Below are 71,806 nucleotides of genomic sequence, written 5' to 3'. Positions count from 1 at the left end.
AGCACCGTGGCACTTCTTTCGTGCAATCGCAGAGAACGCCCTGAGCCGAATGCCCGGGTTTGACGCATACATTTTATTCTATTTCAAAACAATCCAGAGATGGGTTTCGAACGAACACAACGTCACAACATGCGTTGCAAGTCTGAACTGCGATTGAAAGACGATGGGTTGCCTCCTCCTGCCCGTCGTAAATTCGGCACTCACCTCGCGCGCGGTTTGCGGGGACGAACAGCAAGTCACTTAACTCTGGCGCACAAGCCGAGATGGCTTTTAGCCACGCACACTGCACATACCCCATGCGAAGTTGAGTCGTACGTCGCTCGAGAAAGATAATCCAGACCATGGGAAGCACTATCCACCCGCAGAAGCACAACGTCGCATTGCATCGCGAAACAAAGGCGTCCACAACACACACACACCATCGCCTCCTGTAATCAATGTCAAACGCATCTCAAACGCATCTCACTTCCCAATGGGAGTGGGTGGTACGCCTGCAGTGCCCACATGTCGCAAGGTGGGGCCCCGAGTTGAACCGGGAACACGCAACCGTAATTGAGTTCTACAGTGGTTTGTGCCTTGTTGCCAAGGCAACCGATGTTTGAGATTCTCAAAGAAGTGGCGCTCGCTCCAGCGCTAGAAAGCTCAGAGCCGCGGTGGAGCATGTTTTGCCAACGTTGCCGCTCTCCACCGCGTCGGCCCAAGCTGATTTGGTCACATGATTGAAGGGTTTTGTGCACGGGTTCTGTATCGGTTTAAAATGTCTTTTTCACATGCCGCCGGCAGGAATTACGACCGCCGCAAAATAAGACCCGGCACCAGCGGGGCCACATCTGATACGGCGCTTTTTGGATAAACAGTGTCGGGGCCCTATTCTCGACTGCACAAATTGCCGGCAATTCTGGCAATTTGCCGGAAGTCTTTTCTGATTAGCTTTCAGTTTTCGTCACGTGCTTCCGGTTTACAAAGCGGTTGTGTGTGCTGTCGTCATTTTGACGTTTCATGGCGTTTACGGGCACCAGTTCTAAAGTTTGTCTTATTTCTCTTTACTGAAAGCGCATAATTCTTGGCCGGCAATGAAAAACTAGACCAAATGCACCGGACATGGCAACGTAAGCCTGTCTTTGCTATTCAACAACAATACTGCTTGTAATACACACCCTCTCTGTGATTGGCTGAGAAGGCGTGACGTAATTTAAACAGTTGGCGCGAACGTTACGTCACACATTGGCAACTTCAGCCTGCGTAAAAGTGACGTAATGTTACGTAACAGCTTGAAAATGGCGGCTGTTTTGGTCGCAAAATAAGAGCAAAATAGGGCAAAAACTTGTCCCGGCTTTCGGCGCCGCGAAATGTCCGGCAATTTGCAGCAGGCGCAGTTTCGCATGACGCGCGGTTTGAAGCATGTTGTCTATAAAGAAATAATAGTTTCGACTGTTACCAAGTCAGCAATCACGGAGGATACAAATCACGTGCCGTAGTTTGCTTTTAAGTTTGGCAATAAAATAAAATATATTTGTTTGGCGTAACCGCAACACAGTATATTATCTCTATGCCGCAACATAAGAGGGCAGTACGAGCCTCTCCACGACAAAGAAAACCCAACGCATGGCATTTGTCCATACACCTCCAAGTAAGCTGCTGGGTCACATGATCGAACTCAAGAGAAAAATAACAAAGAAAAGTGACTCTTTCGTTTATTACAGCGCTGATTGAAGTCGAGCTTGACGAATGAATGAATCGGCGACATCGACGCGCTCCGCGGTCATCAGGGGTAGCGCTTTGCTACTCTTATGTGTCACACAAGCGCTGGTTGCGGCCGTCTTTTTCTGTGATCACGCCATAAACTTGTAACATAGCAGCAGACGATTGCGTGGCGGCGGTTGGCGGCAGGGAAGGTGATAACGCAACAAAGCTTGCATTGAAGCAGAGAGCCCAACTATATATGTTACTAAAAGCGATTGAAAGAAATAAATAGATACGGTAAAAAAAATCGTGTAATGTTCTTTAGCTCGACATCCGCCTTTCGCTCACTTTTGGATCAACGTTACTCGATCGCCTTGTGGTGTTGACGCCAATTTTGACCTGCAGAAATGTGTTTTTCTTGTCAGCCTCAGCTACCGTCTTAATTTTTATAGTACATGCCAAGTGTTTTTATATCTTTCTTGCGCAATATTTGATACCTTGATTGCGATCTTTATGAGTGAATCGTCAAATTACACTGCATGTCGTCATAGCTATAGGTGCAGCACGTCACTGATTGCTTACGTCGTGCTTGCGCAAAAAAACATGGCGAAGTTGCCGGCAATTTGTGCAGTCGAGAATAGGGCCCTCGGTGCATCAAAGAGAACGAGCGCACGATCTTCCCCGTACGGCTGCGAGTTCGCCGCCGATAAAAAGTCACGTGCCGCCGATAGCAACTGCACCACCGAACACCGCGAAAGGGCAAGGCCAGGCCGCCGCACACATGCGGCCAGATTTTTCTTTCGCTTTTCCAGCCTTGAGCGGAGTGCGGGATTCATGGTGCCAACGAAGCTTGCTCGTAGCAGACGGCTGTCGGAGGAGCGTAATAGCGGAAGTACGTCACCGCTGAGGAGCGCAGCATCATGGGAGGGAGTCAGGGGGATGAAACTCCGCCGTTTTTCTGTCCCGTGAATGCAGCGATCCTAACGTTTGGGGGCTGTACTACATGCGAGCATAAATGAACGTTGTTGTTGCATCTTATATTTAATACTAGGTTAATTATTAATTACGAAGTTTTTAATATGCAAGTAAACTTAAAAGTTGCAGTTCGAGATTGCGAAAATACGAGCGCCACCAGCAGTGGAAAGCAGGAACCGCGCCTTTCTGCTTCGCACCGCTGAAAAGGGGCGTTTCTTGTCGCGCCCATAGGTACTGTACCATAGGTATGCTACGATCCACGGTGTTCCGAGGGCCGTTTTTACCACCGTACAGTCTGTTTCATCGAAACAGACACATGAATGGATTCGCGCCGTCATCACAGATCGTGCTGTACTGAGTGGTGTCAAAATTCTTCACGCCAGGCCGGCATAAATTTCTTTTGGATCCCGGCGGACGAAAGGTACGGTCTGCATGCTGCTTGTTTTGCTTTTCTACGCTTGCACGAGATAGCAGGATGCGGTTGCAGCAGTAGCTGTATAATTTAAGCGAGCATGCACGTGCACTGTCTCTTTATTGCATTCTGATTGTCTTCTTTGACTCTTTACTGAAGCATGAAATGCGCGGCAGAGCATCTGGTAATTAATGCAAGCACTACATTAGCTACACACGTTTGTTTATACGTGCGTTATTGATTTAATGCGTTTAGATAGTGTGTTTTGCCTTTTAGCGCAAGTGAATGCGCGGTATGCAGCAAAGTGTATAGGAGGCAACATATACAATAAATAATGGAACAGTGTGAGCTTATCCGCACTATTTTTATTATCTTTTGATTGCCTGCGTTTAGTTTGTTTTCGTAGCATGCGTTGCTGTTATTATTAATAATATTATTGTGATTATTATAATTATTACCAATATTATTGTTGTCGTTATTATTATCAGCCTGTTTATGTCCACAGCTGGAGGGAGGCATCTCCCATACACTTATGGCTCAAAGGCTGGGTCCGCAGGTTCATATCGTGTTGTTAGCACTATGTTGACTAAGTAGTGACTACAATTATTTTATTGCGTTTCAATTGTGTGTTCTGTGTGTTCTGCATTTTGTCGTCACGTGAATGAACGGCACATAGCAGAATAAATTTGTAGCAATAACTATACAAAGTAAGCAATTACTTTATATGTTTATAATACAATCATAACTATAATTCCGCCACTTATAATTTATAATTTAACCTTAAGTTCCGTGCTTGCAGTTTCAGCTTTAGCACAAGAACGATCGATGTATTCACAAGAACGCAGTTACAGCTATAAGCCGATAAATAATTAGACAGTGCAGGCTTAACCTTTGCTAGGAATTTATTAGAAGTTTTGAAATAAGGTTTTTATAACCGGTTTATTGCAGCGCCCGAGAAATACCTGATGAATACATAGGGCGCCAAAGTATATATGCATGAATAATTGCTTACCGATTCTGGTGTGGGATGGCTGCTTTTGTCTGCAGAAGTGTATTTTGGATTAGGAGGAAAGGTGGGTCGTTGCCACCGAACATTATCATCGCGCTAATAGAAAAACGTGTCTGCGTCTCTTAATAATAAAGGCTGATTTTAATTTAAAATTTGTCTTTACGATTGGTCACAAGTCGTCTTTGTAGCCAAAATAAATTTAGGAACGAAAGATTCCTAACATATATCAGATAACGTTTATTCCGAATACAGATGCTAGTTGAAAGCAGCAGTAAAGCAAGTATTCATTCTAACCCAAATATACACACGTGCTTGTTGATGTTCCAGATCTCGCGTTTGGCTCCAGTGTGCGAGAAGGCAGAACCTGGCTCATTTACCACCTCGACAGATCTACAGCAGCTACCGGCTATGTCCTGCCCATTTCACCACCAGAGACTACGAGGACCTTGGACAGACAAGGCACTGGACAGATATGCACTGGCTAGATACCTAATTAGCATGCGGCCATGTGCCATACACTTTTGTTTGCGACTAAAAGTGTAAAATATCCAAGTTGTGTTTTTACTGTATGAATGGTACATTTAGCAATAAAAATAAAAATACCTGTACTCTTTATGCTTGTCTATTTTGTGCGTACTAATAAACCAAAACAACGTCGTACTTAGAATAAGTGGTGCAAAAAGAAGTGGACGCGTAAAACTTCATCAATCAGAACAAAACAATTGCCCTTTCGATAATGTGGCGGGTTGCGCAACAGGAAAAAGATCGTGCGCTGGTCATCTGAATATCTTCCACTCGCTCAATTTATCTTCCATGTGCATCCCAATTGAATTTGGCGCTAATTTGCCCCCCCCCCCCTACCCGCTCGGCTTTTCAGTCCTCATCAAGATGGCGTTTTCCAGTGCATGTCTGCAACACGCCGCCATGTTTTTAGTACCGCCCCCAAACACCAGGGGCTTGTCCGGCGCTTCGATAGAATATCGTGTCCCATGCAAGGTATAGGAAGTTTCACTCCCCTGAGGGAGTGCTCTCGCGCCGTCAACAGCGAAGAATGAGTAGAAAGGAGGAAGAAACGCGGCGCGACGATAATGCGCGGTTTTTGATTTACGATTTCTGAGCTAATTCTCATCGCTTTAACAAAATTCTTGCGGGAGGAGATTGCTAATACATTGCTTTATTTGGTTACATGTACATCCATGCATCGGCGGTAGGTATTTCAGGACCCCTTTAAGTAACGGCTGTACCGATAATGCATCACGTCAAATTACGCGCTTACCCCGTGTCACCGCCTACGATTGGCACTGCTAGAGTTCCTGTATAGCTCCCTGCGGGAGCTATATACAGGAACTCTAGGCACTGCAGAATAAAAGCGCCCCTTGCGGGGCGGGGCGTCTCTAAGTTTGAGAAGACCATGCTATAAGACGACCTACCCGAGCCTGTCCGAGATCCACGCACGCGCAATGGCAAGCTATCTCCAACCCAGCCGCTATCAGCTGATGTCGCCAGCACGCTCCCAAGCCGTGCGCTCGCATGCCCTAGACAAGCCTGACGCGCACTGTAACTTTAAACCTCCCTGTTATGCCGTAGGGCAACTTATCGCATTAAAAAAAAAGATTTGTGGGACGTACCCAGCGGCCCACGTGCGGACAACAACGCACACGCTGTAGAAACTACGCGATCATTACGATCGGAGGTCGACGTCACGTATTAATACTAGGCATTTGGCTATCCTGAGCAAAACACATTTTGGACAAGGTGATTCGTGTGGTGACAAAATGAGACATAAAATGCAGAAGGTAGAGGCAAATTCACAATTGCTTGATTCCAGCGAGAGACGACGCCTGAAATACTCTTGCACATCCACAGAAATATACTTTAAAGGGGTACTGACACAAAATTTTGAAGGCGAGATAACTTCGGAGATAGATTGGTGTGAACACACATACATCATCTGCAAAATATCAGCGGCGAATACAGCCTAGAACATATTTAAAATCAATTTTAAAGCGTGCGAAACCCAAACGAGCAGCCAGCAGAGGACCTCGCGCAATCAAACAACATCCAAACACGTCACGAGTTTGTGTTTTCCGCTTCCGCACTGTCGGCGTTTTTCGCCGGCTCGCCGCTCCAATCGGAGGGCGTACCTTTTGCTCTCGAGAACGACCCGATCGTTGGCGGCGGAGGCGCCGTGATTTCATCGGCTCATCGGGCAGGTGGCCGCGACCAAAGTTCTACAGCGATTTCAGGCACTCTCTTTTTATTACTTTTTATTTACATTGGGCGCAAAAACGCGCCGGAGACACGAAAAGCCCACTGAGTGAGCCGCATGGTCGCTGTGCCGGCGGCGGCCACGGTCGCGAAGTGGCGCAGGCCGGCGCAGGTAGCTCGACTGATAGCTTGTTACCGCTGCACGAAATTGTACCAAAGTCCCAACCAAAGGAGTTAATGATGCGATGGCGGGTTGCATTAAAAATTGTCATCTGCACCGCTTACGAGAGCGGCAATCGAATATCCGCCGCAATGCTAAGCCGAACACATATGTAGGCGGACCTGTAGGCACAGCGGCCGGCTGCCCCCAGCGCGCGTCTTGCCACCCACTGTCTCGAGCGTCGCGCGTCGTTTTCTAGCCGCGGCAGCATTTGCACTCGCAGCGCCTGCGTCACGTCCACGGTCGCTTTTAAATGCAGAGCATTTCTTTAACTCACGATGTCACCCGGCGTTGTCGGCGTGCCTCGGCGTCCGCAACAGCCGTTCCAGGTGCGCCCTCTCCCCCACTCCTCTCCCGCATCACGCTACCCTCCTCGCTCTCAACAACAGGTCCGCACCCCTCCCCCTACACTATATAAAAAAATAATACTTACCGGCGCCTGGTTTCGATCCCACGACCCTGCGGGCGGAACGCAAGGTACATGGTGCTCTATCCACTGCGCCACAAAGCCTACACAGAATGGAAGGCTACGAACGCGCCTTATATCCTTGACTCATTCAAACTACGTCAAGAAGCTGCTGATACAACGCATTCACTACCACCAACTCACCAAACACTAAACGTTAACGCAATACACCCACCCCCTATGCGACGCATTTACTCGAGTCCCCCTCGCGGGGAGATGGGCCCTTTTTTAATTAAGCGGCTCACGAGATCAGTACGTGGGGGCATTCGCAGAAACTACCGGCGACGCGGATTCGACAGTGCTACGGCAGCTCTGCGGCTCTGCACATCTGCACTGCTCCCACTGCTCCTCCAACGGTCACGTGGTCAGCTTTGTTCAGACAAAATCCATCGCTTCGCGGCATCCGCTATGCCTCTAATTAAACAACCGTCGCACGCTGAAGCAAATGAGGTTTCTACAGGTGATAAGTAGGTCACTAGCTACTTATCGCAACAACAACAAAAAACAAGATGCAAAATTTTTGCGTCAGTGCCCCTTTAAATTAGATATAAAAATGGCTGTGGCTAGCGTTCCGTCCAGACGGAACGATATACAAGTGCTAAAGTTCCGTCCAGACGGAACGATATACAAGTGCTAAAGTTCCGTCCAGACGGAACGGAGCGCTGCCGGTTATCCTTCCGTCCAGACGGAATAGGCCTTTAGCGTTCCGTCCAGACGGAGCCGGCGTGAAATTTGTACAGTTCCGTCCAGACGAAAGCAAAACCGGCTGATTAGACGCTGTGCTCAGTCTTCGTCACCGGGACCCGATGGTCTCACGGCCTCCTTTTACAAGGAATTCAAACAGGAGATGGCAGTAGTGTTGCAGAAAGTCTACGCAGAAGCACTAGATAAGGGGGCGCTGCCCATTTCGTTTTTGCGAGCCCACACAATTTTATTTCCGAAGTGTGAGGATGGAATCAAATTAAGGAGTGTAAACGGCTATAGGCCGATAACACTCACCAATGTAGATTATAAGATATTTATGAAGGTACTTTGAAATAGGCTACAATCTGTAATAGGAGACGTCGTAGGAGGCCACCAAACGTGTGCTATACGAGGCAGGTCCATATTGACGAATATCCATGTGGCCCCAAGCATTTTCGAATATTGTGACAGTGAGTTACTCAGAGTAGCCATGCTACAGATCGACCTCTCCAAGGCGTTTGACCGAGTCCCCCACGAAGTCCTTTTTTCCATTTTAGAGTATGTGGGGCTTGGGTCGATCCTTTGTAAAGGGGTGCGCATGGCGTACTCAAATTGCACAAGGAGTTTTATAGTTAATGGCGAGCTGTCACAGCGGATCGACGTCCGCTCATCAGTCCGGCAGGGTTGCCCCATGTCACCATTGTTGTTTTGTTTGTTCCTGGAACCCTTGTGTAGGAAAATAATGGGGAGCGACAAGGTCCGAGGTTTTAAGCTACAGTCTAGCGAGGTGCGCATACTAGCGTATGCAGACGACGTGGCCATTTTCGCCACTGACCAAGAAAGTGTCCGCAATGCCCTGGGCATCACACAGAGCTATTGCGACATGAGCGGGAGTGTGATAAACAGGGAGAAGTGTTTGGGGGTGTGGCACGGGACGTGGGGAGATCCTCCCACGTTGTTCGAAAACGTTCAGTGGGACACCACTGCAACTAGGTACCTAGGTGTACCATGGGACCGGTACAGAGAAAATACATTGCTTTGGCGGGAAAGGTCGACAGAGGTGCGGGAAAAGGCGGAACGATGGGGAGGGCGACATTTGTCAATTTTCGCGCGCGCCACCGTCTGTAACGTTTTCCTCGCGGCAAAAATTCGGTATGTGCTGCAGGCGTTGTTTTGTACACGAATGAATCTTCAACTTTTCCACCGTGTGTTCGCCACCTTTGCGTGGAACTCCGGGTGGGAGCGAACGGCGAGAACTAACTTGTTTCGAGCGGTGGGCAGTGGAGGACTGGGTCTAGGGCATCTCTTCTTGAGACAGGTTGTGTCACGGTTTATGTTTCTTAGGGATCAAAGGGACCCTTTCCTTCGCACTTACATGCAGGTCGTGCTAGCCGGAGAACTTCCGAGCTTCGTTGTGTCGTCGTGTTTGCGAATGTCGAGGGTGTCCTCACGCTTCCTGCGCGAGGTCGTTTTCTCATTTAATTTTTTGTCGAGCAGGTTTTCAGTGGAGTATTTGAGTAGTGTCAGTAGACGAGTTCTGTATAAAGACTTAGTAAGTGTTGTATTCCCTGTACCGTTGTATAGAAGTGTGTACGCAGGCCGCCCCGGCCAGAATGTTCTAAAACGTGTAAAAAAGATGTGGTTACCGCCGGGAGTGAAGACTTTCTTTTTTAACCTGCACACCGACACGCTGCCAGTACTGGTATGGATGCACGAGAGATGTATTTTTGTTCCATGGGGTACAGACTGCAGGTTGTGTAAGAAGCCGGAGACAGTAGAGCATGTGTTCATTGACTGTTGGTACGCTGTGTTCTATTGGGACGTTCTTCAGCGCACGCTGCAGAAGGACCTCCCAATAGACGCCTACGGTATCCGGTTTCTTCCCGTTGAGAGTAACGAATACCCATATGACTTAATAATGCTCTTGGGCCTGCACAGTATCTGGCGGTCGCGTATGGCCGTCAGAAACAGTGACCCCAGGGCACGTTCAGTCGAACAGTACTTTGTAGAAAGTGTTGGTAGAATCCGCGAAATAATAGAGAAGGAAAAAGGTGACAAAGAAGTGCTGTCGTTGTTTAGTGAACTAATTAGAATGAAAGTGCATTGTTTCGCCAGGTAATCCCTGGCTCGTCGTGTCTTGTACAGTTGTTGTTGTTATGCTTCGTTTGGCAATAAAGACAAAAAAAAAATCGGATTTGGTGTAGAGGTTGCACCTCGGATATTTGCGCTAATGTACGGGGTTCGATTCTCCGCGGCCTCTGTTGTTTTTTTTTTTGTTTTTTTTTTTGCGTGATGGTGCCAGCGTTTTGTAACACCGTTTTGCAACGGCCCATCATCTGTAATCATTGAGAGTGATTATTAATCAAATGTGACTCTGGCTACTCAATGAGCGGAAGCGGTTTGATTGGTTGGGTAAAAATCAACAAAACTCACGAAAGGCGATCGGACTTACTCTAAAAGGCCGAACCGCATGGACCGTTTTTTCACGCGATTCGCGCGCGTCGGCGTTGCGCGTGCGTTTTTTCGACGCCCGCGTCGACGATTCCGCGGCCGCGGCAGCATCTGCCTAGGGTGCCTCGATGTGCGCCCGCTCATCGAGACATCCTAATCTGCACGATCTGCCTTGGCTCGAGTCGCGCATGGCAGTGGGAGGAGCCTGGCGACTTGCGCCAATGGCGAGGCGCGCTCCTCATGGCGGCGGTTTCGAAGCGCTGGAGTATGGTCACAGTGAACTAGTATTCTAGTTCACTGTAGTATGGTGGCTAGAAGACAGCCGGCTGGCTCCGCCGGGGATGTTTTGGCTTACCACCCCAGCAGATATTGAATGGGAGCTTTCACTAGCGGCGCGGATGATGTTTTATAGTACCGTTTTCACCCACATTATAAGCTCCTTCACCGCACAAGCAACTTCGTGCGTGCCTTGAGCGGAATTTTAGAGAGCGCTTACAAGCGGTCGCTCGAGCTCCCGACACCACTTCGCTGCCGAAGCCGCCGTCATGTTGCCGCCGCCGGACGCGGCGCACGCAGCGTGCGGGTGGTTACGCGGCAGCGTCAGCGCGCCTGTGGCGTGCGCGGCGCGTTTTCGCGAGTAGAAAACGCTCCATGCGGTACTACGTCAAACGGATCCGACTCCAAGCCGCTACCTCGACCACGCCCGCTTCACAACAAGCAGCGAGAGCAGTCTTTCTTGATATTTACCCAGCCGAACGGACCGCTTTCGCCCATTGATTAGCCAAAATAACCGTTACTTAGTAATCACCATTACCATTAAGAACTACAAATTATCGGAACTCTGGCGATGGATACGTCGGCCTTGGCTATAGTGAGCAGTAGCGGAGCGGCCGGTTGAGTGCCAAATCAAGACCGACTGCTCTCACCCCGTCAATTGTAAAGTGGGCGCGAAGCTAACTGTTACAAAACCCAAAACTGGCACAATCACGCAAAAAAAAAAAAAAAAAAACGAGACAGCGGAGCAATTATCGGAGGCGCAACCCCTACACCAAATCCGAAGACTGAGCACAGCGTCTAATCAGCCGGTTTTGCTTTCGTCTGGACGGACCTGTACAAATTTCACGCCGGCTCCGTCTCGATGGAACGCTAAGCTCTCAGTTGTATTCCGTCTGGACGGAACTTTAGCACTTGTATATCGTTCCGTCTGGACGGAACGCTAGCCACAGGCTATAAAAATTGACAAGAATCTCGCATGGTATCAGCAATGACTGCCCAAAAATGGTATTTATTTTTGATAAGAAACGGGTAGAATTTCCTGACATAGGCTCTTTGCGTGCGTAAAATACGTCCCCGTTAATTCATGAGTGATAGCGCCCGGGTAGTGCGCAGAATAATTGTTCTTGCTTGTTGCTTCTTTCTTAAAGGACACGGGTATGCACTGCTGTTGTGTCTTGCCCGTTTCACCACGCCACCTTAAGTTAAAGGGAAGCTGAAGCACTTTCCAAAAAATTTGAGTTAGATTAACAGTTATATAGTTTCTTGCGCGTTGATTCCGAATATCACATTGAAATTTATCGTACATGAGTCCAAGTGGCATTTATCTTGCAAAAAGCGCGGCCCCGTTTGAAAGACGCGCGCTTTTCGTCTTTTGACGCCCCTGATTGGTTGCGCCCGTCATGACGTCAAAGGAGGACACCGTTCGGCCGCGCGGGTTGTCGGAAGCATTGCGAACGATCGCACGGTTGCCTTTGGGGCAATTTAGCTTGCAGTTTAATTTTCGCACATGACTGGATGTTTGTTTTATAATTTCCCGTGCTGTTGGTTCAATTATCTTGGAGCTTAAATTTGCTTTACACGACAGAGAACCCCAAAGCAGTGACTGTGACGTCGACTAGTGGGTTCCATCAAAATATTTTTGAATTAGGCAACCAGCATAGGGGGATTTTATACCTTATGTTAATATTAGGTACTGCCTTAACTGTTTATTATTATACATAAAACCATTTATGCCGAAGATTAATGGGCGTTTTATAAACAATCTACCAGCGAAAGCACGTACGTGCACTGCGCGAAAAAATAGCATTCATGCGCTGTAAACGTATATGCGAGACACATCTTGCCGGTACACGCATAAACCAACAAGCAGACTCTGCTTCCGCATTTTCTTTGTTCGTTGTCGCCCACCCCAGCCCCGTTACTCATCCCCGTACACAGACCCACAGGCGCGCGCCATTTCGGCAGCGGCGCTACAGCGCCTCCGCGATTGCTAGCTGCACTTCGATGAGTGCCGTCTTACTGCTTCGCATGCATTTATTCTGAAAACACTGCAGCATACTAGTGCCTGCTCAGCATTATTGGCTGTAGTAGGGCTTGATTTTCGCTTGTGCGTTGCGCATTCTGCTACAATATTACGGCCACCTCGTTATAATTAACAGACCAGTCGGACAAGGCAGTTGCGTTGTAGTTACGTTACTTTAGGTAACAATCACCAAACGTTTGGGATAATGAATCGTTGGCCTGTTTCAGCATTTCTAGATTTAAGCATTTACCGCGCTACTCGGACAGAGGCCGTATATTTACTCTTCGCTCCTAATTTTTTTTAGTATCATTATTATATATATCACCGACTATCATTGGAGCACACTTGAGGTTCAGTGACAACAAGTGCTTGCCAGGTTATAATATGCAGCCACAAGGAATCTTGGGCAAAAAATTAGGCCCCCGCAGTCAACACAACTTATGGCACGGTGGTGGTTCGGAGTGGTGTTTTTTTTTTTTTATTCCAGACAAACATCACCTTATCGTGACATGTATACTTGCAAAATAAGTAATCTGGTTGTCTTGGTTCTTTTTAAGTAATCTGGTTGTCTTGGTTCTTTTACTTTGTAGGGATACTGTTTACCACTTAGCCGGGACAGAACTTCTATCAGGATTGGCCCCTTGTTTTAGTTTCGCCAAAAAAAATGTTTTTTTGAACACTGTCCTGAGCCCATAGAGAAAGAAAACCGACGCGTTTAACGAAACAAGTATTTCCTGAACAAATGTGACTTGGTTTCTGGAATGGAACGAAACATCCCCGGCCAAAGTACAGCAGTATTCCCCATCCTTCCTAAATCTAGAATCTGATGTGAACATTCACGTCCGTCGCATCAAAAAAAAAAAAAAAAAAACCGCATTGGAGCGGTTTACAAAGTATTTAACGTAGTGTAGTATATTCTCTGTCATCAAGCACAGCCACCTCGGCTGTCGCTTCCGTATGTTATCAAGCATCCCGGCGTGGCATTATTCTGCTTAGGAATACGGCATGATAACGTATGCCTCGTTTGGCGTTCGTGCATACTTTTTGAACACGAAAATTGTACAAATGAGTGCTATCAACCACAACAACAACAAGTATCATTCACAAGGAAACACGGCGAAAAGAGCATGGCCGAGGCGGCAGAATCCGGCCGAAGTCCAGGGCCCCTATTCTCGACTGCACAAATTGCCGGCATTTCGCCCATGTTTTTTTGCGTAAGCACGACGCAAGCAATCAGTGACGTGCTGCACCTATAGCTATGACGACATGCAGTGTAATTTGACGAGTCACTCATAAAGATCGCTACCAAGGCATCAAATATTGTGCAAGAAAGATATAAAAACACTTGGCATGTACTATAAAAATTAAGACGGTAGCTGAGGCTGACAAGAAAAACACATTTCTGGAGGTCAAATTTGACGCCAACACAACAAGGCGATCGAGTAACGTTGATCCAAAAGCGAGCGAAAGGCGGATGTCGAGCTAAAGAACATCACACAATTTTTTTACCGTATCTATTTATTTCTTTCAATCGCTTTTATTAACATAGCTGGGCTCTCTGCTTCAATGCAAGCTTTGTTGCGTTATCACCTTCCCTGCCGCCACCGCCGCCAATCCATCATCTGCTGCTACGTTACAACTACAAGTTTATGGCGTGATCACAAAAAAAGACGGCCGCGACCATCGCTTCTATGACACATAAGAGCAGCGAAGCGCTAGGCCTGATAACCGCGGAGCGCACCGATGTCGCCGATTCACTCATTCGTCAAGCTCGACTGCAATCAGCGCTGTAATGAACTAAATAGTCACTTTTCATTGTTATTTTTCTCTTGAGTTCGATCATGTGACCCAACAGCTTACTAGGACAAGTATGGACAAATGCCATGCATTGGGTTCTCTTTGTCATGGAGAGGCTTGTACTGCCCTCTTATGTTGCGGTTACGCCAAACAAATAATTTTTATTTAATTGCCAAACATAGAAGCAAAATACTGCATGTTATTTGTATGTTCCATAATCGCTGACTTGAAAGCAGTTGAAACTATAATTTGTTTCTGCAGGAAACAGGCTTTAAACAGCGCGCATGCGAAACTGCGCCTGCTGCAAATTGCCGCACATTTCGCGGCGCCGTAAGCCGGGGCAATAGTTTGCCCTATTTTGCTTGTGTTTTGCGACAAAAACAGCCGCCATTTTCAAGCTGTTGCGTAGCATTACGTCACTTTTACGCAGGCTGAAGTTGCCAATGCATGACGTAATCGTTCCCGCCAAGTGTTTAAATTACGTAACGCCTTCTCAGCCAATCACAGCGGGGGTGTGTATTACAAGCAGTATTGTTGTTAAATAGCAAAGACAGGCTTACGTTGTCAAGTCCGCTGTATTTAGTGTGGTTTTTCATTGCCGGCCAAGAATTATGCACCTTTAGTAACGAGAAATAAGGGAAACTTTAGAACTGGTGTCCGTAAACGACATGAAACGTCAAAATGACGACAGCACACACAACCGCTTTGTCAACCGGAAGCACGTGACCAAAATTGAAAGCCAATCAGAAAAGACTTCCGGAAAATTGCCTGAATTGCCGGCAATTTGTGCAGTCGAGAATAGGGCCCCAGGTATGACGTTTTTCAGCCGGTTTTCGCCCGCGCTCTTCGGTCTTCCGGCATCGCGCGGCGAGATGGGGGCGGGGCATCGGGCCACTTTTGTTTGCTCATTGCGCCGCTTCTATTGCATGTATTGCGAAAATATTTCGTACATATGAACTATTCAATGTGTACTTGCTGCTAGTCAACTTTTCTTTTAATTCTAAAACCGCTTCACCAGGAGCCATGAAGAGAAAATGCAAGTTGGTTTTATTCGAAAGATTTCGTGTTTTATAGTGCCCCCAGCGCTTGTCTGGATACAAACGGTGCTTTATTCACTGAGAAATTAAACAATTTAGGTTAAAATTTTGATTTTCCCGCTCAATCGTGCGTTTTCGTGGTCCCAAATGACATCACAGGAACCGACCGCTCTGCAGCCTAGAGTACCTTCATTCACGCATCCGCCGTACAGGGTAGAGACACGTATACGCTGGCGCCGCCATTTTCGGTTGCTCGCTCGCCGCCGAAGCAAGTCATTGTGTCAAAACCGCGCTAAAATTATCGCCGCAACGCGGTTTATACTGAAGAAGTTTGAATCATATTGTCTGTTTCGCGTTGCTAGGTCTCGTGGGAAACGTAAAGAATAACGCGTTGAGCCCGTTGGCCCAATTGCGGCGGCACGGGACCGTTCAAAGGTTGTCTCCACCCTGTACAGCGGTGTTGGTTTGTTCCCGCGTTTCTTTACGTTCCGTAACCTAGATGGCGCCACCATACCGTGGCAAGCGTTGAAAAGTTGAACGGCTGTACGACAACAGTACGGGCAGCGCCCTCCTCTTCGAGGCGCGGGCCGGCGCGCTGCGTACACTGGAATATCGGAGCCGGTTCGACGCATCAGTGACGAGCACGCTCTGCCGGGCCTGCGGGGAGGAGGCTGAGACCACAGAACACGTCGTGCGTTGCTGCCGAAACCTGTTCACCCCGCTGGCAGAGGGCGCTACGCTCCCGCAGCTCCTAGGGAGCCTACATAAGCCGCGCCTTCGTCGTTTAGGGTGGTGCCACTCTTTGACACAGCTCGTGCCGCCTCCCGCCGTCGGGCAGCGTTGCCAGCACACGTTGCCATAGCAACGGGGCCGATACGGCGCCATGTTGTTCCCCAGTCGGCTCACTGCCGCCGTGTGCGTAAGGCTGCGTCTTTGCCGCCCGTGACTCGCGGTGACTTTTGTTGACCACGGGAAGCTTTTCGTAACCATGCCAGCTCGGTGAACGTGTGGGGAGTTGTGTGAGCACCAAAAATGCCCGGCTGTTGCGTTCCGCAATGTACGAACCATTGCAGAAAAGGCACACGGATGTTCCGCTTCCCGGCCAGCCCGAACCGAAGAAAGCGCTGGCTCGTACAAGTGAAAAGGGACCGCTGGGAGCCCACTGCTGCTTCTCGTGTTTGCGCTGTGAGTATTGCACCTCGCTTCATGTTTTTCGCACGCGTACTTGCAGCTATATTCTATTATGTAAGTGCTATGCACCTGCAACGCTTTCACCGAGCGCCGTCGTGTCCTCAACGTCTCCTCCGTCGCCGCAGCGCCGTTGCGCGCCGGTAGCGGAGGCCATGGCTGTTTTGATGGCTTCCAGCGACGGCTGCGCGTAGCCGAGCGGCAATTTAGCGTGCGAATGCAGCGTGCGCGCAAGTGGATGTTTTGCGTGGTTCGATTATGCCGGATTACGCATGCATGAAACGTGAATGTTCAAAACTAAGCCTGGTTATAAAACATCCCCGGAATCGGAAGGCCCGGACCGTTCACGCTTGCTACAAAAAAAAAAAAAAAAAAAAAAACGCGATTCTCGTCACTGCGACAAAAATTGGTCGAGACAAAAGCGGTCACTGAGCGACTGCCAAATCTTCGAATGCGCTGCAATTCAGAGTTCGCAATCGATTTTGAAGCTGCCGTGGGCTGGATATTCATCGGGTCGCCGAAAAAATTGGCTGGCGCCCCCGTAGGCTTTGTGAAATCTCCCCCTCTACCGTAGACTCGCCTCGTAGGTGTTGTGAAATCCCCCCTACCGTAGACGGGCAATTGTTCCCTGCGTTGCTTGTGCTGATATTCCGTGCGGGGGTGGAATATATGATTGATTCTTTCATGCAACACTGCCAAACGGCGTATGAGGGGTCACTAAAGTCTGCAAAGATTTCTGTGGCGAGCCGCCCCATAAAAATTCCCGTACTGCAATTAGAGGGCATAATCAATTTCCATTCCAAAAGATAAAAAACGCGCGAAAGCGATCATTCTGCCTCTCGAGCGAGTAATTCAAATGCATTATGTGGTTTTCAATTATTGTTTAGATTGACTTTTTTTGTTCTAGGCACATTTTGAAGATTCAAGTTTTGAGCAGCACCGACAAGATGGACTGAAAAAGCTGAGGCCGGATGCTGTCCCAACTCTCTTTCCCTATCGTGGTAAGAACATATCTGAACTCGTTATATAAAGCCGTAAAATGGACACAAATTTAATTTTCCTTTGAATTTGTGAATCTAGTTTGGGTCATTCAGAGAAAAGACAAACTCATCTAAATGCATTGCCTCAATTGCACTGCGGCATTTCGCTCTTATTTTTGTTTACTCAGAACATCTATAAGGAATAGTAATATGCTTTGTGTGGTGCAGACCATTCAAGAAAGTGCGTGATAACATTTTGCTTGTAATTTTTAGTCTGCAAAGCGAAAATAAGTATTGGAACTGTTTGCTGAGTGAGAATGCATAGGCAAGCATGTTATTGTAGTAATGTTTGTATGTTTAATTTTTTCCAGCTGCTCCAAAACACCGGAAGTCCCCGAAGAAGCGCACTTCTGCCATGAAACCTGCGAATTCGTCTAACACCAAGCGTGTTTGCACATCTGGAGACATTCCACAGCTGCCTACGGATCCTTGCGACATAACGAGTTTTGAGCACGGTGTTCAGTTGAGTGCTCATATTTCAGCAGCCGTTTTACAGCCAGATGCTCTTCCTCATGACACTGCTGAATTCGCGAGAGGTGATCCTCCAGAAGCCCACTTGCTGTCAAGTTTGCCCACCAACAAGGCAGCAAGCATCGGTACCAGCGATCCTGAGTCCAGGCTTGCTCACGCATTGGGAGATTTCTCATTTCCTCTACCGCCTACAAACAATCTAGAAAGTGATGCGGACAGTGCTGCCGAGTGCAGGTGTGAGTGTACATCCGTGCGTGTGCCCCTGCCATTTGTTCCTCCAGCCAATGACGCAGACAGCACTGGTGAGTTTGGGTGTCATCATGAGACAGTAGCCGCCTCTCCACCACACCTGTCTGCCAACAATCTAGCAAGCGACACAAACGCTACTCCAGGTTCATCCGTAGCCATTCTGAAACAGCTCTCTCCCAACACCGTAGCAAATGATGCAGGTCTCACTCCTCCACAAGAACAGTCAACCATGCCAGCTGCATTTATGTTTGGAGGCAGCACAACTCCCACATTGTCGACGTTGCATCGGGAAAATTCCGAGCTCCGGAAAAAAAACGCCGACTTAAGCAGAAGGTGTAAAAACTTGGTAAAACTGCATGAGCAGACGAGATCAAAAGTACGTAGTCTAAACAAGAAACTAAGGTTAGTTCAGCAAGAACTGAACGCATTAAGATCATCGACATTTCTTGCTGCAGATCAAACGAAGGCTCTAACAACAAAAGGCAGGGTTCGCAAGTGGTCAGTTCAGACTATACGCGTAGCCCTCCAAATAAAGCACGCATGTGGTACAACAGGCTACGAATTGCTCAGGTCTCTGTCATACCCACTGCCATCTAACCGGACATTGATTCGAAGAATGCAAAACATTCGCTTTCTGCCTGGTGTACTTACTGAAGTGCTGGATGTTCTAAAGCGTAAGGCAGAAACAATGGAAGACACAGAAACAATGGAAGACAAGAAGACAAGAATGGAGAAAGATTGCGTCCTCTTCATGGATGAGATGGAAATTAGTCAAGGGTTTGAACATGACCGCTCTCTGGATTGCCTTTTTGGGGGTACGACACTTCCAGAGTCAACTGACAACGTTGCAAACCATGCCCTCGTGTTTATGATTGGAGGTCTAAACACGAGGTGGAAACAGGTCATCGCTTACCACTTCACTGGTCGTTCTACTGACGGAAGCCTTTTAAAGGAGCTTATATTTCATTTAATTGCGCTTTGTTTTGAGGTGTCCCTGAGAGTTCTTGTTGTAACAAGTGACATGGGAAGTGCCAACAGGAAAGTGTGGCAGCTGCTGGAGTTTTCAAGCCACAGGCACTCGCAAACTGTCTGCTCTATACCACACCCTCACTTGGATGGTAGGGAGCTGTATTTCATGGCTGATCCTGCTCACGTTTTGAAAAACATACGTGGGCAGCTTCTCCGCTCAGGAAGTTTTACCCTGGGGAAGGAGACGACAGAGGAGCATTGCATCCCAGGAAAAACTGTTACCCTTGAACATGTTGAGGCTGTTCTCGAATATGATAAAAAAAATGACCTCAAAATCGCTAACAAGCTGTCGGACATTCATGTCAGCGATGGACATTTCGCAAAAATGAAAGTAAACATCGCAGTGCAGTTGTTCCGTGAAGCACCTCCTGCCATTCGCTATCTAATCAAGCTCAAAATCTTGAAGCCGGAAGCTGAAGCAACTGCCTGGTTTTTTGACCTTGTCACTAAGTGGTACACTTTGATGTCATCACGACACCCCATCGTTGCTTTAAGTCATTTTGACCGCGCAAAGCACCAGGAAGCAGTTGGGACATTGCAGCTGGCATGTGCTACATTCACTCGGATGAACATGGGAGCAACTGCACACTGGAAGCCATCGCAGGCCGGTCTTTTGGTGTCTACAACTGTTGTGCTGCGCCTGTCAGAGGAGCTCCTGGCGAGGCGCGGGTACTTGTACCTTTTACATGCATTAGTCTGCTACGTAAAGTGCTTCTTGAAATTCGATGCCTTTATTAGCTCGGACACATTTACTTTGTGTGTTTTGTTGTATTTCCCATGTACGCCTGTTGTTCGAGAAGGGGGCATCTGCATGTCACGCAAGCAGTGCAATAAAAGAATTTTACGTGAAGTTTGTCTTCCTTTATGCGTGTAATGAAAGTACGCTTCAAGGCATGATGACGTGTATGTTCAGCCATAGATGTAATATTTTATGTTGCCACCTCAACAATATTCTTTTTAGTGTGTGTAAACGTGTTAAATTACACATTGGGCACGTTAAGATGCCCAGTTTGGGCAGAAGGGTTCAAGCATAGGCTGGGGAGGTTCTATAGGCAACAGTGGTTTAGTCTGTGCGGGCCATTTTTATTGTATCAGAAACTTTACTACTACACCGATATTTTCTATGATATATAGCATTTGCGGGGTACCCTAATAACATGTAGTGCCTTGTATCTGCACAAAAATGCGTAATTTGAAAAGTCAACCTATTCAATTGAATAATAGTGCATAAAAAATAATAGCCACATCATCATCATGCCAAAACAATTAAAAAATGATATAAAAGCCAAAAACTGAAAATGAAATTACCGTCTCTCTAATCGGGCGTCATCGTGCAATTACCTAAACAGAACCTTCCCGGGTTAAGAATGACGGCAAGGTAAGGCGACATAAAATCCCCGGCCATTTCCACTAACGTGAAACCTGGGGAAAAGCAAAGCGTGCGGTGTACATGTGTATCCTCGGCGCTTTGGCGTTTTTGCCACGGAGGTGAAACCGTTGGGGGTAGAAGGATACAGCTTTGAAGCGCAGCGCGTTCTAGCGCGAGGCACTGGAAAACGAGTGACCTGGTGTGTTTTCCTAGTACGCGTTATACGCTTTACCGTAAGGTGTAAACAAGGGTCCCGGTGTTTTAGTGCCATGACTACATCGACGACGACATGAGACGGCCACAGCCCGAGCCATTAAGGGGCTTCGCCCCTAAAAGAGACGTGTTCCTTCAATGCCACCAAGGAAATGAAACGTTCGTGCAACAAGCGTCGGAAGAATGCTTATGTATTAGCAGATAATTCTGAGATATATTTCGTGCTTGCCACCGAACTGACCTGCGAAAAATAATTGCACCGTAGCACGATTCTGCATGTGAAAAACAAGATACACCGGCTATGCGCCACATCGAGCTCCACGCACAAAAAATCGCGTATTCGCGCGCTTCTACGTACAGCTGGCCTCCAAAGGAGGCATTGGCAAGCCTTTACCAAGGACGTGAATGCCGCATTAAACGAATGATCCCACGATCTCAACTGTTCCCAGCAGCAGGAATTTTTTGGAAAGCTGCTTGGCGATAACCACTAACCACGCACTATCGTTTCGAAGCAGGTCGTTCTAGAGATAGCCTATTCCGCGCCTCCATAGGCGCGGCGCATGCCGGCGCCCTGGGTCGGGCGGGCACCGGGGTCCAATATGGCGGCCCGTCAAGTTTGGCGGCCGCCGCAGCCACCGTTAGGAAACCTTGGACTCTGCTGTCGCCACCCTAAACGACGAAGGCGCGGCTTATGTAGGCTCCCTAGCAGCTCCTAGGCACGGCCGCTGGATGAGAGGCGCACTGACGTGCGGCCTGCCGCGTGCTCCCAAACCGGCGTGAGGGTGCCTAGTACCCATCGCTGCCGCGGCGGCGCCACCGTTCCGGGACTGGTTGCGGTGAGCGCAGCCCGCGGGACGCCGGCTTTTGGGCCGCTTATTTCGAAGTGTGGGCTTATCATCGGCGTTCCACGCCCCGCATAAGGCATTTACCAGCACTAATGTTACGCCTAGGTGTTAAAAGACAAAGACGATTAGCGGCGGCCGAGCTTAATTTGGTCAAGGTGGAAGTTAAATTCCATTCACAGCAGCAGCATTACGCGTTGATAGTGTGCCTTCTGTCTTGCATTGCTGTGTCGTTGTGTCTCACGTCGCCCGGCATGCTCTTTGTGACCTCACGCACGGCAGAGATTTACGTTTTGTCTGCAAGCTGCGACTGCAGAGAATATATTAAAATTCCCGACAAGCAGAAACAATGTTTTTGTGGCGGCGCTTGTTATTTATGAGTGCCAACACTTCTCAATGTTTAAGACGTAACCAACTTTTATGTAGGTTTTTCCTCGTGCACTAAATAAAACACCCTAATTCGTATTAATCTCACGGCACATATGACTTGATTACACGTTATTTAGTTATGAAGTAATACTAATATCATGTCGGCCCTTTTTTATTTTGATAACATATATATATACAGTTGAATGAAAAGCGATTCCAGTTTCTACCTGATATTTTTACTTCTTCCCTGTAGCCTCTAAAAAAATTAAGGAGAGCAGATGGGATTTCCGGGTCGACAAAAAACTTAAAAAATAATATTTGGCGAGCTTGGCAAGCTAAATTTTTGCCCGGACACAAAAGAAAAAAACGAAATTGTACAGAAATTTCAAAAATTGCCTAATAACACGTAAGCATTCGAACACCGCTTTTCCACTTCACGTTTTCTTGTTTTCTTTGCTATTTTAAACCAACAATTGTACATCTTGAATATCATAATTATTAATTGTTCTAACTGCGTGAATTACACATTATTTGTGCAGATACAAGGCATTGCACTTGTTGCATTACGTAGAGATTATGCTAGGGTACTCAAAAAAGAAAGCTGACGTAATAATAACTTATGTGAAAATTTTCTTACGCTACGAAAATTAATTCGAATTGAAGCGCAGTATGTTCGCAGATCAAAACTAGCGCAACGTCTTTAGAGCGCGCTAATTTGAGCTGCTCCAGGAGCCCGGCCGTTAGCTTCAGGGATAAATGCGTATGGGTTTAAATCGGCGGTGAAATAACGGAGGATATAGCGCTTGTTCTCATCGCAAAGTTTGAAAAATGCTTAGCAACGTGGACCGCGTACGCACTGTTTCTTGAACACAGCACGGTGCATTTATTTTTCTTTCTATACAACCTCGAGCTGTAATCAAGTTTTCATAGCGCGTTTAAAGGCATTGTCGTGCCTGCGAAAATAAAACAACCCAAATCTCTATGCGCGGCAAGACATGATCGGGCCAGTATAAGAGTATCAAAAAAAAAAAAAAAAAGACACGCATAGCAAAATGTCTAGTCTTTTCAAATCCTTTTTCGACCATCCTATCGCCTGTCCTCGTTTTATGAGGTGCGCATTCCGCCCGGCCAACATGTTTTTGCAAATAAGTGTCTTTAGGCAAGCTTTAATCCGTCGCCGGCAAATATTCATCGCTCTCCCGTGTGTCGACACCGCGTTTCCCGAGAAAAGGTGACATTTTTGAAATTTCGGACGAATAAAGTCCCACCAAATACCTGCCGCTTGAACTGTAACTAATGAACTTGCGGCTTTAAACTGTGCAACGCGGTTTACGTGCTGTGTGTGAGACGCTTTGTACAAAGCTAACCGGTGGTTATTATCTTTTTGTTGAATATTATCTTTTTTTAACAATGTTGTCGAATATGGAGCATCTTTATAGATTTGTTAGATTTAAAATGTATTGCCTATATCTCATTCAAGAATTATTTTAGCTTCTGGCTGCTTTAGTCACGGCCGGGCGGCTGGATCGAGCGACAGACTGGCACACTTACATACATACGGACAGACAGTTTTCGCGGTTGAGTAGCCCAGGAAGGACAACCACATCTTTAAAACCCGTGCGCTGGCTGTCTCTCTCAGTCGGTGCAAGCGCTCGCCTACGGGGACCGCCCCGCTCCGTCCCGAAACCAGTCCCCGAACGCTAGCGCCGCGAGGGAGTCAAGCGGCGGCAAACGTAACCACCGCCACTCACGCCCTCGCCCGTTGAAATCCGGGCGACGCGGCAGGCCGCACCTTGCGTGCGCTCTCATCCAGCGGCCGTGTCCTAGGATTTGAGCCACTGGAGAACAGCCCCTCTCACGGCGGCTCGGAACAGCAAACCACGGGGGCCTTGGTGACGGTGGCCAAGAAACGCCTGAGCGAGTGGTGGACCATAGTGCGCCGGTAATTGAACTGAACCTGCAGCAACCGCTCCGCAAAGGCAGCCTGAACTCAACGACAGTGTGTGTGTGCACGTGAGTCATAGTGCGTGATGGACCGTCACCGTACGCACCGGCTCCCCGGAGAACGAAACTGAGCTCTCCGAAATTGTCCTTTCGAGTGTTTTTGTGTGCTGTTTTTTTAAGGTTTGTGTGTGAACAGTTTATACGGTCTGGGCACCAATGTTGGAGCCCGCCCGATACAAAGGGTACGACCACAGATCATCATCATCATCATCAAGCGGTTGGTTTGTTTTTGCCGCATTTAAACCTGGCTTGTTTTTGTTCTGGGAGAAAATATTCGTTCCCTGAAACAGCGCTCGCTCGACAAATGGGGTCACGTAAGACACCGTTGCTTGCGTCAATCGGCCAGTGTCGTCTGAGACAACCCCAAGCCCCGTAGTGCTGTGCAGCTAAACCAAGCATGCTGTGCGCAGTACGAACAGCAGAACGCATCAGTACTTCTATGTTTACATGTGCTTTCGTAACTTCCACTGTTTGTCCCATCATTCTTATTGCTTTGTAAAGAATGTGCCCTAAATTTAAGTGCAAATCGCTCGTTCGTCTAGTTTGTAAGCTCTACCTAATTTGCGTCTGCTTCTGCCAGCCTCCGCCAATCGCAGAGCTTAGCTCATGTGACATCATAGGTTCTGTTGCGGGAAATGAGCTGGTGGGTCGCATGACCATTCCCGTTTTTTCCTAATTATGTAGCTTATTTGGTGTCAGTATGATTCAAAAGTGGTGTCAGTATGATGCTAACGAGACAATCTTTTGAATGAACCAAACTTGTGTTCGAGACAATCTTTTGAATGAACCAAACTTGTGTTTTCTCTTCATGGCTCCTTTAAGTTTAGCAATAGCACTACTACAGGTTTTCCCGCTCAATTTAATCCAAGCGCCAGCCAATTTAATCTAACTGCCGTTTAATTTAATCCAAACGCCATCGAATTTAATCCAGGTGCCAGCGAATTTAATCCAAGTGCCAACCATTTTAATCTGCTGTCGGAAGGTTACTCAGGGGTGTTTTGCGCGGAATTAGGCGCAGCTTTGCGGGCTTTCATGCGCGGGGTGTGATGAAAAAATGGTGTTCCTTGATGCCTTACGTCCAAAATATCATAAGCGCGCATCTTAATAGACATTTACTTCCGCAGACGAGCAGAGCGGTCTCGTTTGATCCATTAGTGGCGTGTGGTGATCGTCTGCGAGTTCGTTAGAAGTATCGTCTGCTCCGGTATTGTTACACCACCAGACTTGCTAGCGTAGTGTAACTCGCGTCAGAAGTATCGTCTGCTCCTCGTGTAACAATGCTTTAAACATTTTGTTGGTAAAAACTCATTAATGCTTCTTTTCAGCGTTTAGCAATATTTCCAAATTATAATATTGTGTGCGAAATCATCAGAAATATCGCCTGCTGGCGACATACGTGTCGTCTGCTCGCGTACAAATACGCTGGCAAGTCTGCTGGGGTAACAATACGCTAGCGGATGATACTTCTGACTGTCTCGCAGACGATCACTACACGCCACTAACGGATCAAACGAGACCGCCCTGCTCGTCTGCGGGTGTTAGTAAATGTCTATTAAGATGCGCGCATACGATATTTTGGACATAAGGCACCAAGGAACATCATTTATTCATCACACCCCGCGCTTGAAAGCCCGCAAAGCTGCGCCTAATTCCGCGCAAAACACCCCTGAGCAACCTTCCGACAGCTGGATTAAAATGGTTGGCACTTGGACTAAATTCGCTGGCAGCTGGATTAAATTCGATGGCGTTTGGATTAAATTAGATGGCAGTTGGATTAAATTGTATGGTGATTGGATTAAATTGAGCGGGAAAACCTGTGGAAAGATGCCGCGGTATGTCTGGGCGGCGCGCCGCCGAAGTAAACGACGCGCCGAGAGTAGCGCAACACTGCAGCGCCGCTAGTTCTCGCGACCGCCTTTCCGGCGGAGCTTTCAAACTGAGTTTATTCTAGTAACGTTGGGTAGGGCAACCTCCCTGCACTCCCCGCGCGCGCATGCGCAGTCGGGTCGCGGTAACCCGGCCGCCATCGTAGTAGAGTGAACTAGAAGAAGAGTGGTTAAACGCCCCCATAGGCCCGTGTATTAAAAGTGATCGAGGCAAGAAAAAGGGGTCGAACCGTTTAGGAATCCTCCCTGTTCTGTGGTTTAGGGGCGCGGCGAGCTTTACACCTCCATTGTGGCGCAACGGATACAGTGCTCGGCTCCTATGCGAAAGACCTGGGTTCAAATCCCCCTCCGAGACAGTCCTTTTCTTTTAAATGCAAAGCATCTCTTAGTCGACCCTCCGTCGGCGACCGGCGTCCGCGCCTCTCCTCCGCGTCCCCCTCTCCACGCCAGCTGTGATAACGCCGCTCTCCTCGCCGCTCGGCTCGTCTCGTGCCGGCTCAGGAAAACACCGGCAACACTGTCGCACCAGGAGCCCTAACCAGCTGTGATAACGCCGCTCTCCTCCTCGCCGCTCGGCTCGTCTCGTGCCTCCGAAGACAAGGCTGCACAGAGGAGAGTTCGCGACGCCGAATGTAAACGGCAGCGTCGAGCAGCGGATTCCTCGCTTCGAGAACGAGAAGCCGCTTTGAAACGCCAGTGGCGAGTAGCTGATCTAGATGGCGTTCGGCAACGTGGCAACGTAGAGTTCCTATATATGCTCCCTACGGGAGCATCCCGTAGGGAGCATATACAGGAACTCTAGCAACGCTTCGAAACGCCAGCGTCGAACAGCGGATTCCTCGCTTCGACAACGAGAAGCCGCAAAACGTTCCCCACTACTCGATAAATAAAGAAGACGTTTAATACGCTACTACACGTGTCTCTACTCTAACAACCAATTAACACGCTACTACTACACGGCTTTGCATCCCCTCAGGGTTCCCCCGTGGGAAAATGGTGTAATTTTTTTTTTAGTTGGTTAAACCAGAGTCCTTCAATGCACTTCTGGTCATGAAACTTCGCCGTCACGCTATGGGAGAGCTTCGTTCGCTGCCGCGCCGCGGCGCTGGTGTCGATCGGAGGGCAGCCGGGGGCGTGGTCAGAGCGCGTTTGGCAGGGAACGGACCACGGAGGAAGATAAAACAGACGCTCGCCGCCTTATCAGCAGTGCGCTTTCGCTTTACGTGTCGTGGGCCGCTCAAATTGGCGTATCATTTTGTGAGTGGCGAAAAAAATTGGTGCGAACGGGCATGCTGCTACTGCGTTCCTGCCTGCCGGTCTGGCTACAGAGCAGCGGCGTCCGCCCCATGCCCTCCGATCTGCGGTGGCGCCACTCGGGGTAGCCTTCGTCCCCGTACGAAACTTGGCCGGGAGTTTCATGACCAGAGAAGCATTGAAGTACTCTGGTTAAACTTTTGGAGCTGTAACATAGCCAGTGCCCTTTATTTTACTGCGGAAAAGTTTTCTTCCCGTCTATACAAAATACTCCAAACAGAATCTTTTCGGGTGCGCCGTGATTAAGATGGCCATCTAACAGGTGTTGTGTAGCAAAACTTAATGCCCTTTTTAAAGGTGTAACAAAGCTGACTTCATGCACGTCGCTTACAAATGAAGGTTACATTACAAAAAATGAATTTAATGATGACGCCGTTTCTGTGAAACGATATCTGCCACGGTTTATATGTGTGCCTGCATGATTAAGCTGCGTCTCTATACTCACCGAAACGGCATGTGTAAACTTCTGAAATTTTACAAATGCGACCGGAGGCAGCTAAATAAAATTGGAAACACTTAGTTTCTAAACAGGACCACTGACCTCGACATTGAAAAATTCTCGGTTCGTGCAAGCTTTCCGAAAAATTACTCGACGTAACGGCGCCGAGTCACTTATACAACGTACACGCTGATCACTCAACTCTCTATTAGAGAGTTTTAGCAGTCCGTCCGTTCCGTTCTATACCGGGTTGACCGGGACCCGTCTGCGCCTGCGCGCGCGGAAGGGCGAGGAGGCGCGGACATGGCGAAGGCAGGCGAGCGGAACTAATCCCCCTACCGTTACGAATGCCCAAGACGGACTGCTAAAACTAATGTGCGTCCGCGTCCGTGCGCATAACATTTACAATCGCAAAAAATCACGCAGGCACCGGCAGGATTCGAGCCAGACAGAGTTGGTGGCAGTCGTCATACCGATTGGACTACGACCGTTTTTTTTTTTTCACAGAACACAGACCGTGAGTTAGTACTCGAGAGTCAAACGGCTTACTCCCTCGCCTGTAACGGTGCGGAGATCTTAGGACCTCCCAATGTCCGTCCGTGTCCATCCGCGCGCACACCACCATCAAGCGAAATTCGATTTGAGCCGTGAGTTGCAGTTACATTTAAGGAAAAATCAAGGTGCAACTCACGGCTCAAATCGGATGTCACTCGGGGCGAAGCTTGGATGTCATTTCGAGTCCCCGTACTCCGCACCCTCGCCATCATCCACGGAGTGAGATGCTGCCACTTTTCATTTAACGAATTCTGGTGCAATTGGCTCTTAATATTAAATAATTTGGTCACAAACAATAATTGCGCATTTTCGTTTTTCACGTTGTTATTGCCGAGAACAAATGTGTCGTCTATAGCTGCGTTAGCGAAGAAGCACATACAACGATATACACTCCCTCGAAGACGAGTTCATGGCTGCATCGCGCTGAAGCACAATGCATGCAAACGTTGCGGCGTAACAAGACCTGTTCCATTTAATTTAATTACATCATTTCGATGCATGCAAACGTTACGGCGTAACAAGACCTGTAACATGTAATTTATTGACATCATTTACTTCAAAAATATTCCGCGCAGAGAGTTCTTCAAATCAATGATGAACAATTACCAGAGTTGTTTTGTTCATTTTTTAGTTGCAGCTTTTCTCGCGTTAGATGTAACAACAGAAGTGTGCGATATTGCTTAGATCTCTGGCAATTGAAACCTTTTATTCGTGGTGATAAAACTTTATTGGCACGCCCTCGTCTATGACCGGACCTTTACTTGATGCTGCATGTCCTCCTTAGTTTTTATTTTTTTTTCGCTCTATAGCAATAACTGAGAACCAATGCATAGCCTACCGCTGCGCCGATGTTTCCCAGAAATATATGTGTCCGGTTATGTACGTGTTTGCTGTAGGTAGGGAAGCTGCAGAAGTAATTCCAGCCAGTTCATGACCGATGTGTTAGTATGTGTGCGTGTTTCTCTTCGCGCTGTAGCTATTTTTAAAGTGTGTTATGTGTTGGTTGTTTTAAACGGCCGCCCCCTCCACTAACAACCAAACAACATAGACCAACTCAATAATGTAGTGCACAGCCACAGTATACGGTGCAGTTTCGGCGCTTTTGTATGTCTAATGAGGTATTAAGTAAAAAAAAAAGACGGCTCAGCGTGGATTTGAACCCGGGTCCTTTGCGTAGGAGCCCAGTACTGTACCCGCTGCGTTACGATGGAGGGGTAGCGTTCGCAGCGCCCCTAAACGGTTCGACCCTTTTTTTTGCCTCACATTTTGGGGCCCGTTTGAACACCTTTATACTTCTAGTTCACTGTAATCGTAGCGTGAGCCTGCGCTAGCCGCTATGCTAAAACTCTAGTGCAGTCGCCTGTTGTTTTCGGAACGTAAGCAGGGTACTTTGTTTAAAGGAGCCATGAAGAGAAAACACAAGTTTGGTTCATTCAAAAGATTGTCTCGTTAGAATCATACTGACACCACTTTTAACGTAAACTTCGCTCAAATAAGCTACATAATTAGGAAAAACGGGAATGGTCATGCGACCCACCAGCTCATTTCCCGCAACAGAACCTATGATGTCACATGAGCTAAGCTCTGCGATTGGCGGAGGCTGGCAGAAGCAGACGCAAATTAGGTAGAGCTTACAAACTAGACGAACGAGCGATTTGCGCTTAAATTTAGAGCACATTCTTTACAAAGCAATAAGAATGATGGGACAAACAGTGGAAGTTACGAAAGCACATGTAAACATAGAAGTACTGATGCGTTCTGCTGTTCGTACTGCGCACAGCATGCTTGGTTTAGCCACAGAACAGGGTTTAGCTGCACAGCACTACGGGGCTTGGGGTTGTCTCAGACGACACTGGCCAATTGACGCAAGCAACGGTGTCTTACGTGACCCCATTTGTCGAGCGAGCACTGTTTCAGGGAACGAATATTTTCTCCCAGAACAAAAACAAGCCAGGTTTAAATGCGGGCAAAAACAAACCAACCGCTTGCCACGGTATGGTGGCGCCATCTAGGTTACGGAACGTAAAGAAACGCGGGAACAAACCAACACCGCTGTACAGGGTGGAGACAACCTTTGAATGGTCCCGTGCCGCCGCAATTGGGCCAACGGGCTCAACGCGTTATTCTTTACGTTTCCCACGAGACCTAGCAACGCGAAACAGACAATATGATTCAAACTTCTTCAGTAAACCGCGTTGCGGCGATAATTTTAGCGCGGTTTTGACACAATGACTTGCTTCGGCGGCGAGCGAGCAACCGAAAATGGCGGCGCCAGCGTATACGTGTCTCTACCCTGTACGGCGGATGCGTGAATGAAGGTACTCTAGGCTGCAGAGCGGTCGGTTCCTGTGATGTCATTTGGGACCACGAAAACGCACGATTGAGCGGGAAAATAAAAATTTTAACCTAAATTGTTTAATTTCTCAGTGAATAAAGCACCGTTTGTATCCGGACAAGCGCTGGGGGCACTATAAAACACGAAATCTTTCGAATAAAACCAACTTGCATTTTCTCTTCATGGCTCCTTTAAACATCGACCATCTTTCCAGTCGACTACCTTAAACGCCTTCGTCCTTCTAGTCGACGTTACCGCATCACATTTGTGCACTGTTTAGGTGGAAATGCGTTGGGTCGCCTGTATGCACTGACCTGCACGCGCAGCTGATTGGCTAGCTAAGAATCGACGGTCGGCAATATTTTAACTGTCTACATTGCTTTTAACTTCATTTACGGTAGATTCCAAACCAATTACCCTTCTCAGCATAGTTTTTATAACTACTGCGCCGTCTTACCTTGACCAAAAACGACCCGAGTTTGTGACAGCAGTGCCTTTATTTTATGTCCACGCGGCAATACGACAGTTTTTCTTAATCTAGTCGGTGCGAGGTCCCGTTAACCAGCTTCCGATTTAGAGTTCCTATGCTAAACTTTTATATCCACCGGGCTGGTCCCACCTCATCTTGCCTTTGTGCACTCTGTGGTGCATACGAACATTACATCACCAAAGATGAAAGTTCGCTTCACAGTTCTGACACTCAGTTCATCTATGACAAACGCACTCAAATTTTGTGCATTCACATTGGATCCGCAATTTAAAGGTGCTCATGGTACGCCTGAATTCATAACGATCTTTGACCGCCATTTTGATGTCTTGAACTCAAGAAATCCGTTCAGCTGGTCATACAAGACACCTCTCGGAAAGGCGAATCAGGCTTCAATGAACACTTTTTTTTGGAAAGGCAGAATTGTATATAACATGACACAAGGATGCACAAAAAAAATCAGTTTGAGGGCCTCAAGAACACTGTATTTGCAGGACTCCTTATATGTATGCACGGTGTCACCACCTTTTGATGGGTTTGTGGCGACGGGAAGCTGCCGAATTCGCTCACGCTCAAGATGTCTGAATACCCCATCGAAACATTTTTTGGTTGCGTAAAATGGAAAGGGCGGCTAAAACAACAGCCCTATTGCTTGTCAATTTACAGCTGCCTACAAGCGTCTTTTTATTAGAACATAAGTTGCATCATCAGATACTGGAAACTCCTCTCGCAATATTGTGACTGATCTCTGTCCCTCAGCTGATGTAAGCCTCGTTGAGTCGCCAAGAGCTTTCACCTCGTTAAGAAGATAATCGCTGTTGCAGGTACTTAATGATGATCACTATAACAACCAGCGGGTCAACTTTTACAAAAGCTTTTCGCTTGTTCTCAGTGCAGTAGTGCCATATATAGCAGTATTTGCGGCACGGAAAGTATATGGAGGCACATCCCGCAATGAATACTCCACTACACTGACGTCCACTGAGAGAGAGAGAGAGAGATATTTTATTCACAGGTAGAAAGTGAGGAGTTGTAGGGAGCGCTGCGAGATTCAGAGGCCTCGGTCCAGGCTTCTGCTGACGGCTTCTTGAATGAAGTCAATCAGGCCGCGTTGCTCCTCTTCTCTTCTAGGTGAGGTCAGCCACTCTCTAGTGTATTGTTTTCTAATTTGGTTGTATTGAGGGCATTGCCAAAGAATGTGGTCTTGGGTATTTGTAATTTTGCACTGTGAACATGATGGTAAGGGTGTTTTGCCAGATCTGATGAGATGTAGCCTCGCAGGTGTTTCGAGTGTTCCGGCTTGTGCTTGTCGGAATAGGGTTTGCTGCTGTCTTGTTAGGTTAGGGTGGGCTGCCAGAAGTCGTTGCTGCGAAAACAAATGGTGGTCTCGTGACTATTGAAATACTTCTGGAAATTGCACCACGTCGTGGAAAAGGGGTTTCGTGTTCTGCAGGTTTAATGCAAGGGTTAATGTTCTACATGTTTAATGCAGCCGTTATATGCAAATAGTGAGCGCCTATAGGGGAGGTGTTGACAGTATTGTTTGAACAAATATTACTTGCCGAGTTGGAGCCTCATATGTTGAACTGCGATGCATTCGACGATAACATTTAAGTTTTGCTGAAGAAGATTGCCAACGTGTATTCAAGAATCAGGTTAAGCGCATTCCGACTGAAATCAACCGGAAAAACGAACGCACAACGGTGTATGAACACAAAACTTGAACGCACAACGGTGTATGAACACAGCAGACAAAGACTATTATTGTGTAAAATCTGCAAATGACAGATCAGAACCAGCATTGAAGGAAGCTGGCTAGCTAGTATGTGTTCGTATTTTTTGCGGTTTTTTAAGTGCGCGAGTTTTGTATAAGTCGCCCCATAGCCTACGTTGTGATAAATCAGGCAGTTTTTTTTTAAATTGGTTACTCTTTTATCGTGTACGACTTTTTTTCTTTTGAAATTTTGTAAACCTTGGGGTGAATAGAAATTAGTGTACCGTTTGTTGCTTCCTCCGTGCGCCTCTCTTCTGGAACGTTTCAAGTGAATATGCCTTACACCGTGAACGGTTGAATGCGTATTCTCTATGTAATTCTGTAAACCGCTGCATTGTGCAGTTCCTTTGGGAGGCAGTAATCTGTTGTTTTAGCCGGCCTTTCCTTTTTACGCAACCAAAAAATTGTTTCGATGTGGTATTCAGACATCTTGAGCGTGAGCGAATTCGGCAGCTTCCCGTCGCCACAAACCCATCAAAAGGTGCTTACACCGTGCGTACATATAAGGAGTCCTGCAAATACAGTGTTCTTGAGGCCCTCAAACGCTGATTTTTTTTTGTGCATCCTTGCGTCATGTTATGTACAATTCAGCCTTTTCAGAAAAAAGTCTTCATTGAAGCCTGATTTGCCTTTCCGAGAGGTGTCTTGTATGACCAGCTGAACGGATCAAAATGGCGGTCAAAGATCGTTATGAATTCAGGCGTACCATGAGCACCTTTAAATTGCGGATCCAACTTTAATGTGAACGCACAAAATTTGAGTGCGTTTGTCACAGATGAACTGAGTGTCAGAACTGTGAAGCGAACTTTCATCTTTGGTGATGTAATGTTCGTATGCACCACAGAGTGCACAAAGGCGAGATGAGGTGGGACCAGCCCGGTGGATATAAAAGTTTAGCATAGGAACTCTACATCGGAAGCTGGTTAACAGGACCTCGCACCGACGAGATTCAGAAAAGCTGTCGTATTGCCGCGTGGACATAAAAATAAAGGCATTGCTTTCACAAACTCGGGTCGTTTTTGGTCGAGGTAAGACAGCGTAGTAGGTATAAAAACTACGCTGAGAAGGGTAATTGGCTTGGAAACTACCATACATGAAGTTAAACGCAATGTAGACAGCTAAAATATAGGCCGACCGTCGATTCTTAGCTAGCCAATGAGCTGCGCGTGCAGGTCAGTGTATACAGGCGACCCAACGCATTTCCACTTAAACAGTGCACAAATGTGATGCGGTAACGTCGACTAGAAGGACGAAGGCGTTTAAGCTAGCCGACTGGACAGATGATCGATGTTTAAGTTTATCCATAGCACTACTAGAAAGCTGCCGCTGTACGTCTGCGCGGTCGGCTGCAGCGGCGGCCCGCCGCTGAAGCAGACGACGCGCCGAGAGTAGCGCAAGACTTGACTGCAGCGCCGCTAGTTCTTGCGACCGCCGTTTGGCCCACCCTCCTCCGCTGGCGGGGATGCGGAGTTCCGAAACTGAGCTTATTCTAGTAACATTGGCCCTACCCTACCGAAACAAATCCGCAAGTGTTCAGTCGAGTCCCGGTACCCGCCGCCGTAGCGTTAGCGTACGCTATACACTATGCTAAAACTCGTGAAATTAAACGCGGTTTATCCTGCAACGTCCGCTCATAGACGAAATCTGCAAGCAGGGGTAACTACGCCATTGCTTACTGCCAGAAAAGTGCACATTTGTGTTGTATGGTGTGCAAGGCACGTCTTGCGCGACGTGAACTCTATGGAACAAGCAGCCCGTGCGAGAGCCATGGCCTCCGAGATCACACCACGCGCAAATCTCGGAGGCCACGCGAGAACCAACGCGATTCGTCCCTCCGCCGCCAGGGGCCGACTGTGTTCCATCTTGGGGCGATTAGTGCTCGTTCTTCGTTTCGGTTATCGATTAACAATTTTTACGCCGTGCGGGTCATCTCATGAGAGTAGTGCCGAGCAGACGGCAAACACCCAGCCAATGAGTAGAACCAAGACGATAAATACTACAGAACAGGACCAATCAAGATAAACAATTAGATTGCGCCTCTCAGGTCACATGCAGTCAGTTTCATCTTTTTTGCTCCTCCAGTTTTACTTGCAACCAATGGGTGGAACGAAGTGATTCTAGCGAGGAGTTAACGATTATGAGGTTTAACGTGCCAATTCTACAGAAGCCATGAGGCGTGCCACAGTGGAGGACTCCGGATTAATTTTGATCAGCTGGGGATAACGTAACAATGTGTGGGTTCGAGCTAGTTGGTAATCCACTGTACGAAGATCAAGCACAAAAATTCAGACAGGATGAACGGGACAAAGATAAGCACTTGTCTTTGTCCCATTCGACGTCTGAATTTTCAAAGCGGCTGGGAATCGAAGGAATTAAAAACGGAAAGACGCACTTTCGAATGCGACTAAGATGGATGCCACAGCGCATGTAGAACCCGAGCGGCGAGTCGTCAAAAAAATGCTATTATCGCAACGAATCTTGGTCATTCTAGCGCTCGTCGGTGATATCAATTGCTATTATGGCTCAAATAAGTATTCCTGCGTCTGGATATTTGGCTGGCCAGAAGGAAAATTGCTTTAACAGGGCATCTGCAGGGGCTAGTTGGTGCTGACTAGCTAGAGAGGAAAGAGCATAAACTAGACTAGTAGAACAAGGACGATAAAGACTAGTTGGAGTGGAGAGCGCAAGAACGGTAAAGACTACAAAACAGGACGAAGCGCATCGTCTTGTTTTGTAGCCTTTGTCCTTGTTCTAGTTTTTCATCATTAGGGTAGGCCGCTGCCGCACATGCAATAAGAGCAGCCTTCAGAGGTGAAGGCACTGTAGGGGGTGAACAGGAGACTTCCGACGATGGCAAGCAAGCGAAACGAGCTTCGGAGGGTGCTGTCCAGGATGCTGGTCAAGTGGAGACAAATACAGCAGCAAAGTTAAGCTGTTGCGAAGGGGCAGTGCTTGAAAAGCTGGAAAAGATTCCACTGGAAAGGAAATTGCTACTTTTCCTGCCCTTTCTGGTCAGGTCCAGCTCGGGAAGGGGGGTGGGAAGGGCCAAGAAAATGACCCACAGAACAGCACCCCCTTGCCCTTGATTCAGCCTTCAGTCTTCTCATGCTGCCGCCCACTGAGTTCCCATCAGGAATGTAACAACAGATGATGGGCAGTGTTCTCAAGCTCCGCATCTCTGCCTTACCTTCTAACGGTCCCACTACTAGGTTATGGGTATCGCCATTGAGCATAGCTTTTGCGAACTGCTGCTTGGCCCAACTGCAGTCATTACGGCAAATAGTTTGCACTAGTGACTTTTTGGGCCCCAAGACTTTGGCTTTAGGCAAAACGATTACATTTTATGCAGAAATTTGCTCGGCCAGCCAACAGATGGCCATGTAGCAAGAAAACTGACCCCAAGAAAGCCATGCACCAGGCATGAAAGATTGTAGTTTTGAAGAGTACAGCTCCCAACATCATGTATGCAATTAGGAACATTGTGTTTATTAATCGAAATATAAATGCAAGGGAAAGGCTTGTTCTAAAGAATTGAAGCTTAACATTATACACAATTTCCAGGTGTAAAACCACTTGCTAGTGTATTTCTTTCCGCACAATTTAGATGTCTCAATTTGTTCTTAAACAAAGCCACAATCAGCCACTTGAAAGCCTTACCCTTATATTCAAAAAGTAACCTACGTTATGTTTGTGAATACATAGGTCAGTCTTTCGACTGCAGTGAAATGGTCTTGTTTTGTTTCTCTAGTATCAGTTTAGTGGCGCGCCAAAACCTTGCAAACAAACTAACTTTTCCAGAACTGAGACCTCTGTAGCCAAGTACACTCTTCTCAGTTGAAGGCCCCTACTGGGCATTTACTTCAGTAAACATTAACAATAGGCCATATAAACCTGCACAGTACAAAACTTCCCCTATGGCTGTACGTCCTGTACCGTGGGCACCTAGTCTGCAGCAAGGAGTGCAGATAAAATTTGCGAACACCACTGCATTTCTTTGTGAACATCTGGGATGCGTTTAACGACCATCCCCAAAAAGTTACAGCAGACACCCCGCCCTTAACATGGACCGTGAATGTAAGAATGGGACTGCGCTTTGGCCATGTAACTGCTGTAAAAATGAACAGGCATTGTTACAAGGGGTTCCACTGAAACCCTCCTGTGAGAGTGATTAAAATAGCTCGGCACACTGCACGCACTGCACACTTCTCACGTACCCTGGAAATTTCAGTCTTGGAGCCACAAATCTCAAAAAGCTTTTCTACCGGCAACGTCCTTTATTTACACTCAAAACGCTACAACTTCTTGCTTCCTAAAGCAGCTTTGGAATGCAGGCAAATATCTCATCAAGGTGATCACTGCAAACAAATTTGCTGGCAGAGCCCGTACTAAATAAATACCCCTCAAGTGTCCGAAGCTGCCGATTTCCCTACAAGAGTCCCAAGTTTTCACATTCAGCCAGGCCATCAATCACGGGCATTAGCAAACAGCAATTGCACCTTGAGTGAAAAGTTTGCAACACCATTCAAACTTTTCTAGGAGTGACAACATGATTCAACATCACCACCCACACACACAGATGGACACCAGACGCGCACACACACACAATCACGCGGTCTGGATAATTTCACAGCACAACTGTGGCCGTTACCAACTCTCTGTGGCATCATGCACAGGACAACAGGCCTGCTGAGGAAGGCGGCAAAATGCACTTCCAGCAGCGCGAGACGCAGCAGAGCAGTCGCCACAGCCGCCGCAGAGAGTAGTCATGTACGCCCCACCTTTGCTTTTCAAGCAGCAACTGCCTACTCGTCCCCCACATCATACTTAGCAGCTGGGCCTCCCCCCCCCCCACCCCCCACGATCGGGGTACCGGGGTAAAAGACGCACACACAAAAAAGGGGGGAGCAGGAAGGAGGTACGGGGGGAATGAGAAAAAAAAGAAAGAGGAGGGTGGCACGTGGCAGGATCTTCTCTTCCCGGGGGCCAGCTCGACAGTCGGAGGTGAGCCCAGTAATACTTGGCCACTCGTCACGCTGGACGCGACACCCCGAAGCCAGCTGCTTAGGACACTGGTGCATCTAATGCGGCCGACAATGAACACACGGACCCTCGGTAAGCTCTGAGCATCGGTCGGACCAAGGATGGTACTTTGTTTGCTGCTCCACACAACACACCACCCGGCGGCTGTCCCCACCAGACCAGCAACACACCAGTCACACGGAACTATCACAAAGCAAAAGGTCCCCACAGGTGTAGCAAAAGAAAGAGCTCCCCTGGCAGGGCCAGAGTCATGGCAAAACAACACAGAGGAGGAGGAGAGAGAGCCATCACACTGGCGGCCATGCTGCGCAGAATCCTCAGGGGGGCTCGCCTTCCCCGGGGGACAGGGGCGGGTGTCACTTGTTCACGTAGGTGTATGTGCGGGGCGGCAGGGGGGACGAGGCCGCCTCCGAGGGCAGGTGCAGGAAGTCCCAGATCAGGATGGTGTCGTCGTGGGACGACGACACGATCTGGAAGTCGTCGAACTGCAGCCGGAACACGCGCCCGCTGTGCTCCTGCAAGGAAGGCCCCCCCACGCTCAGACTGCAAGCCGCAATTGCGAACCCAGGCGGCTCGATTTGGAAGCGCCCTGCTGGGCGACGCAGGCACACAACGTGTGCGCACGTATATGCAGCGGAACCTCGTTCATTCAGAGCTCACCACATCAAAAGAGACGTGAATCAAGCAAAATCGCGAAATTATCTAAAGAGTGACAAATTTTAAAACTGATGAAGCCTTGTCAGTTGTCATTGTCAAGCAAGACCACCATGACAGATAACTCACAGCACCCAGTAACAAGTGAGGCTTAGTTTCAAAATTGCGTTCAACGAGATAACCTCGAACGGTTTGAGTCGGGCACAGACGAACAAGCTCACTGTAGCTGTCGGCACCGGCCACTTTCAACGTCTGATGCCTGTGCATGAATGCAAGAGCAAAACATTCCCCTTCATCACCACCTCCAAAGCAATGGTGACAGCGGTAGTGCAGGTGCTGTGCTGCTGTTCCACTTGATTTGGGCAATCAATCAAGTATTCTGACCTTCCCACAAAAAACCAGGCAGGAGAGCAGGATGGATAATTGAAAAAACAGCCTATTGTTAAATAGCAAGCAAGGCCCCGTGTCAAATATAAGTTCCGACTTTCTCCAGTTGCTAGCAGATTGAAGTCGTGTGTTCATGTGTGTTACAAGATAGGACCGATGAAACTAGGACCAATGGTGGGTTCCAACTTTTGCATAAAGCTTGATGAATCTACATATATTACCCCCGAAAGGATACCAAGGCCCTATAATGTTTTCTACCCCGGCCAAAAGAAACAAAAGCATGGAATCAGTGCTGCTTGTCCCCACTGCTGCAATCCTCTCAAGAATTTCGATGGCAGAGGCATCGGCGGCAACATTTTGCGTGCGCAGATGGCGCCAAGAGTGAAATTAGAACCTACGATAGTGGCGAGTTGTGCGAAAATGGCGTCCACTTAATGGCGCGCTCCGCGAAAGTAAACAGCTGTGGTAGCGATTTCGGCAGCTGTTGCTGCCGACTTTTGTTACCCCAGGAGGAGTGATGACTCGAACAATGTGGATTCATCAGATTTTAGTTCTGATGAAGCAAATTAGCAAGTAAATCGACAGCAATAACAAGCAAAGGTGAGCACAATTATATATAAAGCAATCGACATTACATTGCTGGAATACTTTTCATTGTGCTGCTGAGCACGAGGACGCAGGTTCGATTTCCGGCCTCGGCGGCCGCTTTTCTGTAGGCAGCGAAAAGCAAAAACGCCTGTGTGTACAAGATTTCGGTGCACGTTAAAGATCCCCAGGTGGTCAAAATTTGGAGCCCTCCACTACGGCGTGCCTCATCGTCTGCGTTGCGTCGGCGCATTAAACCCTACAATCAACCAATCAATCCTTTTCAACATTTATGAATAACAAACCTCAGAACCCCTGGCTGATCAAGGAAGAATCACTGCTGTCATCACTATTTTCACAATGTCAGGGGTGAGACAGCTGAACCACATTTGGGAGCAGTTTTAGGAGCAGCGAAACCTCGATTTTGGAGCAGAAGAACCTTGGTTTGGAGCAGAAGAACAACATTTGTTATGTCACCTTAGGAGCCTAACAAATCAAATTTTTGGCAACTCAGGGAGGAGGAGGGAAGTGCACTTTTTAATCGGTTTCGAACGTACATCACGCTGAAACAGCCTTTTAAGAAAGTTTTTATTTGCCAGAGTATCACAAGATACGAACTGCACTACATTTTTACAAACTATTTTCAAATTCTCAGGCTCTATGCATAGATAGCGTGGAGCGCCGTTGAGAATATCAAATTGAAAAACTAAGCAATTGTAAGGCATTTTTATTACCATATGAATGCCTAAATTATTTTGTAATCCCAGACTTGGCTTTACGCACAAGTGTAGAGCCACGGCAAAAGTTGCGCAAAGCGAGGTGACAGTCGTCGCACCCCACCAGCACCCCCCATTTTAATCCCCACGGTGCACATTCACTACGATCGTAATTTAGCAACGTTGGTATGTTTAGCCACCTCCCTCTTGGCATTAAATTTCACTTCAGATAGATTAACCATTATTACTAGCACGCAATAATTGCTATCGATCAATAATCACACTCGATACCGTCCCATTATCGGGTACTGCTTGAACATTTTGTGGCGATGTAGCCTGCGCCGCCACTCCTGCAGTGTCTATCGTCCCGTTTCCGCCGCTCGCAAGCTCGCTGTCAAAGGCAGCAATAACTCGGCGTTTTATAACACCGCAACGAGTCTGAAATTTCACATCAAGCACGCACCGCACCTCACAGTCAAAGCTGAAGCACGGCGAATACGCGCGCACCACGTTGTTTTTGATTCCTGTCTTTCTCGAGTCCCGCAACTTCCCGCAACAGATCAAACGACTAAATGTAAAACCCAGCTACCCCAACAACCAAAACCATGTAGAAATCGGCGAAGAGCACTCTGCCTGAAACACGAGGAACTGCTTCACCTGGCGGCACCCAGTGATGTTCCGGAGATACGCGCTCCGAAAATTGCCGTTTTCTCGTCAACTACACATAAGTATTTTTTTTACAGGACTTTTCAATAGTTTTTAATAGAAAAGCTTTAGAACATAACTTTAAGGGGCACTGACACAAAATTTTGAAGGCGAGATAACTTCGGAGATAGATTGGCGGGAACACATACATCATCTGCAAAATATCAGCGGCGAATACAGCCTAGAACATATTTAAAATCAATTTTAAAGTGTGCGAAACGCAACCGAGCAGCCAGCAGAGGACCACGCGCAATCGACATCCCGCAGATATTTTGTAAATAAACAACATCCAAACACGTCACGAGTTTGTGTTTGCCGTTTCGCCGCTACAATCGGAGGGCGGAGCATCTGCTCTCGAGAACGAACGACCCGATCGTTGGTGCCGGAGGCGCCGTGATTTCGTCAGCTCATCGGGCAGCTGGCCGCGACGAAAGTTCTACAGCGATTCCAGGCACTCTGTTTCTATGACTTTTTATTACCATTGGATGCGAAAATGCGCCGGAGGCACGAAAAGCCCACTGAGCTAGCCGCACGGTCGCTGTGCAGGCGGCGGCCACGGCCGCGAAGTGGCCCAGGGAGGCGCAGGTAGCTCGAGTGATAGCTTGTTACCGCTGCACGAAATTGTCCCCAAGTCCCGACCATGGTGGCTTACATGAGAAAGGAGTTAATGATGTGATGGCGGGTTGCATTAAAAATTGTCATCTGCACCGCTTACGAGAGCGGCACTCGAATATCCGCCGCAGTGCTTAGCCGAACACATCTGTAGGCGGACCTGTAGGCAGACCGGCCGGCTGCTCCCAGCGCGCGTCTTGCCACCCACCGTCTCGAGCGTCGCGCGTCATTTTTTAGCCACGGTAGCATTTGCACTCGCAGCACCAGCGTCACATCCACGGTCGCTTTTTAATTAAAGGGACACTGAAGTGATATGTAAACATTGCGGGATTACTAGCGCAAATTGTAGTCCGGAGTCCTCAGGCCATGTTTCGACCACTGTAGGCGCGTTTACGCGATTTTATTTAGTAGAAAAACTAATTCGAAAACGCTGTCCTCCTCTCTTTACGCTCGCCCATTTTCTGTGGCGTTTTCGTGTGACGTCAGGAGGGGATGAGCTGGCAATTGGCTGCGCCACGGCTGCGCTACTGCTCGGCTCCCCGGCCGACAGAGTCAGTCGGCCCAGCGTCTCGTCCGCCGGCCGCCGGCGGGTCGTCGCAATCAAGGAGGTTAAAAAAAAAATTGCTTGGTCGCAATTCGTTCGCTTAGTTGAAACGAAGCCAGGACACGTTTGTGAATGGAAGAATGTGCCTTTCTTTACTTGGTTTGTTTGTACACTGTATCTAGCTCCAAGTCAAGGTCGCTTCACACAAGCGCTGCACATGCGACGCTTCGCTGACTGGTACGCCAGTAGGAAAATATAAGGCCTCTTGAAGGCGGGAGAAGAGTCAGCGAAGTCAAAAGGGGTACTAAGGAAATAAAATCAACTGATATTTTTACCGTACAGCGTAAAACTAGGGCGCGGGAAGCACTTCTTTGCGCTGGGCGAACAAGCACAGCGGTCAGCAGCACGACTACGCATCTGCGAACGCTTTTCCGTCTACGAAATGCAATTGCTAGACGTGAGCTACTGTGGAAACTCGGGCGACGCTTACTGCACGATCGCAGTACAACAAATAGTCGCCTAAGCGGCTTGAAATGCCAAAACTAAATAGAAGTGTAAACCGGTTGTACAATATATACCGTATATTAGCAAGGCCTTCGCGTCCCGCTCCGTGGCCTAGCGGTCTGGGGCGTTACGAAATCACCGCTAATGTTTTGCGAGTCACGAGTTCGAATCCCCGCGGGTACGTGCTTTTTTTTTTTTTTTTTTGTAAGTTAACTTTTTTGTTTTCCGCCGATGTTTCCTATATTGAGTTCACCTTTTTTGGGGCCGCAACGTTCATGGCTACACGAATATGGGGGAAAAGCGCATTACATTTGGGCGTCTGCGGGTACGCGGAGGACGTTCATGCACTGCGTAGATCTCGGCTAGTGAATGCTACGACTACAAGCCGTCCTGGGAGGCTTATCTTGTGCATTTTACAGCCGACAACATGACAAGCGCGGTACGATGATTACTGAGATATTGAGAATGCCCATCCAACAAAGCCATTGGTTATGTTTTACAGAACCGAAACCGAAACCGAAACTTGTGTGATTGCTAACCTTGGGCATCGTCCAATCACGGCGCCCCTCCTCTCAACGTCACAGCCTTAGTTGGTGCGGCCGCCGCAAACTGCGCATGGTAGTTTTTCTTCTTTTGCGCTTTGTAAAATAATTACCGATTTGTCAACCGGATAAACGATGAAAAGTGTGCTAATTTGAGCCAGTCTACGCAGTGCAAGCAAAAACGGAAGCTTGACAAATTCACTTCAGTGTCCCTTTAAGCGCCTCACGAGATCAGTACGTGGGAGCATTCGCAGAAACTGCCGTCGATGTGGATTCGACAGTGCTACGGCGGCTCTGCTCTGCGATATCCGGATACTCCGACGGTCACGTGGTCAGCTTTGTTCACACAAAATCCACAAAATCCATCGTTTCGCGGCACTCGCTGAAACCGAAACTGCGACTGGCCGCATTGAAAATGCCTCTAATTAAACAACCGTCGCACGCTGAAGCAAATGAGGTTTCTACAGGTTATAAGTAGGTCACTAGCTACTTATCGCAACAAAAAAAAAACAAGATGCAAAATTTTTGTGTCAGTGCCCCTCATTGTGACTTACGAAAAAGTTCTCAAGGACGATTTTATGCGGGTATTTTTATTGAATGATCAACTAAACCCTTACGAACAGCATCACCTTGAGGGTGCTGGAAAATTATGCCATCAGTAAGCATTCCCCCCCCCCCCCCTGAAACTGACGGGAGCGTTAAAATCCTTGGGTCTCGGACTGTTTCGGCACAGTTTGGCACAATTTTTGCAATTTTCAAGCTTTCGGAGCAGCCTGGCGCAGGAGAACAAATTTGTATCAAAACTGCGCAATATGCACAGCTGTCTCACCCCCTCAATGTCGTTGGAAGCACAGAAAATAAGTTCCGGCACCAATTCGTAGCCAAGCTGCACATCCTGCTTTTTGTGTTCGACAAATGCTCATTATATCGGATAAATTACTTCAAATAGAGGAATACTCTACCAGAGGTTGGTTCAATGAACACAAACTGCACATGCACTGGTCATTAAAAGTGATCGCACTTTTGTTGCACAGTGCTTGTAATCCTGAAAGGGGCCATGCAGACAAAACACAAGTTTGCTTCATTCAAATGATTGCCTCGTTAAAATAATACTGACACCACTTTTAATGTAAACTTCACTTAAATAAAGCTATATAATTAGGAAAAAAAGGAAATGGCCTTGCGACTCACTAGTTCATTTCCCACACTAGAACCTATGACGTAATATGCATAGCTGTGCATAAGGTCGGCCAAAGCAAACGCAAGTTAGGCAGGGCTTATAAGCTTGCAGAACGAGCTATTTTCACTTAAATGTAATGCATAGTCATTTTACAGCAGTAAGAATGGTAAGGTAAACAATGGAAGTTGCGAAAGTACATGTCAACAGACATACCAGTGCATACTGTATACTGTGTCAGACAAATACCGTGTCAACCTCAACACGCCCGACAGCTGTGTTGAGCAGTGTCATCCCGCATAGAGCTGTTTGTTTCTAACTTCCATTGTTTACCCTACCATTCTTACTGCTATTAAAATATGCATTGCTTATAAGCCCTGCGTAACTTGTGTTTGCTTTTGCCGGCCTCAGCAAATCACTCAGCTGCCCATAATAAGTCATAGGTTCTAGTGCGGGAAATGAGCTAGTGGGTCACATGACCGTTCTTTTTCCAATTGCATAGCTTGCTTGAGTGAAGTTTGCATTAAGTGTGTCAGTATTATTCTAACGAGGCAATCTTTCGAATGAACCAAACTTGCATTTTGCCTTCATGGCCCTTTTAGCAGTGAGACACTCCAAGCCTCCCCTTCCACTGTAGCCGTTTCTTGAAGCTGCGATTACATTACGCCCCATGCGTAACGAGGCACCAGACCTTTTCGCAAAACTCAATTAACGGTGCTAAATGCATGGCTTGAATAGTACAACATGGTTCGACAGTGCAGGGCTGCAAAATTATTAGCAAAGCCCCTGAAAGCTTCGTGTCCAATTCTGATGCATCAACAAAGTTGCCTGTGTAGAGCTGTTGCGCCACTGTTTCACGAACTGCGGCGGACCACAGAGGTGTGTTAGAAAAAAGTAATCACAGTCTGCCTTGAATACGGGATTAGTAACTGTACATTTATAGATTAAACTTAAAGGAGCCATGAAGAAAAAAATACAACTTCGTTTAATTTGAAAGAACTAGGATTCATTATCTCACTCAGCTCCATTATAGACACAAAAGACGTTTTTTTAATGAAAAAAAAAAAAAGCAAGGAGTATTTAAAAACTTTCAAATTTTGCGCCACAGTGACATGTTATGAGCAAGAATGACGTCATACGGGCCAACAATAAAACATAATTTTCAGTGCGTTAACTGCACGTTAGCATTCAAGTGATGCGGTCAAATGGAACTAGAGGCCCCATTACAGACGTCCAGTCGTGTCGTCGCGACAGGTCAGTTAGGCGGCCGCCAATCGCGCAAACGAGGTTCCGTGACGTCATAGAAAAGTTGCGGGAAATTGGCTAGGGGGTCGCGACTGCTTCACACGTTTTCTTTAATATCTCCGTTATTTGTTCGAAGATTGCGATGATATTGGTATCATTGTTATCGGGACTAAGCAGTGTTTCTCATAAACCCAACTTGTATTTTGTCTTCATGGCTCCTTTAATGGCCCATATTCACGTCCCGTGAGTAACATCTGACTAGCGGCCGACTATCATACGTCACAAAGTATGACATTTGACTAGTGTTGGTCATATTCAGATGTGATTACAGTTTAGTAACGGTGACTAACATGTGACTAGGAAAATTTTAGTCATGCTCAGGCTTGTTTTGGCAGCAGCTAAATAAGGCTGCCATTTGGGAGTACAACGGGGCTAGCAAGGTCAGCCAATTTTAAAGCGAATATCTGCACCAACACGTGCATGACGTGCTCTGCGAATGTCTCAATCAACCTCAATCTTCAAACGACAATACATACGAACGCCTCTGCGGGCTAAAGAAACCATGACTAAAATACACTTCAAGGACAAAGCGCTGCAGCAAGCAATAGAGCACCCTCGACACATCACGCGCTGTCCAGATCAGTACGCTTATTTTGACGTGCAAACGATAAACCAACCTAGGAAATCTGATATCGTGCACAGTGTCCCGTTACGTTGGGCCCAGGTACCGTCATAAGTGCAGTTTTCAAACAACTGGTGAATTCAAAATGTCTACACCGTTACAGTAAGGGGAACAGCGGCCTTACAACCCACATGCTAATAAAGATTGAGAAAACCAACGCAAGTTTTTCTTTCTCCTGTTTCTCGGGGGAAATAATAAGTTTAGTCAGTCCCTAGTTAGTACCTGTTAGTAGTACTTGTTAGTACCTAGTTAGTAACCTGTATGTCTTGACACGGACAAGGAAAACATCACAATATTGACTAAAATACATGCTATGTAATAAAACTCCCATCCAAACTATTCGGCTTAAATTTACCGTATAAACCGGATTATAGGTCGACCCGGTATATAGGTAGACCCCCTACCTTGAGGTGGGAAAAGTTGACAAAAAAATAATTTAGCACAGAAGCGCACTCACAATGTCTATATTTATTTTCGACGCCCGTCTGTCACTGCCACTCACTATGCCTGCCGAAGTCACTCGTCCGAGCTCTCAGAGTCGTCCGAAGATGACTGCTTCGCACTGTCATCTTCCATGCCATCAGGCGTGTTGCTGATGGAGCACTTCCTGAACGCTCGTGTAACCATGTCGTCGGGCAGCGACTGCCCAGAGAAGGACACCCAGCTTGACACGGTCGCAACCGGCCCGTATAGGTCTTTTTGTTGTTGCCGGCTATCCACTCGTTGTACAGTTCGCGGAGCCAGTCCGCGCATGGCCTCCGGAGCGATCGTGAGCGAAGTTCCAGGACGAAGTCCGCCACTTTGTTCTCCAACTCGGGGTGCACCGCTTGACGTCCACAGAACGATCGGTTTCGGGGGTTGCACGCGCACAGCTTAGCTTTCTGGCTCCGCTAGTACCGCACACTTTTCTCTGAAACGCCTAACTGGCGTTACGCCACCATATTCCCATTCTGCTCGGTGACTCAATCGCCGTCAGCTTAAACGCCGCGGTGAACTGGCGTCGACTGCCGCCACTCATCTCGGAACAGAGACGTACAGAAATGTACGCACGCACGCGTAATAGACGAGTAAAAGACGAAAACCTAGAGAAAAGCGAAATCAAATAAAGGCCTGATAGAGCGAGAGAGCAGTCCGACACGAATGACGATTGGCGACGGACTACGCTTGCACATTGTTGCCAGACAACTTTTACATTCTGCCAATGACCGCTATATAAGACGAGGGGTGACTTTTGTGCGGATTTTTTTTGAAAAAAAAAAAAACTCGACCTATATTCCGGTTTATACAGTAATCAGCCAAAAACTTTACCCTTTGATGCCCAGTGTTGCTCAGGAGCAACAAGTCAAACAATTATTTTTTTATCTCGCACTTTGTGGCTTTTTCGACATTTAACACCATCTATCGGCAGACAAAGGATCTCGGACCTCCAAAAATTAAATAATTGAGGGCAGCACGCACTTCTGCGCGCTAAAAAAATATTGTTTACACATGCCAACTCGCATCGAGCCCGGTTGGCTCAATGGGCTAGTGACAGGTAACCGAAATAATGGTGATCAAGACAGCTCTCTTGTTCGGCAGCCAGTGCCCAGTGTTTCCCAGTGCCCGGTGCGTCCTCGTGTCCGTCCTAATGAACCAAATTTTTTTTTACTTCATATTTGTGATGTTGGAAGTCCTTTTAGATGCTAAAAAACTTAAGCTGAAGCAAAATAATTAAAGTTTTAGCATCAAAGGGTTGAAATCGTCCATCAGACCAAACCAATGTAGCGAGCCACATCGCCAAAAAGGATGGCAAGGGCAACCAAAATTATTTTCCAGTGTGTACAGGACCCACCCATCTAGCGAAGCACCCCCGCAAAGGCTCACACAACCACCGGCGACCAACGCTCACCACAAGAGTGCGCAGGCAGAGTGTGCCTGCAGGGGCCCGAGGATCCAGGGCCGCAGCAAGGTCCCAGACTTTGATCTTGCCGTCATAGGCACCTGACACGATGCGTTTGGTGTCGAAGCGAATGCAACGCACCAGCTCCTCGTGGCCTTCGAGCACCCGCAGGCAGGCACCACACTCGATGTCCCAGAGCCTGCGACGGGCCCCCCACCTCCATAAGCCCTCCACACGTGCAACAGATGGGGGGAAGCGAGATACGGTGGCCTCCACTCACCGGATCGTGTTGTCAGAGCTACCAGAGACCACCAGGCGATCCCGGTACTGCAGGCAGGCAATGCCACGCTTGTGGCCGTTGAGGGTGCGCACAAACTCACAGTTGGGGGTGCCCCACACTTTGATCGTGCGATCGCCCGAGGCAGACACCACATAGCGCTCGTCGAAGTCCACCACGTTCACTGCGGCGCGGTGTCCCACGAGCACCCGCCGCAGGTTTATCTCACGTGGGGCAACCATGTCCCACACAGCAATGGAGCGGTCCTGCAAAAAGTGTGCCCGCTGCTTTATACAATGCACATGGCAACACAATTCAGCTCACAAATCATAACTGTGCAGCAGCCCTACTTCCATTTTTCCGTTATGCAACTTGGAAAACTGCCAGGTTCAAGAAATGTTGACTTCACTCACATTTGCACACGCCCCCAAATGAGGCACAAAAATTATGAAACCATCACTGACCCATACTTGGCCACGTATTTGCTACAGCAAGGAAGTTCACTGATTGCCTCATTAGAATAACACTGACACCACTTTTATGGAAACTTCACACAGATAATCTATATGAAGAAAACAGAATAGGCATGCGACAACCTATCCACTTTTCAGCACTGAACTTATTCATAATGCTGCAATTGGCTGAGGCCGACAAAATCCAATGAGCTATTTGAACTTAAATTTAGTGCACATCATTTTTATAGCAGTAAGAATGGTGGGGTAAACAACAGAAGTTACGAACGAACACCATACAAGCGCAGTGCATGCTGCACACACTGTGCCAGCCATAGCTGCACAGCAGTTCGGCGCTTTGGGGTTGTCTCACACGACACTGGCCGATTGGCATAAGAGACTGTCTTACGTGCCCCAGTTTGTCGAGCATACCCAATGTTTCATGAAACGATTACTATCAACCGTAACAAAAACAAGCCAGGTGCAAATCCTGTCAAAAACAAAGCGAATGCAGACAGCAGTCCTAAGCTACCGGTATCGTAGCGTTATCTAGGAGAATGGACGGTAAACAAGACAACAACAGACAATCTGACATTCGTTGCAGCTTTAGCCAACACACTAATATTCATTTTTGGGACCTGCCCTGAATACCTTATCGCTGACACCCCGAAATACACAATGCAGTGGGAGAATTTGGCTAAAGCATCATTAGCTGGTGGACAAGCGCACGGGAGAACTATAAACACCAAATCTTTCAAATAAGACAAACTTTTATTTCGTCTTTATGGCCGCTTTAACATTTTTTTTTACACAATAAGAAGACTAACCATTTAGGCATATATGAACATGGTATACCTTTGAGCACGTGACCATCATGCCATTGTTGAAGCGCAGATGGAGGACAGCCTCGCAGTGGTGGATCAGAGTGTTCACCATTTCGCCGGATTTCACATCCCAGACACTGCACAACAGTTAATCAAAAGTGCCGACTGAATCACCCGCTGCTTAACAGCCACACACATGCAATGCCCACAGCCCTAACTTCAAAAAATGAAATCAAGAGAAACCTATGCAGAAGATCTTTATTAAAGTGGTGCCAAATTGGGCCAGTTAGTACATACTCTTTGGAGGAAAGAATCTTTCTGGGATAATTTTTTTGATGCATACACACTGCAACTCTTGATTTTCATCATAAATTAAAAAGAAAAGAAAAAAGCTGTGGCCATTAATGAGGTCTAAAACATACTTGGAGGGAAACAGCTACTTAAAACCGCAAATTTCCACTGACACCAACCCCAAAGGACAGTGAATTGGTACAATCTTTGTGTACAGAGAAAAGCGATCCATACCTTTTTTGTATAGCATTCACAAAAGCGGAGTGGAGCAGGGAACAAAACATACCGATGCAACTGTAACATAGCCAAGAATGCCTCATGCCCTTTTGTGAAAAAGGTTCACCCCATTGCACGTTAGCTTTCTACGCAGCAGCGAGGTTGCTTGGTACCATGATGCAAAATTTGAAAATAAAGTTTAGGAATGGAACTTGGCTCTCGGCGAAGGCACCACCACAACTATGATGTCTTGCAGGGGAGGAATTCTGAGTTGTACCCAATTCGCGTCCAACTGTGACCGTTGCATCTGCGATGACCAATGACGTGCACAAAAACCGAGGCATCACATCACATCTGCCATTTGCTTTCAGCCAATCGAACTCCTTCAACATGGACAAAACAGCAATCTGACCCTGGAGAGCTTAAAAACTCGTAGGTGCCAACTGCAGTAATCTATTGCATGCCAAAGCTACATGTGTGCACACGAACCGGAGGATTAATGGTGACCTTAGGCTTTTCATTTCCCTCAGAAGCTGCCAACCTTGAACATGGCTCAGTCACAGAAAGAATTACTATTAACTAGCTACTGCCCAACGAAATTCCAGGTTCCAAGCCATGGGTTTACACCCCTTAACTTCCTATTAGAGATACTGCTACGTAACACTACGAAACTTAAATTGAAGAGATTCAAGCATCAGTAACTACAAAAGCCGCTTTATTTTCAGTCACCACGACACATCCTGAATAAAGAATGCACTTTCAAAATTCGTCTTATTGTTATCGCACCTCCTTGGTGAAGTTGGTGAATGCTCTTTACGTGAGGGTGCCGTTTCCCTCTCCAGCAATAATGAGAACACTTGTCAAGCTGCACACACTGTTTAATTTCAACAGGGCTGCATATTGTGACAAAGACGTCTGACCTATGATGGAAGGCTTCAACAACCAAAAGGCTGCCAATGAAAGTAGCAGCCTCTTCAGAGGCCCATTTTTTCCCCTTCCTGGCATTCTTTCAGTCAACATACCCGTCAAGGAAAATATTGGTTCTGTACTGCACAACCATTACTTCCTCCTAAAGTTCTTCCTAAGCATGGGAGAGTAGATACTTTTTCATTTCTTGCAGCCTTAATGCGAGGGAAATAAAAAAAAAAAGGGGGGGGGGGGGTGAGTTCTGTGATACGCAGTAAAGACAACAAAACAATTTGGACTCCCAAGAAATACAGAGGCAGTGAACAGCATTTATCTTGAGTTACGAGCCTTCCAGCGTCGACCAATGCAGGCGAAACGAATAAATTGAGTATTTAAATTTTGAGAATTTCCGTATTATTCCATGGATGACACTTAGCTCAGGTAAGGTGGACAGCTAGGCCGGTTAGCAATCCCTTTCATAAGCACCATTAGAACCGACAGAAGGGCTGCAGGCATAAAGAAGTTACAAGACGCATGATATACTTTGAACTGCTGTACTCGAAAAACGCCTTCTGCATAATCATCCTTGCCCACTGCACATCTTTCAATAGCTACGATATCAATGAAGCCCACAAAAACTGATAACAGGTTACATTGTACTAATCTGCTGGTACAATAATCAGTGTTATATAAGCTTCAGTGTTATGCTCACCGAGGGATGCTTTGCCATGTGATGATCCTGGAAACTCGCACTGGAAGCTAAAATCTCCCCCTCCCCAAGATCAATATGTCGCAGAAAGCTTGGCGTGTCTATCTGCACAGGTGACTGAAATGCGAAGTACTTGTGCTGTGACCAGTGCATTAAGGTGAGACACTGGTCTTAAAATGAACTTTTTAATTATTTGGTCTATGATAATGAAAATCACTGTGCATGCGTGCTTTGTCTTCCTCATAAGTGGCATAATTATTTCTTGAGTTAAAAACAATACGAGAGCCAAATTTTTAAAAAATGGTATGGATGTGTAGCTTAAGATCTGCCATGCATGCTGATGCTATTTAATCCCATTAAAGATAGTTGATTGGATAAAATTAGCCTAATTATGCCAAGTACAGTTTTCAGAAAACTTAATGAGCTGATATTACCCATATTTGGGGAACATTTAGCCAATTAAAATAGGATCAACATACAGTTCATTTCATCCTGAATTCAACAATATAACATTAATTAAAATCCTTCGAAAAAAAAAACCTGAAAACCTCTAAGGCTAGGCACATTTGCAAAAAAACATAAGCTGAGAAAATCACAGTTGAAGTGTTACTACAATTGACAGTTATCTGTTGAGCATGCGAGAAAAACAAACGCTTTACAATGTAGCTCACTTTTTTCTCAACATGAGCATACCAGATTTTCTGAAATCTGAAATCCTCTGTATACAGATGTTGGCAGCGCGCCGTCACTTTGGCGAACAGGGCTCAAGTGCCGATCGCGCACCACAGTAGTAAAAGTTATTTTGTTGTTACTGCTTCATTTGTTGCAATCAAATCGGCTCCAGGGCGATTTGCATTGCGCGAAATGAGTTGCAATGGGGTGATAATGGAATGCACCACACTGTTCTGCGACGTGCATGCGCTGCCTAGGTGGGATAACCACATTTATTTTATCTACTCTTATACCACGTCACCACTGCACGTTGTGCACAGTGCGAACATTTATCATTCTCAAATCACTCATCTATATGGTAACTTGCCGACGGGGAAGTGCGCGCCAGGATGCGGCCCGACCCGCCGCTGCATCGCTTTTAAGGAATACACTTTCCGTGCGCTGTCGGCAAGTGGCATCCTCCACTTATCATTTTTCTTTCTATTTGCTGCTCATGTACACGCACCTCAGTGCACCCTCCGGTGTAATCGTGCCGGTAATGCTATCAAATCTGCAGCCCGTGGATACGCTAATCTAAGCCTACCCCCGCTTCGGTGCGGTTCTCGCAGTAAGTTGCCGCCAGACACGCAGAACCAGGCGCTTTCTAATATGGCTCGTTCTTCCTTTCTGTTATCGATACACATTTAATTATTACGCCGTGCGGGGCTTCTGCTGGTCCTCGCACGAACGAGTACATGAGCCGTCGCACTGTGATGAGTGCCGACCAGATGACCCACGACGCCCAGCCATTTAGATTGCGCACTGTGGTCACGTGCAGTCAGTAGCCAATTGGTTGATTGATTGATTGCAGGGTTTAACGCGCCTATGCAGCGCAGGCGATGAGGCGCGCCGTAGTGGAGGGCTCCGGATTAATTTTGACCACCTGGGGAACGTGCGCCGAAATCTCGTACACACGGGCGTTTTTGCTTTTCGCCTCCATCAGAAAAGCGGCCGCCGCGACCGGGAATCGAACCCGCGACCTCGTGCTCAGCAGCGCAACACCTTAGCCACTGAGCCACCGAGCCACCGCGGCGGGTAGTAGCCAATTGGGTGGTGCGCTTTTCTATCCCGGTGTTACTTGCAACTAACGGACAAAAGGAAGCGTTTCTGGTGGGGAATAAAACGAAAAGACACTCTTTTGAATGAGACCAAGATGGACGCCGTAGCACATACAGAACCTGAGCTGCGAGTCGTCTATAAAATGCTATTCAGGTGGAATCTTGGCCGATTTTAATGGTCATCGGTGCTATAAATTGACATGGCTCAAATACGTACTAATTGGTCTGGATATTTGGCTGACCAGCATAAAAATAGCTCTATATTCCAAGAATGGCGATCTTGAAAAATTGATATTTTGGCCAAATTTTGGAAAAGATTCTAAGCCCTGCAACTCCCCAGAAGTTCCTGTATTCTATCGTTAATCTAGCTTCCAGTTTGCAAGACCTAACCACGCAGGACGGGGATTCCATAAATGACCTGTGATTTGCAGCTTGAATAGCCTGCCTTGTGCCACCCTTATTCTGCCTGCTTTACAAGGTGCAGAAACAAAAGGCATTTGCACCGTGCAGAAAATGCTGCATTAACACCACAGCGACGACAGAAACTTCCTTGATGCTGCACTGTTTATTAGGGCATCACTTCCACTTCTCTCCTTTTGTCAGCGTTTGCAACGTTCTGGTACTGGCTTTATCTTCGAGGCTCTTTGCAACTGCCATTGCAATCAGGCTCAATCTAACTATCTTTTACTACATGGTCAACTTCTTGTGCAATATAGGATTTCTTGCTTGTGGATGCACATTATATTAAATCCTGCAACAAGAGTGAGCTACCAAAGGTAAGCCGCAACCCGAACTCCAATACACCCGTGTCCTTGTAGGCCAGACTGGTGCTATTAATAAATACTGGAGTCACGGTTGCTGCTTTTCTTTATGTATTACCCAAGTGAAAGAACTGCATCCCTAGCGTGGTAATAAAAGCAGTTCCTAGGGGCCTTAGAAGAGGAAAAACCAGCACCAAAAGGTTGAAACCTCTAACAAAGAAGAAAAGTAAACAATGCACACACACATAAACGCATCGTGTAGCAGCATAAAGAAAGTTGCTGGTCGCCAAACATGGACTCCATGTCTCCTGCACCGTGCAAACTGTTCAACCTTTGTGCCGGTGTGCCAGAAGGCCAGCAAACTAAGTGTGGCTGCAACACTACCGTGTTCCCTTCCTGTATAGTATGGTTTATATTGGACATACCAGAAGGTGCATAAATGATAGAATGCAGGAACACAATACACACAGGTTCCACTTCCCTCAAGTGCAGACGCCATCGCAAAATCTGAGGACTACCACATACAGCTATGAGAACTCTGCATCATCAGCCATCAGCCTCACAAAATGACTCCTGGTCGGTACAATCTGCTGCTGTCAGTCTTTTGTAGATAGTGGGCTTGAGCAATGCCCCCTGTATAACGCCACCTGTTGCGCCAGCCGATAATAGCAAAACAGCCCCTTCCCTGTTACTCTCTCCTACCCTTTCTTCCCCGCCTGGGTAGTGTCCGCCGGGCAGCACCACTCCGCGAAAACTACACCAAACGATTTACAAGGTTTGTCTAGGTGTCGCAAGGTGGTCATATTACGACCCGCCACAATTAGGGCCCCCAGGGTGCTTAGTTTGCCTGCTCATCCGTGGTGTGAGACATGCTTCAGGTGTCCTCGAATTTGTGCACTACTAGTGCATAAATCTGAAATCCCTGGCAAGCCAGTGCAGAGTACATGAATTTTTTTTTCTCACGACATGATATGCACCGACTAGTCCCCTTAGTCGCCACCCCGCTTAGATTCCCAAGCACTTCTCAGTTCTTCAGTGTGAAGATGCACGAGGACTACCGTCTTACCGGACGGTAGAATCACTGGACCCAGAGATGATAACTTTGTCGTCATACTGCAGGCAGAGCACAGAGCCGGTGTGACCAGTCAGCACCTGCAAGCAAACGGGGAAGGGAAGAAAGTCAGTTGGGGGAAAAATCCTGGGCCATCTCCACTAACATGAAACATGGGGAGGGTGAAGCATGTAGTGCGTGTTTTCAAAGATTGTCTCTCTCTCTTGCCACACGGTGCGTGCTGATTGGGCGCCAGAGAAGCGCCAGTGGGAGGAGCAATCCCGCGCTTGCCGAGGCAGTGGCGCCCTATCTTGTGTTGAACCAGATTTAAGCAATTTGCATGCCCCATTTTCCCAATTCGGGGTAGTGGCAGGGGTCAACACGAGCGCAGTGCAATGCCTGCTCCTTGCCCTGGGGGTCGTCCTCGACGATCAATGAGGCCCCAGGTAAGTATGCCTTTTCTTGCTTTGACCAACCACCCGACCCGATCAGGCCTAGCGTTGAGAGCCGGTGGGTACTTAAGTGTAACACAAATTATAATCCATCTACAAACAGCTTCTGCTTGACAATTGCTGAAGCGGACAGAGACCGTTCCGCAAATCTTTAAATCGTGTGTTCATTTTGAACCACTTACCCATTACAGTAAAATCTCGACGATACGAATCTTGCGGGACCGCAAAAAATATTCGTCATCTGAAGTTCGTATGAACCAACACAGACCAAAAAAAATTGAGCACTAAAAAAAGCTTTGGTTTATTTCTTTTTTTACTTTCGCGTGAAGAAATCCGTGACTTTTTTCGCTTTTTTTTAACCTCCATGTCACCAAGCAGTCCTGTCTGGCCTTTCGTCTCCTCACTTGCGGTGCCCAAGCTCACTACAGGAGCGTTTTTGCACGCGATTCGTGCGCGTCGGCATTGCGCGCGCGGTATTTTCACGCCCGTGTCAATGCTTTCGCGCCTGTGCCTCGGTCAGACGCACGTGGCAGTGGGAGGAGCCTGATGACTTGCGCCAGTTGGAAGGCGTGCGCCTCACGGCGGCAGTTTCAAAGCGCTCGAGACAGTCGGCTGGCTTCGCCGGAGATGTTTAGGCTTAGCACCCCAGCAGATATTTCATGGGCACTTTCACTAGTGGTGCGGATGATGCTTTACAGCACTGTTTTCGCCCAAATTAGCTCATTTACTGCACAAGAAACTTCGTATGTGCTTTGAGCGACATTTTAAAGAGCGGTTAGAAGCGGTTGCTCGAGTGCCTTGCACCACTGCGCGACCGGTCGTGGCCAGCAGCGCCCTGCGCAGCGTGCAGGTGGTCTCGTGGCGGCGTCAGCGCGCCTGTAGAGTGTGCGGCGCCTTTTCGTGAACAGAAAACAGCCCCGCTGTTCCTGGAGAAAGAGCGACAAAGAGGGGAGAGAGAGCACCCGTACGTCGCCGTCGCTTGCTCACTTGGCAGTCGGGCACCTCACCAGCTCGTTCGTATCATCCACCCGGCCGCGCAGGTCCGTTTGTAGAGCCAAAATTTTTCCCATTAAAGACAATACAATTTTACCGAGACTTATCAGTAATTCGTATCATCCTGAAATTCGTATCACCCGGAATCGTATCATCAAAATTCCACTGTATATACACTTTTTCTTTCAGTACGAGTTACTTTATAGCGCAAGTCGTCGGAAAACGAGTGTCCCAGTGTTAGTACCGTAACTACATGAGACAATGACAGCCGGAGCCCCTTAAAGAATGCCTTCCCTCAGCCCCAGCAGCACTATTCCCTCACCTTGACGCACTGCAGGGAGGCCCTGTCCCAGATCTTGATTGTGTTGTCGCGCAGGCCCGACACAATCTTGGTGTCGTCGTACTGCAGGCAATAGACGCCCTTGGAGTTTTCGGAGCGGCAGTTGATGCGCTGCAGGTTGTGCCGGCCGCAGCGCCAGTTGTTCTCGATGCTCTCAATGTCCTGAATTATGCGTGGGTAAAGGCGCCGGTAGAACATGTGGTCCGGGTGCGGCTCGCCTGGGGGTGGCTTGAACAGGTACTGCATCCAGCCACGCCGCTCGGCCAGGCCACGCCACAGGGGGTCCGTGGTCACCCGCCGCTCCATCAGCTTGCGCCACAGGCCACCCTCTGCCACCACTCGGCGCCACTCCCTGGACAAGGCACACAGACGCTTGCGGATATACCCCCCACTGCTCGTGGTGGCACAAAACCCGAAAAGTATCAGCGTCGCGGTACAGTCCACGTCTTGCTTCAGTGCACTGCACTGCTGCTGGGATAGGTGACCGGTAAAAAGCGCAAAGGCTCATGGGTACATTTTTTCTCCCGCAGAGTCCCGCCACTTCCGGTTCGAGAGCTCTCCTGGACTCGCGCTCACGCATCTGGAATTCAATAAATAACGATTGATGCTACTGGGCGAGTATTTTGTGAGCCTCTGCGCTTTTTACCGGTCACCTATTGCAGTGTTCCTTACCCAAACTATGGGCAACAGTTGCCAGACAGAGGAACAAACCAAAGCCGTGTCGGTGGCTCCAAGTCGATGCTTTCATAGGCCGAGATTCATGATGCTCTCTGTAATGACTGCATTATAACTCCCTTTCGATTAAGTTGGTGTGGCTTTAGCATTAGCAGCTTTTTCACAGGGCTGGGAAAAGCTCCCTAAGATCTTACCTTAAACACAGACACAGGCAGAAAGCTGTCTTCGATGCATCTTCTTCAAAATTTTGACAACTAAAATTTCACGGCAACTACATTGAACTATACAAAAACTATGGTAATTAATAACCAGCAAATTTACTCGCCTATGTTTGTTGAGCTAACCTGGTACAGAGCTTTGCCTGTGGGATTTCCTTAGTGGGTTACACTTAATCTCGCACCACACCATGCTATGAATTATCCTACTAATAGTACTATCAACCACCTTTTTTAAGGAAACAAGCACACCGGTGCAGTTCTACAATCCCTGCAATGCTGTCACTGTATGCACACTTCCGTTGAATAAATGTTTCTCACCGGCAAACTGCTTCAGCAGCGCACAGGCTACGTGCATCCAAGTAGGAAAGGATTGCTTCAGCAACATGGTCAAGCCTGGGAAAGAAAGCAAAAAAAAAAAAAAAAAAAAAAAAAAAAGGTACTTCAAAGGTGCAGAACACTGAATCATCCAAATGACTTCACACCCCATGAGCACGCATTGGTCATTATCAACTTCAGCAAAAAAGTAGTTTATGTCCTCAAGTGCCGGAGACAGCCCAGACTGCTACACCGCTCTGCTCCTTTGATCATCTACCCTCATGCTCACTCAGTTCGCTTCATTTAGTGGCTCTGCTCTTATGACGATGCCTATTCTGACAAATCCAGCATCTCCAGCCAGCTCTAATGTGGAGTTCCAAATCAAAATACATCACCAGGTGTCACTACTGCCACCCACACAAGTTCACTTAAATGGTCACTGAAGCCAATGACACTCAAACTGTGTCGCTATACAGGGTGTTACATCGATAAATGAAACACGAGCGAATTCGCACTCACGAGCGAATTCGCACTCAAACTTCACACGAAGGTTGCATTTTGTGGTCTATTTTGTTTGACACCGGGAATAAAGATGGCACTTATTCTTAAAATAAATATTGATTTTCCCCTATGGGAAAATGGCAGCCCATTCGGACATGCAAGTTACTTTGGATCGATGACACCACCTGGGATATGCGAAACGAAACGTGTGATGGCGATTCACGGTAGGAAGGAGCCAAAGGAGGTAGCAGACAATCACAAAACCTCTTTTGTCGATAGTTTATGATGGCCACATATAGTTACATAAGAGCTCATACAAATTATAATAAAGTACACCATAAAGAATTCCCGCGGTATTATCGTCAATACCAGTTATCTGGTTTCAGATCGTCTATCGTTTGCACTGCTCGTTACCCTGCTTTCCAAAATAACACTCCAGATTCTTTGTTCACATCTATCGCATTGTTCTCCCTTTACTTTTATTATTCTGTGCGTGCATGCCTGTGCTTCTGACATGGCGTCTTGAGATCATTCACAGCAGACGAAAAGGCAGCTTGTTCACCTGCAGTGAATGACATCACTAAAATGAGAACAAAGCAACAAACATGAAGGAAGAATCGTGAGCCTTGTTTCAGAAAGCGGGGTAACCTGGCACAGCAGACAACAGACAATCGGAAACCAGATGACTGGTATTACTGCAGGAATACTTTTCTGCAGGCATACTTTATTATGATTCGTATGAGCTCTTATGTAACTATTTGTGGCCATCACAAACTATGGACAAAAGTTGTTTTTTGATTGTCTGCTACTTCATTTGGCTCCTTCCTACCATGAATCGCCATTGTGAGTTTTGCTTTGCATTTCCCAGGTGGCGCCACCGTCCCAAGATTGCACACGCCCAAATTGGCCGCCATTTTCCCATAGGCGAAAATTGCTTTTAGAACAGGTAAGTACCCTTGTTCCCGGTGTCAAACAAAATAGACCACAAAATGTGACCTTTGTGTGAATTTTGAGCGCGAACGAAGCAGCGAAGATGCAACACCCTGTATAACCACTTTCAAAGACTTTCATGCTCTTTAACTTACACGAGGCTTACGATGCTCTTTGAAACTCACGAGCCTTACAAAACTCCATCAAACCATTTGTGCATTACTAGATGTTGCTGGCAGCCCCAACCGCCGCCCAAAAACAAAACTGTGCACAAAAATAAATCAGTATCTAGATGCATGGTCTACCAGGATTATTACCTGATGCTACCCTAGATTTGACTGCGCTGCAACTAAAAATTTTCATGCACCAAAGTACAGCGGAATGCGTGTTCATCTCAGTGCCAATGCCAATATGAGCCACAGCTGGCCATGACCCTCCAACCTCTAATGTGTCACTGAAATGGTCCACATAGCACAAGTCCTTATAACTACTCTTAGAATGCCTCAGAATGCTCCTTGGCTCAATGACCTATCATACTTACATGAACCATAGTGATTCATACTAATACATTTATACTAGAGGGAAATCTGGCGCTGCAATCGCGGGCCACCGTTGGCACCACCATTGCAGCTAGAGACGTTCCTTGCCTACTTGGCCTGGCTACTAATCACAAGGTTTCTTTTTTGACTAAAAGCCAAAATCAACAAAAAAAGGTAACTTTTCTTTGTTCATCTCACAAGGAGTTTCTAAACAATCCCTGTCAATCTTTTTGGAGCTTCAATTTTATAACAAAACAAATTTGAAATCTTCTACAGTAATATTGTTTTTTTTTTGCAGCCGGAGGCAGCTTTCCGGCCTGTCACGTGAGCCATGCCAAGGACAAGTGGAACGTACCTGCCCGGTACATGACAGAACGTTCGCTGAAGCGTGGCTCACCTAGACAGTGGCGCCAGATTTCCCTTTAGTATATATTAGTATGGAACCCAGACATGAACAGACCGTTTGTGGCCTGAAATTAGGCATTTGCTCCTTCAGAAGCAGCCACTGTTGTTGGAATACCCATGCCACAAGCTTGCGAAGACAGAACTGGAAACTGACCCCACTGAGCCTTGAGCTCTCGTTTTTTGGGAGTTCCCAAATACACGACTGTGTTTCAGCCCTCATGTCCAGTGAACTTTGCTGCGCTTCTACAGGCATGGTGGTCGCATGGTTGATGCCCCGGGGGATAGCATGGTGGCCTAGGCCCGTGGGCTCGGCTAGGTAACCACAAAAACCCTACCCACAAGCACTTAAAGCTGCACAAGTTTCAAACTTACCACCTTTGTTGACATCACTCTGCTTCAGCCAGGCTTGTTGAAAACCACAACACAGCTTGACTGTACGTGGGACTGGCACATTCGACACGTAGTTCCCGACAAGAGTTACCACAATTGATTCAGGCAATAAAAACCCACAAATTTCTTTTGTCTAGCATAAATATGACACAAGTTAAATTGAACTGCTTAGAAGATCAAAGGAACGTGGAAAAATGGCAAAAAATTCACAATGACACGCAAGTTCAGTCCCACGCTCAATCCTACCCAACCCAAATTCTAACACTGTGCGGCACCTAGCGGGTGAATGGAGCCTGTCAGGACAACCAATACAACCTGGCAGCCCCACAGGGTGTTGCAAGGAGGAAGAGAGAACGGAGCCCACGTACCCCTTTTTTGGCAGTAGGGAAATGAAGTCTCGTTGCAGCATGGGCCTTAGAAAAGTGCTGATACTTGAATGCTGGCAGTGATTCATGCGCGCAAGCAGCGCCTCGACGAACTGAGTCTGGACCTCTTCGGGCCACGTTTCAAAGGAGATCAGGCACCGCTCGCGATCAGACTGCGATGCTGCATGCCCCGGAGGCGAGGCACCACCGCACTGCTTGCTGGCGTCGCACAGTTGAGTGGTGGCCTGCATCCAGGTAGGGCAAGCACAAGGTTGGCCACCTTCCGTTGTCCACTTCCCCCCGTTCAATAACCAACAGCGACGAATGTCCAAGTGGGACCAACATTGCAGTTTATGGTGACACATATGGCCATCTATAGTGACATGCTCAATTCTGATGATTCAATTACATGCAATAACATCCCACAAACCCAGCCGATGCACACACTGATACTGCGCAACCTATGAAGAAACTTCGAATAGCTGCTCGACTTACACTTAAGGTGCACCCAACCATAACTAAGCAACCGCTCTACTACCTTGGCTTAAATTAAGTACTGCCCCAGCATGTAGACAGTGAAGGCAACCTGGTAATATAAGCTAAAGGAGGTCAACCTCAGGGGCACAGAGACATGCTTGGCATTAACTTCAGAAATTAACAGAACACCAGCATGAATGTCCACCTACGGCACAAAGACATTAAGGAAAGTGACTGATTAAAGGGCACCTACACGAAATAGATTTGAATTTTACATGGCGACAGCACAAGTAGCGAATTGCACAGCGTGAATATCAAAGACCGATGCTAAAGAACATTCCTATGTACACTTATCACGCAACTGCAAGCAGTGCAGTATTTGTTTTTGCATTGTTATTTTACCACTGAGCCTTCTGGAGCACAGTTGCCTGGAAGCCATTTAACCAAGTTGTGCACTTCAAACTAGGTCATCAGATGAAGCATATGTAGAGTAGTTAAGGTGGCCAGAATGGGGAGGTGTGAGTACCGGTGGCGGAAACATGACCCCGCAGCGCGCTGATGCCACGGGGTGGCGGTGCTGTTGACCAGGTCAACAGGGCACGGTAAGGCGTGCAGCTGAAATTAGCGCATCGCCTGGCATCGCCAGCATCATGTCGGCAGCATTTTCAGTTTCGGGTATTGCGCGCTTTCTGCAAGAGTAAAAGAATGAATCTGGTCAGCCCACTTTATTACTCCCGTGAAATGAACTGTTTTACAGGCCCAGTTCGCACTGCAGTATCAAACGTGTTTTGTCTCTGCACATTTCGTGAGGCGGCTCAGGCTGTTGGGGTTCTATTAATACTTGGGAGTTCTATAGCATTAGCCGACACCTCACGGTACACGGATGCCTTGCATTTCACCCCCCCTTGAAATGTGGCCGACCGAGATCAGCACACGACCTCCTCTCCCTATGCCTGCCGCAAGACCTAGTTGCAAAATCAGTCATTACTTGAGAACATCTCGATATGCACACCACCTTCTGCCACCACTTGTAAACCTGTAGCACGTATGCGATTTTCATGCTCACATCACCAATGATAGCCTTCAGTGAAGCAACATATCTGGCCTGGTTGGTTGGTTAATTGGTATCCTTAAATGTTGGAGCATACCCGTGAGGGGGATTGGCCAAGAAGCCACCTGTAAAGGTTAGGCTGTGACCTTGTTTATATCAGAAAAGAAAAAGAAAGGAAAAGATAACAAGAAAGAAAATGATAAAAGAAATCTAGGTGAAAAACATCTAGGAAGAAAAAGGTAACTAAACATCTAGGTGCCAAAAGACAAGGAAGTGAAGAAGGACGCAAATACCCTATTTAGCATTTGGGCAACAAATTTGGGGAATGCAAAACGGGATACTACATATAACTGCATTCAAGCTTTTCTTTCTGCTTCAGGTCGCTTGAATTGCTGATGGGTACTAATTATTGGGCAATTGAGATTTTAATCAAAGAATTTTCATTTTACGGCCTCTGTCTGTCCAGAGATAAACTAGTATTTTGAGGGCCTCATGAATTACAGTAAGGTATTCAGCCCTGGCCAATCCCCCCTTGTGGGTCGCGCCAAAATTTGAGGGCATCACCATCATCATCAACAATTTATCAGTAAAGAAGTTGATATATCAGTAGGCTTTCACTTTCATAGCCCGTTAGCAGCTACTCAAGCGCCACGAACAATTTTTCTGTGCCCAGTGTCCCATACAGGCACAAAGCAACAACCTTGTTGACTGCTTCTCGCCCCAAATGGGGGAACAACGTGGCACTCCAAAACACATGACGAAGCCAACTGACGGCAGAAAGGGCGAGGCCGGAAGGACGGCGTGGCCAGCTACCACACTGCTACGGGCAGCGCCACATTCCCCTGGTGCCATCGGTGCACAAGGGAGTCACACGGGGCAGAAGCTATCTCTAGAATATGCTGCATCTAGTTATGCCACTACAGACATTCTTGGGAGGAGATAGGAGAGGCGGCAACCCATTGATACAAAAAAAAAAAAAAAAAAAAAGAAAAAAAAGAGCTAAGCTTTCTTTTTAGGTCAGCACATTGTTTCATGGAAACGTGGTTTCAATAAGCTGGACAGCTCACTGAAACTAGTCCATTAGGCATAGTAAACCTTGAATGCCACACCTTGCATAGGCCCCCCCCTCGAGAAACTTGGAGCTGTTCTTAAAATGTCTACACACACACACACACACACACACACACACACACACACACACACACACACGCACGCACGCATGCGCACACACACGCACACACATAGCTTGACATAAGCAACAGCTATCTACTTGATAGGTCTAACATGGGTGCATGAAGACATGTTGAAAGTGTCAGTCAATTCTGCACTATTCCAAGGGTAACATTAAGCAAGCAGCCACATGTCGTCGCACTGCTGCTCAGTGCAGACAACAGAACTGCCACTGACACACAGAAAGGAGCCAGTACACCTGCTCCTTTCAGTGTTAGGGAAATGTCACCCAGGGAATGTCAACTGTGTGTGACCGACATGTTTCAGGTGCCTTAAGTAACCCAACCAACATCAACGGTGCACACCTTTCAACACTCCTTTGGCTAATAAACGCGGCCATTCTCATGTACTCTGAATGCGTGCAACTACAACCATTCTCATGCACTCTGAATGTGTGCAACTGCAGATCTCCGCCCGCATGACTAGTAAAAACAGCACACTCTGAGTTGGTTTATAAGATGCAGCAGTCAACATAAATATTGTAAAGAGGAGCAAATCATACATTTAGAAAGCATCTACAAACAGCTGATTACAAGAGCAGCACTAAAGCTTTTTAGGTGCAACGCACAAGATGTGGACATCAACCACTGCATATACCCCCCTACCCCATGGCATGTCTAACCTTTTCAACCCTGAATTTTGTTTATTTCGAGCAAAAAACTGTGTGCTTTCTTTTCTTATCTTTTGGACCCTATGAGCTTACAAACGAAAAATTGAGCTTGTGGTGCATGTAGTGATTTACAGGCATGACATCCAATGTTAAACTTCAGCACAAGAAATGTTTGTGTGTTTTCCTGAATTTCAGAAAGCATACAGCCCACATACAAAAAATAAAGCTCGTAGTACAAGTATTTTTTGCAGCTGCATGATTGTTGTGATGTACTAATGCTGAAATGTTCCACATTTAGGTGAACAAGCCTATACTATCTTCAAAATTTGTATAATGTGCGTGTAAACGTATGTTTGCATTATGTTGAAGATTGTATTATTTTGCCGTTCCTGCAACAATCCCTCGTGGCAGTATGAATAAATAAATAAAATAATTAAATCCTGGATATCAATTGCACTACACTGTGCTGCCATTCCTGAATTCTCCATGCACTTAAATATTGGTTTTAAAGCAAAACTGACACACCACTTTAGGGACCACAAAGACAACATACACCACTCTAACCATTTAAACTCGCTAAACCCCATTCAGGCCCAAAGGATGTTTTCGCACACGCACCACACACAAGAACACAAATAAAACATTCCTTTAACGCAAGTTCAGCAGCCAGGTACCAAAACAACACGGGTGAGGTACCAAAGAAAAAGTAACAAGAGTTATCTCCACACTAGCCCTGAAGCGCCGCCATCGAACGCAACCAGAAACACCAACACTCTTGCAGCCTGTTTATGGGCGGTAGCGTGTGGGCAGCCGCTGTCAATCCCAAAACTAGCCCCTGCAACTTCATGTGGCAATGAGAAAGTGGCTGGCGAGCCACCTTGAACAGTTTTCATTATGAAGGGCACGACCTATTCTGAGGTATTGCTTTTTCAAATGAAGTAAACTTGTATTTTGTCTTCGTGGTACTTTTAAGCAGCTCAATAAACCTACAGCTCATTCAGATGACTAGGTAGGCATAACTGCCAGATACAAAAGGAAGAACTTTGCTACATTGACCTTCACTGCAATAAATGCCACCACCTCTTTAGTGCTTGATTTGCTGCGACTCGGCACCTAACCACATTAAAAGATATTTTTTAGCAATATAACAGGCAGCAGTGACCAGATTAGGCTATCAAGGTGCTTTAAGTTGTGGGAACAATGAGTGCCTGTGCAAACTGCATGCGTACAAACATCCGTTCACTACTCCCAAGTTTGCCACAACCCTCTACCACTAAGGACAAAGAACCATCGGTCACTGTTTTAGCTACCCAACTTCATTTCCCTCCCTGACAACCAGGTAATGCTCCGAGGTGTGATGCATCACCTACAACCAGCCAGCTGTTGTGCTGGCAAAAAGCCAACTATAACCCTTTTGACAGCAGAAATTGGCTCTTAAGCCCTTCCAACCAAATCCTTCCCCCAAGCCCTTCCAACCAAATCCTTTTCCCAAGTCCTTCCTTCCAAATGTTCCCAACAATCTTCCTATTTCAATCTAGTTGCACTACAGCAAAACAAGCTGAACTGCTTCATTCAAGCCTACCGGCCATGACAGCTCCAAAAAACTTTGGTTTTGAATGGTACGAGCAGGTAACATGGCACCATCTTGGTGCTGTTGCACCATCTTGGTGCTGTTTCATTCTAAAGCGGTGTTCAAAAGAGCCTCCATGTGACGGTGGCCGGGAGGCTTCGCACAACTTGAGCAAATGCTACTTCCTCCATTGTCACCAGCCACCACGACAATGCAGTGATCCGGCCCCCGAATGAACACTGCTTAAATTAGTCATAGCAACTGTGATCCCCAATAATAGAGAGTTATAGCAGATCGGAAAAATGGTTCCGGCACGGTACGCGGTACTCGTTACCGGACCGTACCGGGAAGCCTCGTTTTAAGAGTTATAGCAGACTGTAACTACCGGCATAGCCTCCTGCTACCGGCCATGCTACCGTGACTGGGAGCGACTTGTGTTGTACGTCGTTTGGCAATTTTTCGTGAATCTGTGGCATTTCCTGCGCTGAAATATTAGTTTTAAGTTCTCAAAAGCGCTAAAGACAATATTAGGAAAAAAAGAAAACATCCAACGCCCCTACGGAGATTTGAACTGCGGCTGCATGAACATGAAGTGGGCATTTCACCTCTGCGCCATTTCAATAGATTGCACCAGCAGGTAAGGCTGGGCTCTCAGTACATACGGCTGGCTGTTTCTAGTTTTTCGTTGTATTTGAGAGTCCCTCGCACTGATACCGCTTGTTCCTCACTCGCCGATGTGTAGACGGGCCCCATGTTGCTGTTAATACTAGTTACGTAGCCGCATCGCCTTTATTTAACCTAAAAGAAGCTATCGGACATGCGTTGCTCGACGACACAAGCCACGGCAGTTGGGCCGGGACCGTGTTTCGCTTGCTGCTTGAGCTGTCAGAATCGCGCGGATTTCACTTGTTGCAACCTCATTTTTCTTAAACGATCTCATATTTACAATCTGTTCGACTAGGCATGAGCCAATCGTACGTCTCCCAAACTCTTCCAAAGCGCCTGCCCACTTTCGAACGGCACACACGGTACGTCTCGGTACCGTGCGGCCAAGTCGCTCTGGTATATGGTAGGGTTCTGCGCATACGCGGTGGCGTCCAGACGCTAGACGTTACCGTACCGGAACCGTTTCTCCGATCTGCTATAACTCTCTAATGCCTTCTATTTCATCTAAAAAGAAAAACCTCGAAGGTAGGCATGGCTATTAAACTCTTGGTTTCTCAAAAAGTTGTGCAATAGACACACGTGCATTGTTTTGTTATTTTTCTGTGCATTGTTTATTTCAATCTGAAACCCGAAGGAAATGCTCGAGGCCTCTTAATGCATCTGGTGCTGTGCTGCATGCACAAGTCACAAGTGTAATCATTCACATTAAGATACTGATTTAGGGCGCGTCAACTCGTTGTCTTTCAGAAGCTGCGGAAGAGAAAAATATGAAAAATCGTATTGCCTTTTTTAGCTTTCTGTCCCTTGTCTTACTAAAGTAAAGCTTGCTTTAGTAAGACTACTAAGTAAAGTAAAGCCCTTAAAATTAAGGAGCTGGGAGCTAACGCTAAAACCCCACGCAAGCCAACAAACTTCAGATGCTGTTCTAAAATCTTCTATTGACACCTCGGACACCTATTCCATTATGTTTTTTAAACCTGTAAATTAGTCTAGGGGAGAACCCTTTTAACATCCCAGGGCTCTTTGGGTGGTGACTGACGTTACAGCATATCAGAGGCGACATTGTACAATCTACGATTAATCAACAGCCACACAAATCTTGGGCGGTATTCTCGTAACTGTCCCTTTTGAAAACGTCCCTTTTGCGCCCCTTCCTCGTGACGTACTTCCGGTTAAGCAGTGAGCGTTGGCAGTAGGTTTGCCGCGCTTGCGTTACGTCACTTCCGGTTGTTTGCTTTTAGCCAATCAGGGCTTGCCAAAAGGGGCACTTTTGAAAGAGACGCAAAAGGGACAAAACTCGAGAATACCGCCCCTGCACGCATCTTTCTTTATCTGTAATGTTGCTACAACTGAGACTGCAGCCAGTGCCTGTCACTGTTAACGCTGGGTGTAATACAGAACAGGACGAGACACAGACCTCACGTGTGGTGTCACTAAATGTCATTTGACAGTTTTGACATTGGGTGCAGTTTTACAGCACACACACACAAACACTGCAGAGCACTGCAATTAAGCGACCTCGACATTCATAATGCGCTCAACCTGACAATTCGGCAGTGAATCACACTACCACAAAAAAGCACTCAGCACTTCAGAAAAACAGTAACCAAAACACAAACAAGAGATGTGCCATCATCTACCCCACGTTGCAGGAAACAGCACCCCTGCTACACTGGTATCCGAATGTCATTCGAACCGAATTTCATTTGACTCAAATGAGGGGCTTCGAACGCCATTCAAAATCCGCAGTGCTCCACTACAATTTTGATGGCATTTGAAAGTTTTTGGCATTAAAGCTGAGAGTATGGGATTACTACATCTCGATATGATTTAGTGAATGAAGTCATGTATTTGTTTATGCTGACTTGGAACGCTGTGTGCGAGCGCTAGAAATGGCATTTGAGAGCCCCCAATGTCTCTCTGGGTGCTGATTAGGCTTGAATGCAATTTGAGCAGCACCACTTCACATACCTGTGCTACAGGAGCGTTCGAAAGGAAATTTCAGTCACATGACATTCGAAATTTCAAATACCATTCAAACTAGGAGTTCCGCCGATCTACACAATTCTCAAAGGCAGTTGAAAGCTTCCGCATTCACCCGCCATGTTTTGGTACCACTGTTGCCCTGTTTCGTTAGGCAAAAAGTTAATTTTAGAGTTAGCGTTATTACCGATCAAATTAATAACAATCTATAAGCGTGCACAAAACATGCGCTGAAAAACAAATTTTTTTTCACAGCGTCGGTTATGAATACCAAGTTACCTTGTGATCCTAGAGCGAGTGATATAAAACAAAAACAAGTAAGAAATTATGACGATTGTGCACTTTAAACCCTTTAAACTCGTACATAATTGTCTTAGTAATTACGGCATGCAGAAACTGCTCCCGAGAGTACGACCGTTCGCGTCTCTAAGGCCTTTGAGAACCTCGAAGGTGCTCCTTTGACTCAAATGGCATTTCAACCAAAGCCCCTTGAAAAACGTCGTGTAGCAGCTCAAAGGTGTCATTTGAGTCAAATGACATTCGACTCTGCCTTCGAAACGCTCGTGTAGCACAGGTATGAGTCAAATGGCATTTGGTTCAGATGACATTCGGACGCTAGTGTAGCAGGGGTATTAAAACGCATCAAGATATCTTGCAGAAAAACTCAACGCCGTTACATCGTGGTTACACTTTGCACCAGTGTACGAATACGAAAATGCCAAGGCGGAGCGCAAGCTACAGCGAGAGCGGTGGAACGCAAGCTTCAAGGCTCGGTTGCCTGGAAACCTGCATTCATCCGCACTGACACAAGTAAGTCTCGGTGGCACAACCATGTTATAACTTACGGCCGAGCATAATGGAACAGTCAAGCCTACGACGTTCGATCTCTGGGCGTGCATGTGAACGAGCCAGCGCGAGCACACCGGCACGAGCTGCTCGCCGCCTTGCCCTAAATGCTCAAACAAGCAGCTATAAAAAGACATTACGGAGAAATTCTACCGTGGAAAAGCGGCCCATAGGCAATTAACAGTAAGCAGACTCGTTCGAAACAGGTGCAACACTTCGAACGGCACAAAACAGCTAAAGCGAGGACGATGGAAGGCAGGCTTTAAGGATCGGCTGCTTTGAAGCCTGCTTTCCTCCGTACTGTCACAAATAAGCCTCAATTGAAATATCAAAATATGGCCGAATGTCACGGAAATCACTTACACCCATGAAGTCCGATCCAGCGACGCAAATGAACGCGAGGCCGCTAGAACGGAACGGCGCGAGCTATGAGCCGGTCGCCTTCAGACGCAAAAGGCAGAGGACCCCCTACGAGCGGGCAGCACGGGTAGGCAGACACCGGAGCAGGCAGCGGCTCCGGCCGAGACAGCGATGCGCGTCCGACCAGCTCGCTCCGATGCCTCAGGAAAATGGGGCTCCGGTTGCCGGCACGCGAGACGAAAACGGGGCCGAGCTATGTGCAAGCGGAGGCGCATGGGCACGAGCCGGACGCGTTCGAACAGAGGGCGCTCACCTCCTAGGCCTAACCAATGCAATGTTTACCAACAAGTTTAACCACAGATCTAATCCCGAAAGGTTTGCCGAAATCAAACACGCTAAATAAATAGCGGCTAATCATTCGGTGCAACAATCGGCAAGAAAGGAATCACCGCACAAAGCAAGCTACACAATAGTCTTACGTAACTTTAGGCGTTGTGCTAGCCTAGTTCCGAAACGAGCGTTCGATAGCGGCGAAACGCGACATCCAAGCACGGTAAATAACAAACGCCAAGAACTCAGGCTTTTGCCACCAGCAGAGAATAGCTGATAACCATTAGACAATGCAAAGTCTGGAAAGCAAAACCTAATCTGGCAAACAAGGCAGCGAGAACAGCGAAACTGGTTGGTACATGACGAAGTTCCCAAGTAAGCGCTTTTTTTTTTCGTAGAAATGTATTTGCTGAACGCTAAACTTCGGACTGATTGCGCCAGCGGACGCATTCATTAAAAATAAAACAGCCAAGGCAATTGAGAGAAAATGACAGGCCACTACGATCGCGTTCGATCTATTAGGCCTAGAAGAAACTGTATACAGAAACCTTAATAATGCATTGTACACAAGTATATTAAAGCAGCAACACTCACTGCCATATTTTAAATACCGCTGGGCAACCTGCGGAGCAACAGTAATACCTGAAACCGAGCGGGCGCCTCGATAATCACCAGGACGACGACGCTACACAAATGTTCATACCAACCTGCCCAGGCACGCTTTTCTCTTCGGCCAGCGCTGTCTCCATCACCTTGTCCAAAACTTCGAACTCTACAGCCTATGGTTTAAGACGGAACAGCAACACAAGCTAAGTATATTCCCTGTAAACACAACAATACTATCAGCCGCACAAAGACGGAAGTGTGAAACGTGGTGGAACAACGGAAATGGCGGCCTCTGGCGGCCTTTTTCAGGATGCGTCTTTTGCTCCGTATCTTCTTGCTCCTAAAAGCGTAGGAAGGGGCCGCTAGAGAGGTCACGGTGGCAGCCCGACCAGTCCCGCCACCACCTCAGATAAAGGTCAGCCAAGGCGGAAAATTCAAAAGCCCCTTTTGCGCCACGGGCGCTCTTCCTCCTCCCTCGCAACCGCCTAACCCAGAAATATTTTTTCCTCGCATCTCTCAAGTTGCATTATTGTTGTTGTTGTTGTTGCGCCTTTAGGTATGGCACATACCCAATCAGGGGATCGGCCAATCAACAGAGGATGGTTAAAATGAATGGAATTC

General features: G+C 47.3%; 2 protein-coding genes across 4 annotated transcripts; one reads left to right on the top strand and one right to left on the bottom strand.

Annotated features, from left to right (window-relative positions):
• Window positions 1–16,004: 16,004 nt before the first annotated feature.
• On the top strand, window positions 16,005–20,217 carry LOC144155902 (uncharacterized). Its single transcript, XM_077687610.1, has 3 exons — window positions 16,005–16,426; window positions 17,337–17,430; window positions 17,781–20,217. The coding sequence occupies exons 1-3, from the start codon at window positions 16,274–16,276 to the stop codon at window positions 20,090–20,092; spliced, it is 2,559 nt and encodes an 852-aa protein (XP_077543736.1). The 5' UTR covers window positions 16,005–16,273; the 3' UTR covers window positions 20,093–20,217.
• A 16,842-nt stretch (window positions 20,218–37,059) lies between these two features.
• On the bottom strand, window positions 37,060–71,516 carry Slmb (beta-transducin repeat containing E3 ubiquitin protein ligase slmb). Of its 3 annotated transcripts, XM_077687608.1 has the most exons (10): window positions 71,287–71,516; window positions 62,460–62,622; window positions 61,460–61,701; window positions 58,330–58,404; window positions 57,101–57,470; window positions 55,349–55,434; window positions 49,662–49,767; window positions 48,358–48,620; window positions 48,087–48,276; window positions 37,060–38,360 (listed from the first exon to the last, which is right to left on the bottom strand). In XM_077687608.1, the coding sequence occupies exons 2-10, from the start codon at window positions 62,472–62,474 to the stop codon at window positions 38,202–38,204; spliced, it is 1,506 nt and encodes a 501-aa protein (XP_077543734.1). In that variant the 5' UTR covers window positions 62,475–62,622; window positions 71,287–71,516; the 3' UTR covers window positions 37,060–38,201. The 3 variants fall into 3 exon arrangements, with proteins under 3 accessions (XP_077543734.1, XP_077543733.1, XP_077543735.1); XM_077687607.1 differs by lacking the exon at window positions 62,460–62,622 and having other exon boundaries at window positions 71,287–71,514; XM_077687609.1 differs by lacking the exons at window positions 62,460–62,622; window positions 71,287–71,516 and adding an exon at window positions 70,253–70,517.
• Between the last annotated feature and the right edge of the window lie 290 nt (window positions 71,517–71,806).

This window comes from Haemaphysalis longicornis, unplaced genomic scaffold (genome assembly GCF_048455015.1).
Source record: "Haemaphysalis longicornis isolate Haplotype H1 unplaced genomic scaffold, Haemaphysalis longicornis Haplotype H1 scaffold_1, whole genome shotgun sequence".
Taxonomy (NCBI): Eukaryota; Metazoa; Arthropoda; class Arachnida; order Ixodida; family Ixodidae; genus Haemaphysalis; species Haemaphysalis longicornis.
Note: the sequence above shows the minus strand (reverse complement) of the source record. Positions and strands in the feature narration are given on the sequence as shown.

Bases quoted from the DNA above. Each gene is read 5' to 3' on its own strand.
- LOC144155902 (XM_077687610.1), top strand. From the start codon at position 16,274: ATGCCCGGCTGTTGCGTTCCGCAATGTACGAACCATTGCAGAAAAGGC. The intron at 16,427-17,336 runs GTGAGTATTGCA...TTTTTGTTCTAG, and splicing joins CTGCTTCTCGTGTTTGCGCT to GCACATTTTGAAGATTCAAG. The intron at 17,431-17,780 runs GTAAGAACATAT...AATTTTTTCCAG, and splicing joins AACTCTCTTTCCCTATCGTG to CTGCTCCAAAACACCGGAAG.
- Slmb (XM_077687607.1), bottom strand. From the start codon at position 71,328: ATGGAGACAGCGCTGGCCGAAGAGAAAAGCGTGCCTGGGCAG. The intron at 61,702-71,286 runs GTTGGTATGAAC...ACCTGGATGCAG, and splicing joins AGAAAAGCGTGCCTGGGCAG to GCCACCACTCAACTGTGCGA. The intron at 55,435-57,100 runs GTGAGGGAATAG...GTTTGCTTGCAG, and splicing joins CCTCCCTGCAGTGCGTCAAG to GTGCTGACTGGTCACACCGG.